This window comes from Ylistrum balloti, unplaced genomic scaffold (genome assembly GCF_031769215.1).
Source record: "Ylistrum balloti isolate Yb309-2 unplaced genomic scaffold, AGI_CSIRO_Ybal_v1 Utg370470, whole genome shotgun sequence".
NCBI lineage: Eukaryota > Metazoa > Mollusca > Bivalvia > Pectinida > Pectinidae > Ylistrum > Ylistrum balloti.
The window spans coordinates 266267-331832 of record NW_026782309.1 but is presented as its reverse complement, the minus strand read 5'-3'; the positions used below and the strand labels follow the sequence as shown (position 1 = coordinate 331832).

The 65566-nt window shown below is 34.9% G+C and overlaps 4 protein-coding genes across 4 annotated transcripts; 2 read left to right on the top strand and 2 right to left on the bottom strand.

The window, feature by feature from the left end:
- Positions 1–8647: 8647 nt before the first annotated feature.
- Positions 8648–25296, bottom strand: LOC132555313 (exportin-T-like). The gene is given in 26 exon segments (XM_060219670.1): positions 8648–8866; positions 9158–9211; positions 9981–10052; positions 10475–10522; positions 11089–11204; positions 11757–11805; positions 12462–12529; positions 12642–12831; positions 13507–13792; positions 14494–14636; positions 15425–15608; positions 16258–16355; positions 16971–17090; positions 17192–17260; positions 18329–18457; positions 19004–19075; positions 19189–19251; positions 19737–19932; positions 20419–20498; positions 20896–21165; positions 22626–22709; positions 23204–23422; positions 23591–23660; positions 23993–24049; positions 24414–24499; positions 25237–25296. Coding segments are annotated over 26 exon segments (2910 nt in total). The 3' UTR covers positions 8648–8839.
- Positions 25297–27161: 1865 nt separating this feature from the next.
- On the top strand, positions 27162–32686 carry LOC132555300 (large ribosomal subunit protein eL20-like). The gene is made up of 5 exons (XM_060219656.1): positions 27162–27201; positions 28217–28396; positions 28696–28825; positions 32085–32194; positions 32549–32686. Exons 1-5 carry the CDS (start codon positions 27184–27186, stop codon positions 32639–32641), a joined length of 531 nt encoding a protein of 176 aa, XP_060075639.1. The 5' UTR covers positions 27162–27183; the 3' UTR covers positions 32642–32686.
- A 2611-nt stretch (positions 32687–35297) lies between these two features.
- Positions 35298–48236, bottom strand: LOC132555302 (NEDD8-activating enzyme E1 catalytic subunit-like). The gene is made up of 16 exons (XM_060219658.1): positions 48165–48236; positions 47284–47390; positions 46086–46166; positions 45479–45561; positions 45154–45234; positions 44878–44921; positions 43888–43952; positions 43433–43588; positions 41984–42086; positions 41535–41648; positions 39229–39282; positions 38813–38849; positions 38076–38157; positions 37392–37492; positions 36908–37026; positions 35298–36050 (listed from the first exon to the last, which is right to left on the bottom strand). The coding sequence occupies exons 1-16, from the start codon at positions 48169–48171 to the stop codon at positions 35953–35955; spliced, it is 1332 nt and encodes a 443-aa protein (XP_060075641.1). The 5' UTR covers positions 48172–48236; the 3' UTR covers positions 35298–35952.
- A 262-nt stretch (positions 48237–48498) lies between these two features.
- Positions 48499–55727, top strand: LOC132555296 (PRA1 family protein 2-like). Its single transcript, XM_060219651.1, has 3 exons — positions 48499–48677; positions 50105–50322; positions 50815–55727. Exons 1-3 carry the CDS (start codon positions 48499–48501, stop codon positions 50952–50954), a joined length of 537 nt encoding a protein of 178 aa, XP_060075634.1. The 3' UTR covers positions 50955–55727.
- Positions 55728–65566: the final 9839 nt, after the last annotated feature.

The window sequence follows — 65566 nt, the reverse complement described above, 5'->3', positions numbered from 1 at the left end:
CCCTCTGTCAATGTCCTCCCTTCTCATCCCATCAGTACACCTGTCCTCGTTACAGGTAAAAACTTCTCACCCTCTATCAATGTCCTCCCTTCTCATCCCATCAGTATACCTGTCCTCGTTACAGGTAAAAACTTCTGACCCTCTGTCAATGTCCTCCCTTCTCATCCCATCAGTACACCTGTCCTCGTTACAGGTAAAAACTTCTCACCCTCTATCAATGTCCTCCCTTCTCATCCCATCAGTATACCTGTCCTCGTTACAGGTAAAAACTTCTGACCCTCTGTCAATGTCCTCCCTTCTCATCCCATCAGTACACCTGTCCTCGTTACAGGTAAAAACTTCTCACCCTCTATCAATGTCCTCCCTTCTCATCCCATCAGTACACCTGTCCTCGTTACAGGTAAAAACTTCTGACCCTCTGTCAATGTCCTCCCTTCTCATCCCATCAGTACACCTGTCCTCGTTACAGGTAAAAACTTCTGACCCTCTATCAATGTCCTCCCTTCTCATCCCATCAGTACACCTGTCCTCGTTACAGGTAAAAACTTCTGACCCTCTGTCAATGTCCTCCCTTCTCATCCCATCAATACACCTGTCCTCGTTACAGGTAAAAACTTCTCACCCTCTATCAATGTCCTCCCTTCTCATCCCATCAGTATACCTGTCCTCGTTACAGGTAAAAACTTCTGACCCTCTGTCAATGTCCTCCCTTCTCATCCCATCAGTACACCTGTCCTCGTTACAGGTAAAAACTTCTCACCCTCTATCAATGTCCTCCCTTCTCATCCCATCAGTACACCTGTCCTCGTTACAGGTAAAAACTTCTGACCCTCTGTCAATGTCCTCCCTTCTCATCCCATCAGTACACCTGTCCTTGTTACAGGTAAAAACTTCTCACCCTCTGTCAAGGTCCTCCCTTCTCATCCCATCAGTACACCTGTCCTCGTTACAGGTAAAAACTTCTCACCCTCTATCAATGTCCTACCTTCTCATCCCATCAGTCTGCCTGTTTATTGTCAAGGTAGAACGTCTAAACATATCTATAAGATGTCTCGTCCATATCTTCCTATATTAAACAAGACTGTTAAGTTCAGTTAAGTCAGAAATGAAAAAAAAATTGTGTAAATTTTTTCTGCACAATAACGAATCTACATCTCAAAAGAGAGTTCAACTGGTGGCAGGCCTTTGTAAAGTACTGTTATATGTTATTTTCCATATTAACTTGCTTGGATACATTATGTTTTAGTGATACTAAGACTGCAATGTAGCAGGTGCCAAATTTTATCATGGAATAATTTTAGACCATAAAGAAACTAACAATTTGAAGTCCCGTGTCTGCATGACTTGCTGTTCAGAAGTTACAATAAGACTTCATAGAAGGCAGTCATGTGTCAAACACAAACAGGAAACAACACAATCTCGGGATCATAGAATTGTTTTACTGCTATCAATTAAAGCATTACATGTGGTACCAATCCTTATTGGTTATGATTGTTTGGTGTTCTACCTCACAAATAATTGTAATATGTTACCTAACTCTAAATCATTTACCATCTTCCTAAACATAAAAAGGATAATTTTGAAGTTTTCAAGTTTTTTAAAAATATTATTTGTTATTGCAGTTATAAAACTATAACAAAATGCATCAGAGATTAACATCTCCATATTAAATTTTCAGTTAACTTTTTATCTTTACACTTAAATAAATATGAACAACAACATAAACAAATCTAACATTTGACCTATAAATATAGGTAAATAAATTGGTACCTATCATATTCATTGAAGACTTGGTGGGAAATTTACATAAAGCACCAACACTGCATATATACAATGTATATCGTTTTTTAAGTTTATGTTGCATATCATTCAAGTCTTGAATTCCATAAAATTTCATTTTTCTAATATTCATGACAAAACATTTCTCAATTCAGCATCATAATAATGAAAATAAAACCAGTTATAATTTGTTTAAAAAAGACATTGACAGCAACTGTTGCTCATTACATACCAGTTTAGACCAAACGAACTTGGCAAGAATTCCCAACCCAACTTCCATATAAGATTGATCACTATAATACATATGCATGGCCCGTGGATTGGAAATTTGTGCCAAACCCCTCTGGATAAAAAAATATAGAATGTTAATCAAAAAGTTTAAAATGGATGGTGTCATACTGAGGCTCCAGAATACAGGAGGTATCGAATATCTTTTAATCTGCAGTCTCTTTAATTCATTAAAAGTATACATGACCATCAATCCACTAATTACTTTGAATGGTCACACTGATGAATATTCTTGATATATGATTAACTTTGAATTCTGTTTTTTTTTCTTTCTTTTTTCTCTCACATCAATGAATACATCATTTTTTTTTTCAAATCAGCAGAAGCTAGGAAAAGTAATGTTGGGTACTTTGAGAAATAGCAAATCTAAACCACTCTTTTCTGCTGGGTTAAAGGTCAAATATTCGCCAATGGAACAACTTAAAGGTATCAATCTTATTGTTTACAAGTTTGTTTATGGCACTTCTTCATATTGACGATGGTCTATACACCATCAAAAAATTTACAACAAATTGGGACAAGCAGATTCACAAAGAATATATATAAAATGAGTAGTTGTGACTGATTATTTGTTGACAGTATGATATGTGACATTATCACATGTTTAGTAAGGGAAGTAACTCTACAAATTTGACAGATATCAACCATCAACAAAGTAAACTACAAGGAAGATTATACAGAATAATGTTGAAAATCTCTGGATATCAAAAAAACCTCAGTAAGTCTATAACCTGGTGTATAGGGAGAGTTTTACACATGAAAAATATCAACAAGCGACTCACCTGGGGTAATCAGGAGTTGTCTACCCCAACACAACCAAATAACAACTTTATCTTATATCTTATTCTAACAACTAACAAATTATCAACACATCACAACTTCCTTTATTTTATGCGTCTCTCTCAGCAAGTTCCTCATCAGTCAGACAATCAGTACTCCTCACTTCAATATATTATACAGTTATTTCATACAGACTTTTCATCTCATCCATTTTAATTCTGACATTAACCTCACACACTCATAAATTTTCATCTAGACTTTATCTAGTAAAAAACAACTTTGTTTTTTTTACAAAGAAATAAAAACTGTAAACTTTTACATAAACATTAATATTTATCAAAATTAATCTCATACTGGCCCAGATGGATCAGTCCAAAGAAAGAAACCAGGGTACTCAGAGAAAACGGTCAAGCAGGCAACTTTAATAACGTCAGCAACATAAGTCAAATAAGGAAGTGTTATTTCAAATAAGGAAGTGTTATTTTATCCACAGAATAACATTTTTACCTTGATCTAAACTTTATCTGTTTAAAAACAGTACTTACAGGGACCTTAATATACCTTGTTTTATATCTGTGTATAAACTCTACTTCTGAAAGTCAACAATATGAGTTCAACCTTAAAAGACATGTAAGTAATTCTATCATCCTACTCATCAAATAGTTCCTCTGTATATATACATTTAATGACTCTAGGAATGTACACCTCATTCACATACCTGTATAATTATATGTAGAAAAGTTTCCTTCAATAGCTTTTCTTACTTCTAAATTCTAGTGTCGAAAACTCTCACATATCTTAATACGTGATACGTAAAAACACGAACGCAGTGTAATCATTGATTGGACAATAGCCAATGAAAGCCCTCTGGTGAGCTATCTATAAGGGTGTTGCAATATCCTGCTGATTAGTAGAAGTTTTAATTTGTTTATTTTAGATATGAGAGCTGATCTTCAAATATTTAGAATCTTTACAAAAAACATTTGTGAAACTTTGAACTTGTGTATATAATTACAAAGAAAGCCGTGGAGCTCTTTACAACAACAAGAAAGATTGACAGTAGTTAAGTTATGATTTAGATAATAAATGTTTTACTCTTATGAATGATTATCAAAGTCATGTCAATAAACAAATATATTGGTATAGAAACTTGCAAATGAAAGATACTGAAATTCTCCATTTTATCATCACCAAAATTCTCCATTTTCTCATCACCGAAATCCTCCATTTTATCATCACCAAAATTCTCCGTTTTATCAACATCAAAATCCTCCATTTTATCAACACCAAAATTTTCCGTTTTATCAACATCAAAATCCTCCATTTTCTCATCACCAAAATTCTCCGTTTTATCAACATCAAAATCCTCCATTTTCTCATCACCAAAATTCTCCGTTTTATCAACATCAAAATCCTCCATTTTATCATCACCAAAATCCTCCATAATATCAACACCAAAATCCTGTTTTATCAACACCAAAATCCTGTTTTATCACATCTGACATAAAGCAGAACATGTTTATTGTTTAATATAACAGACAAGTAGTCACTCTTATTGTATTGCACAATAAAAAGAGTTTAGAAGAACTATTATTGCTGAAAACATGACTAGAATGTTAATGTTGCTCTTTAATCAACACCACACCAGTATCCATTTAGACAGAGTTTAACTACTGATAAGAGAACCATTACAACACGCTGTAGAAATATTTATACTGAATTACAATACATCAATGAACAGGCCACTTTGCTTTATGAAATTAATCTTTATTTTTTTCCCCTTCTCCCTAAATATAGATGTTATTCCTGTAGTCCTTGTTTTCACATATATAAGTCCTCACTGCTTTCTGATAGATAAATCTCTATATACTTCGGCAGTTCTATTTTTCCGTTTTGCTTCTTTATGTTATATGAAAATTTGTTAAAATTTTACCCCAATTAACAATACCTAGTAGTACAATCAGAAAGATCAGTCAGTCATTTCAGTGAAATGTGTACAATAATAGTACATATTAGTCTCGTGAAAAATGCCCATGTTGTAACTCCCTGAGGTAAACTGACACTTGCCTGTAATATTACACAACTATAGTATTATCAGGATTTGTTACTACAATTAAATGAATCGGTTTTAAAACTTTGGTTTTCATTGTGATTACATCAGCTTTATCATCCAACCATTCATGCATGCTTTTGTTTTGTTTCATTTGTATTTACATTTTATTGCAGGAGACAAGTGATCTAATGGAAATAGTATTTGTGATATATTTCAATAATCATGACCACCATGTAATTCTGAAACTGCCTGGATCCGGCTTCCTATGTAGTCTAAGACATGATTTACCACAAAGAAAAAAAGGGACCAGATATAAAAAGGACTTGTTTATCTGGTAAATCCCAAAATAAAGGTGCCCTGACACACAAGGTACAAGATGGTAAATGATTAGATAGGAAGCCTGATCCCAATAGTTCCTGAATCACATCATTTTCACTTTAGAAATGTTCAATCTTTAACAATATAAAGTAAAACTTAATTATCTGTATGCATCAACGGTAGTAATAGTTTACAAATGAGACATAAATGTTTTTACAGCTGTCTTTAATCAAAGCATGGACAATTTCCTTCATTTCCATCAAATTCAAATGAAAAAAAAAAAATGTTTTCCATTGGTACCTTAAACTAAAACTGAATCCATGCAAACCTGCTGGTTTATAAATAAAACAAAGAGAAATAAAAAACATTTACATACAGAAGAAATTATGTGCTGTCCTTCATCCCAGTTCTGGGTTGAGCATGGACAAACCAAAGTACATGACTTTCATATGAGGTAAGGTCAGTATAAAAAAACAGTTTGAACACTACAAAACATTTCATAAAACCAAAGAATTTTGGTGAGACCTATGTTGCAGCACATTAATGTATATGGAGTCAAAATCAAAGTTTAACTTAAACTTCATGACAGATTTTGGCACAAAAACAATTACTTTTGAAACATGAAAATTTGACAAAATTTTACCATTTTTCCCCAAGAATTTATTTCCAATGCCACTTTTACTGGCCAATAAAAACTTGATACATTTACAGAAAAATCCTCATCTTTACATCATTATATAAACAAAGCAACTGATCTAAACTGGAAGTTTTAACAAAGTATGGATATCGTCAGACATGTTGGCAAACAACACGCTACCAGCCATTTTATAGTAGGTTAAAAACATAAGGATTTTGTATCTAGTACAGAAAGAAATGCTCTTTGTATATAGTCAATGGAGTTCAAACAGGTAGACTTTTCATTTACAAAATAAAATATCATTAGAAATTGATTGTTTGATGATCATACTGTACATGTACCAGTATGGAAAAATTTCTAAACAATTTTCCTTGTTATACTGACCGATATTGTATCATTGCTATCTTACCATCAGAAAACATGCAGACATTCACTTTCGGGATATACTATAAAACATTTATACATCAACCAGACTCTCAGCAGTAACACCAACAATTAAATTTATAATAGACTAAGCACTTATTTATTACATAAAAGACTAGAGGCACTGGAAACATTGATAAATTCACACAAAAACAACATGAGCATTTGTAAGATCACACAACATCCCTTTCAATATATATAAACAATCCTGTTTCATATCATATCCCTCTCAATATACTAACAATTGCAATTCCGTCTACCTCCTTCTCAACATTTAAACAATCCTATTTCCCACAACATCTAATTCATTCTACAAACAATCCTGTTTTATACCACATCTCTCATTATATAAACAATCATACTTCACACTGTTTAATATGTAATGTACAAGCAATCCCAAAGGGATCTTGGCACTAACCATTGTTTGATTTTTATTTGTTCTTTAAAAGTAGGGGGGCCTTTTCCTGTCTTTTCTCTTCTTTCATCTTCTTTGCTCTTAATTATGTGAAATTTGAGAATTCTTCTTTAGAGTCAACAATAATAATCTTCAACTGTCCGTTGAAAGATAGCCACCGAGCAGCCATTTTGTTTTTCTGATCGAACTTAAAAATGAAAAGTGCACAGCTAGGGATGAAGAGGAACCTACAAACCAAAATTTAAGAAAGATTCAGCCAGTCCTTTTCAAGAAATAGCGATAACAAGAATTGTTGTAAATGGACACCAAACAATGGACCATGGACCACCGATATGTAGGGCGACTTGAACAGACCAATATCTGATAAAACATCCTTTATTACAACACATCCTTCTACACATATACTGTGGTAAACAATCTTGTATTTCACAAAACCAATATCAAAACCTGTATTTCTAATACATAATAAACTTTTTGAAATCCTAATTTTATACATAATGCCATAATCAAATCAAAATCTTTCTCCTTAATACCATCAGCTGATCATGATGGTCAGGTGGTGCTGCAGTAACGTCTTTCACCTTGCCGTCTACAGTTCCTGGAACGTACGTGAAAAAGGTATGGGGTCACCTGCCCGATCATGTGTGTTTTTCCCGGGCACTCTAGTTTCCTCCCACTGTAAGACCCCCGATGCTTCCATCCGTTCCAACAAGAGTGATTGATATAAGCTGATAGCTTGTTTCACAATTGTTGTTAAATAAAGATTATGTAAAAAATATGCATATCTCTTTATACCAGTGACTAAAGTTTTTTAATATGTTGAGTTTTGTGGTTCAAGTGCTTGTGACAATCTGATACAAACAGATATAATTCATAAAAACTACACTGTTATAGTTTGTTGTCATAGCTTGTCTGACATTTTCTAAAACAAATAACATATAAATACAAATTGTTCTAAAAAAGAGCCTGTGGTTTTGAAAGTATAATACTTTAAATTAGTACACTAATAAAATAGAGCTACCTGTGAAAAAAGCTTTTTGTAGCAGCTATGATAATGTTACATGACTTAAGGTCCAAACAGGACATGGCTTGATTTATAGTTGCAAAAGATTTTTCCAAAAAAAACTTAATCTAATTATCATGTGATAAGAATATTCACATGAAAGTAAAATTGACTTCATCAAGGACCATACAAAAATGTTGTGCAGTGCAGAACAATAAATTTGGTATCAAACATAGCCAAAAATTGCAGTAATGAATATATAAAAATTCATTTAAATAAAAATTCCTCAAAAGTCTTTTTTCAAGGTTAAGAAGGAGTAAAATAGATCTTCACAGCACCAACTGTAGCGCTGCTGAACACTTTTAGGAATGATAAGCTTTTTAGTATTATGCTGTAAATAAACCTAATTTAGCATAATCAAATTTTAGCAATTATCAGTTTTTGGCATTCCCAATAATTGCCACATAAACAACCTAGAGAGAAAATGGTTACTTTACTTTGTTATAGACTATAATTAACTATGTATGTTTCAGTAAAAAGATAATACTAACAAATCTCTTAATTTCCACACCTAGTTTGCTGTGTAAGTTCATAATAGGTCAGTTATTTTTAGACCAGTATCTTTTCAGATAATGTTTTAAAATTGTCAATACTTTTCCATCTGAAATAATCAAAAGTGTGTCAGAATTCCCCTTCAGTGATGTATATCAAATACATGAAATGATGCTTAAAAGATTAATATCAAGCTTATTTATGATCATGGTAATAGAAGTACAATAAGCATTTGTTGTACCCAACTACTGTTGAGACCTGGAATTCAAGCTTTTACCTGACCCAACCAATTAAAGCAGACAAGCAGTTAAATATATTTTAGCTTTCAGAAAGCATAGAACACATTTGGGAATATTGCAAGCTGTAAGACAATTATCAGACTATCAGTTTAATGGTCTCTCAGGTTGGTCAGCTCATTCCGTGTAAAAACATGTAAACTCAACTCTGTGGAGCGGACTGCTACTGGTAACGGACAAACATAACACATGTAATATCACAGTCTTGTTGCTAAGTAACCAGGATCACAGGGCTCCTGTGTCAGCCATCTTTGTCTGGCTCTCTATTTTAGATCACAATAGAGTTTAGTGTTGGTCATGACTTCGCTTTCAGGAAGAATGACTGCAAAGAGAAAAGATAATCCAATTACCATTCTAATGTAAAAAACATACTTTATCATTATGAACCAGGCTCAGGCATTTCTGGAGTTTAGTGAATTGCATTCATATACTACATTACAAAATCCTTCCTAAATTAGTCCTTGGCATTTCATAATGAGGCAAGGATAATTTGTAAAGTGATTAGATGGAAGTTTATAGATAATGTTTGATGGTGCATGTACAAAGTATTTCTAAAGAATTACCTTCCTATAAAATAATTCCCAATGAAGACTGCAAGACTATGGTTTCTTACCTTAAAAAATGCCCTAAATAATTTGCTTTCTGACTGTAATGCTTGACAAAACTCCTGTGAAAGAAAAAAATGACAATACATTAAAATGTGAAATTATTTTTAGTCTTAACAGCCTGTCACCACATAAAAGGTCATTAGGGCCATCAACCAGTATATGACACAGCGATCTAAAAGGAAATAAAACAAACTAAAAGGTACAAGACAAATGCTAAAAATCTCTTATAGTTACATGTTACAAAAGATCAAAATGGTTAATTATATCCAATAAGACAGACCAGTATCTTTCAGAAAACCTAGAATTTTATTAATCTTAAAAGTTTCAAACAGGGTCTTTAGATTTGAAACATTATGATAAAAATTTTCTTCGAGTGGACAGAAGGTCAATGCAGTCCAATAAAAAAGTTTAACTGTAAATGGCTCATCTTATGCTAAACGCTGAGGATGATCTTTGCCTTCCAGCAGATATGAATGTGTAAGGGATGTATTGCCCATCCGAAGACGGACAAGGACAACTCTGTCTCGGTAAAAAACACATTAAAAAGTGGTACGATAATGTGGGCCTGTATATTTATTGGACAAATCGTTATATCCCGATTACTAACATAAAATTTCACATAGATATATATCCAGACAAGCCGAATACTGCAGGCCGTAAGTGATGGATTAAATTTCTGTGGTTTTAAGCAAATAGTAAGTTTTTTCACCGAAATCCTAGAATGGACCACTATAAAAGTTGCTTGAAATTGAAAAATGAAGAATGTAACTATTTGGAAAGAGTGGACTGTCTTTTTTCAAAAAATCATTTGAAGAGCTGTTGTCATACCTGTGCCTGCTCTGGCGACATCTGAAACTTTGGTAAATACTCTCGTTGTAAATAAGTGATACATTCCTCTCCCTAAAAACACAAAAATATGCCATGAATGTTACAGATGTCCTAATTTTTCCTGTAACATAAGCACTGCAACATTACTTATCTACACCTTATTCATGATGAAAACTTTCAAAACCTGAGAATTTACTTTTGAAAAGGCTGGCCTTACTGGATATTATAGTTTACAGGTTGTGAAACTAAAGTGAAACACGTTCCAAGTATTGTTGTATATTAGTAGACTATGGAAACTGAATTGCTATTGTTTCTCCTCAATACATAAAAGGTTCAATATTATTCATATCGGTCAGTAGCTTTTCATATAAATTGGCACCATTTAAACAAATCTTATAAAGGATGAAAACCAGTATTTACACACAGTGGTTCCATAGACTATCTATACAGGATGTGACAATGTACAGTTTATCTTACTGTATTGCTATACATACCCTCTTTTCTAAAATGGATTTGAGACAAAGTGCACATTCACCAAGAGCCTGTAAAAGGAAAATCAGTCAATAAATATAAAATTTTCAGGTTTATACAATGTGTTTAATTTTCAACTGGACAGGCAGGAGTCTACACATAAATTTAACGTTGGTCTGCTGGGTTTATTGCCCTGCCAACAGTAAAAGTCATTTTGAGGTGGGGTCTCAAAGTATTGGTGGTTACCTCAATGAACAACATACAGGAGGCTTGTTACATACCACCAAAAGCAATCAAGGTCTTGCTAAAGGCCACAACTGTGTCAGTACAGACAAGTGTGTTTTTCAACTTCTTGATAAACACAAACTGACATAGATACGGAGTGTTGAACTGTGTCAGTACAGACAAGTTTGTTTCTCAACTTCCTGATAAACACAAACTGCCACAGATACGGAGTGCTGAACCATGTACCTCAGATCTTCACCTAGGGGTACTTTGGCCAACACTCTAACTTTCAAAGCTCCTTACATGTAACGTTGTACAATCCCTGCAGAGTGTTGTTGTATTAGAGCAAGAAAGTAAAATGTTAATTTTTTATGTCAAAATATCAATTACTTTTGCTTAATAAAGAACTTACCAGGGATGTCTGTCCATCATTGAGGTCAAAGGTCGGCTTGAGTGGTGCCATGAAACATGCGGGTACAATACTGTCATAGATAAACTCGAGGAATCCTGGGATATTGGACTCCTGGCCTCCTACAATAAACACAGTAGATAATAACACCTGTCAGAGTGTGATCACACTACAGAGGGAGGGAGGGGGTGTAGTGATGTGTGTGTTTGTTATTGAGGTTGTGATGTGGGGGTGGGGTTATGAATTGGGTACGGACTAATGAGGGGAGTATGAAAGGAGTATGTCGATTTATGGGTGTAACTAAGGGGGTATAATTTGGCTATGTAGGGGGTATAGGAAGGGGTACAGAAATGTGTGTTTATTATGGATGTTGTGAAGAGGGTTTATGAGTTTTAGAAGTGGCTTGAGGAGATGGTTATGAAGATTGGTACATACATAAAACAATGTGATGAAAGAAATACAAATTTATCTTTTTCAGGAGTCCAGAAAGTAAAAATTTAATTAATCTGGATGTATCATTTCATCATGTACCACATCTTATGAAAGTGTTCTATTTACATTCATTTTAAATTTTCTTTGTTAATTTCATCTGCACTGTGCAATTTGATGTAAACTACAAATACTGTTCTTAACTCTATAACATAATGAGTTATATATTTCAGAACACTTACCCCAGCATTCCACTAACTTCTTCAATATGGTGAAACACATTTTCTGACTCTGAAATTTGTACAGAAAATGTTAACATAGTGCTATGAACACAAATACATGGTATTTGTTATTACCATGTTGCTTTACGAAATAACTTTTCCTTTTCTATTCTTACTTCACAAAAGATAGCAAATATACCCAGACACTGTAATTTCAACTAAATACATACAAAAAATGCTGTAGATAGTGTTTGAGAACAAGCTGGTTGGTTACAGACAGTTTAGTTAAGTTCATTGTTGCTTTATGTTCTATTAACAGCCTGGGTCATTTAAGGTTGTGCCAAGTTCGGGTGAAGGAAAAAAGCCAGAGTTTTTGGAGAAAGACCATTGCCCTGCTGCCAGTATCTGGTGACTGCCCGAACCCCCTGACCTACAGGTGGAGGGCAATTGACAAAGATGTCAGACACCTTAACCACTTAGCCAATGTGGCCCCAATTATAGACAGAAATTCAAAATTTGTATTAAGACATGAAAGTAAGATTTTTTTTCTAATAAGTCTAAAGATATTTTCATGAATCATAACAATATAACCCTAAAAAGCATACATAATTCTCACAGTGTTTATTCTCAGTCGATGTTAGGATTGTGGAATTTTATTGTGATCCTCACACTTTAATTCCAACATTGAGTGTGGCATTCCAATTAAGAGAATATGATTTCACTAACCTGTGGGTCAGGCAGATCAACAGCTCCCTGTACAATCGTCACCAATACATCATGTAAATTCTGCATATCTGAAAACATTCAAAAAACTTTTTGAACAATCCAATTTTTTCAAGATCTCCCTCCCTGAATCAGTTTAGATCTAGTTTTATCCACATTTCCATTAAAACAAAAAATCCTCACCTTGATTTCCTAGCACATCAACACTATTGTTTGATATTAAGGTTGACAAAAACAGAAAATAACTGCGGCGTAACATCTTCCTCTCTTCAGCAGTTTCTTGATCGAGAGCATCTGCAGGTGTAGTAAGTGCATGGTAGATTGCCTGCACCAGAGGCATAAACACTTTCTGTAGGAATGGGCCAATGTCTCTCTGCAAAAGTCAGAGTAGTATCAAATGTCATTTGCAGTAACTTCAACACCTAATGATATAGTTATCATGCAGATCTGGATTTACAGCATGATAACTTTTAGTAACGAAGAAATGTGACTTAACATAATGTCCAACCAAGGTGTGGTATAGAGGGAAAAATGATGACTTTTAGTAACGAAGAAATGTGACCTAACATAATGTCCAACCAAGGTGTGGTATAAAGGGATAAATGATGACTTTTAGTAACGAAGAAATGTGACCTAACTTAATGTCCAACCAAGGTGTGGTATAGAGGGAAAAATGATGACTTTTAGTAACGAAGAAATGTGACCTAACATAATGTCCAACCAAGGTGTGGTATAAAGGGATAAATGATGACTTTTAGTAACAACTAATGTCCAACCAAGGTGTGGAGGATAAATGTAGAAAAGTACAAACCATCAATATTCTCTATCATTTTAGGCTGGAAAATATAAAAAGAGATGGCAGTATAGAGGCACAGCTGAACGGGAAAAACAAACAATTAATACTTTCTATACTTTTAGGCAGGGGCAAGATAAGCAGTCAGATCATAGACAGGTAGATGAACAAGTTAAATATTTTTTTTCTTTTTGGAAATTTTTTTCCACTTAAGAGATCTTTGTGTCAGTATAGCAATTTCGTAGTTATGCTTACCTTAAATTTCATGATCAGCTGGTTCATGAGGGGAATGAAATCATGCAATTCTTTAGCATCAGGTTTCTTCAGTAGGTTTTCCATGACAATAGGTACGAAAGGCAAAATTTCCTTCTCCATGCAGACAACCATACGATGGAGGTACTGGCGAACCCCGGTCTGAATCTGCTGGCGATGAGTGGGTGCGTTCAGGGCCTGCAGAAAGATGCGGAGCAAGTCGGTGAAAGTATCAACACATCCACACTGCTGCATTGTCTGAGAGTTGGAAAAGCCTTTGCTGACACGACTGAAATCAAAAGTATTGATAGTAGGGATAGATATATTGGTGATAACAGTATTTCATATGCATATACATCACAGAAATTTATCATCTGAATCTCAAATAAATCAGATATATATATTTTTTCTTTCTTTTGGATTGTGAGAAGCTTGATTTGAGAAATCTACAAAAACTGAAGGTCTGAGGAGTTACTAATAAGAAATTATAGCCTGTTTCATAATTGATGTAAATCAACTCCTCTGAATAAATCACTAAGCTTTCTCTGCCACTTCTATAGCCTGTTTCATAATTGATGTAAATCAGCTACTCTGAATAAATCACTTAGCTTGCTCTGCCACTTCTATAGCCTGTTTCATAACTGATGTAAATCAGCTACTCTGAATAAATCACTTAGCATGCTCTGCCACTTCTATAGCCTGTTTCATAACTGATGTAAATCAGCTACTCTGAATAAATCACTTAGCATGCTCTGCCACTTCTATAGCCTGTTTCATAACTGATGTAAATCAGCTACTCTGAATAAATCACTAAGCATGCTCTGCCACTTCTATAGCCTGTTTCATAACTGATGTAAATCAGCTACTCTGAATAAATCACTTAGCCTGCTCTGCCACTTCTATAGCCTGTTTCATAATTGGTGTAAATCAACTACTCTGAATAAATCACTTAGCATGCTCTGCCACTTCTATAGTCTTTTTGCCTCTTACCTAGCTAGAGCTGTTGACATATTGATGCTGTGAGCATATGCCACTTTTCTACGCTCATCTGTTTCCGCTGTAAATTTTGCCAGTAAACCTTCAAATTTGGTGGCAATTGGTGAGAGAAGTTGCTTCATAAGCACCTGCTTTTTCTGAAAATACATTTCAAGTAATCCTTACTGTATCAAACAAATCTGGCAAACATTGATTTACTGTAAGTATACTTAATTTATTACAATCAAATACTAGTACATTATAACACATTAGTTTGATGATGGATTACCATACCAGTAATAATGTTATTCATAAACAATAAACAGACATTTAGCGAATCACATTTCTCTTTTCTTATTTTTGTTTTTTCAAGTTTTTTAACATTTGTATAAAAAACACTACAAAAACCTTACATGGTACATTACACTGACATGTGAACAAGTTCAATATTCCCAGGTAATTATATAGCATGTATTTCAAAACTCCAACAGACACAAGGCGACACATATCCTTTCATCTTTCATCACACACCCTCCCTGTCAAATATACACACATACTCGGACTTCCATACATTATCATACAAATATCAATACTGGTTGCCCCCAGTACATATCAATTTAACACAATGAGAAAGGTACAAGGTAAAGAAACACCCAAGTAATACATGAATTCCTCTGCTGATATGAAATTATTAAAAGGACTGACTTTAGAGGATATTTAAGTGTGATTTTCACAGTGCAAAAGTGGTAACATGTTATTACAACTAAAATATATTAATGGTAGTTTATCAATTCATTTTGATTCCGCTTCTATTTTATTACATATATTTTTGAAAACATTGTTTCTTCTTTTCAAATCTGGAACATTACAATAATTAAACATGACAGTTGATTTGAAATAATTATTTCACAAAGACAAATGAAAGATGAACTTTCTGTGTACATACCTCTGGTGGTAGGGAGCTATTGACGATAAGACTTCCTGCAGTCTCATACAAAAACAGCTGGTCCTCCCCTGACATGAGCTGTTGGTAACCATTGTCAGGAGTGTTGATCACCAGTAGACCCTGAATACGCTTCAGGATGTCCTCCAGGAACGGCTGCATGTGTGACCTTTTAATTAGGAATTAGAATATAAAATAAATATTTGTTCATTTCATTATAATTGATCAAGGACAGTCAAGACCAAAACAAATATCAGCATTGCAAATCAAAACCAGTCTATTTCATTTTCTTTGAACAGAGACAGTTATGTCCATAAAAAGTAAACAAAAAGATGGATTTATTGTTCCGTATTTAATTAGCAATACGGTGGTTTATTACATACAGGACCTCCAGAGTAAACACATTATCATGGGTTTTTAACAGAACCCCAGATGGGGCAAGACATTATCTCTTACTCAAAATCAGAGGATAGGCTTATTACAACACATTACCTCTAGCTAAAGTCAAAGGATGGGCTTATTACAACACATTACCTCTGACTAAAGGTCAAAGGGTGGGCTTATTACAACACATTACCTCTGACTCAAAGTCAGAGGGTGGGCTTTTCAAAACACATTCTCTGACTCAAAGTCAGGGCTGGGATTATTACAAGACTTCAGGGGACAAAACATTATCTCTGACTCAAAGTCAATGGATATGCTTATTTCAATATACTTGGTGATTTGATTGATATGGATAAGAACAGGATTATTAAATGGCATGAGCTTATTGTCAGACTACAGTACAATGGTATTGATTTTTCAGAGTTTTCTTGTTTTGACAAGCCCTAAAATTTTACCTCAGAGATTTGACAAATCTGGAGAAGAGATATGACGTGCGACTCCTCACTTGTGAAGATGGGTGGCGAAATCCTCGCTCATCAGTAAAGGCCATCTAACAAAAACAAAAATAGACATGTGTAAGCAGATCAGGTAAGTAACATTACCCGGATAACAAGCCATATCTACAGCGTAAAATGTCCCAAGTTACATAGACACATGTGTTGTAACACCATTGTCTAAGACAAATGATTAATATTACCCTAACCATCAGTAGTGAGAACCATACAAATTGAGTTAAAATTTTGGTAGACTAGACACATGTGTTGTAACACCATTGTCTAAGACAAATGATTAATATTACCCTAACCATCAGTAGTGAGAACCATATGTGTTGTAACACCATTGTCTAAGACAAATGATTAATATTACCCTAACCATCAGTAGTGAGAACCATACAAATTGAGTTAAAATTTTGGGAGGCGATTTTAGAATTTTAGTCAAGACATTAAAGTTATTTCATCTTTGAGCAAATTCCATGTCAATAAAAGTTTGAAGAATTTCTATGTAATGTCATGATACAAATTAGCATGAAGACAGGATAAAACAAGTACAGACAAAATAACAAAAAAATAGATGCTTGCAGTAAAGTACAGAGTATAAAGAAGTTGTTTGACAGGTCAAAACTTTACACAGTAACATTTTCTATAGAAAATTCCTGTAGACTTACCACAATGTCTGGAATGTGCTGAGGTTCACTGTTAAAGAATTTGTCATAACGCACAACTGTCTCAAAAAACTGGAGAACAACAGCTGTGTGTCCCTGACAGCTAACTCGACTTGTAACCAACTGAAACAAACATAAAAGTAATGTTACAATTATACATGACATGAAGAACAGAATTCTTGTTTACAATGTACAGATGTCAAGGCCAAATGTGGTATACTTACCAGCCTCATCATCTCCTGTAGGGCTGTCACCTTGTTAGACTCTCCACTGAAATGTTGTCCTTGTGAAGCCTGTAATAAACAAGAGTTTCAGTGAAACTGATGAATGCTCCCTGAAAACAACTTTATAACACACAAAATTTAATCAAAGGGCAATAACTGTGTTTAAGGCCCTGAATTTGGTATACTGCACATTCTCTTATGACCTATGTATATGCCAAGTTCCAGTTATTCCTAAATTATACAAAAGAGAGTTATGGTTCTTATACAATGCACTTCTCATTATCGAGATCTATCTACTTATGAAGTTTCATGCTGATACCTCTCATAGTTATTGTGATATGTTCCAGATAAAATTATGATAAACGAACGGACAAAGCCATGACTATATGCTCCCGGGGAGCATAATTATCACACCACAACCACACTATGTGACAGAAAATGATGGTCAAGCATAAACTTTCTTGTATATAAATCCCTTTGTTAAGTTCTTTTCTTTCGTAACTATTCAATAAGTGATCAAGAAAATGACAGATACAAAGTTCATTCATTACACAAACTGACATGTTGTAATCAAAATCATGCACACAATATGGTATCTGTTAAATTTTCATGCAATTAATTTCTCTGTATTAGATATACAAGCTGATAGGGCCTATGTAGATATACCTCCAATCCTACCATCTGTAAATATGTATTTAATCAGAAAAGAGGATAAGTATCACTTTAGACCCAATGACCTTGACTGATGACCCCCAAACTTTCCCCACTACTGAAGATGCAAACATGAACTAAAGCTATTTGGGAGAGGGAGTATTTAAATGAGATTCTTAAACGTCAATTTTTATTTCAAAGTGGTCAAGAGCGACTCTTAAAACTTGACCCTGCCTTGGTGTAAAACTTTATACTTGATTACTTAGATGTAAATATAAACTAAATCCTGTGAAGGGTTTTGAAGCTTTAAATAAAAAATTTGCCAACATTTTTGCTACAAATGGATATATAGAAATGTCAATTATTCTTCTCCCTCTCCCACCACTATATAAAGTTGGGATATGATAAATTTGTTTTATTTCCAAAACAGATTTCACACATCACATCTAAAGCACACAAATCATTACTTACAGTTCCTATACTTACAGGCAGAGCCTCCCCCAGCATATACAGCAACAAAATGGCAATCTCAATATCACACACATCACGCTTCTCCCAGTGGAGTAGTGTCTGGGTCACACATGTGTGTACAGTCAGCAGAACCAAGTCACTGTCCTATAAATAAATGTTTATCTCAGAGGTAAAATCTCAGGACCAGATAAATATTCTGTTCATTTTTTATTAACACCAAATCAAGATATGTCTATCTCCCAAAAATATCGCAAACATATATATTGTTGCAGTAATCTTATGTTTTTCATGTTGTTTTTTTTATTCTGGTGATTTATCTTTGTCTGCCAAAAAGTGATAATGCACTAAAATTGATTGTGCTAAATTCACTTCACTAACAAAAACCTGGGAATTTCTACGACTCAACAATGAACACAAAAAGTCTTTGCGTAACTCCTTTTGAGGGATTTTTAAAACAATATTCCTGTATTGAGCAATGAGTGCAAGATAAATATATGTTGGATTATATACAGGTACTTCCAAAGCCTAGGAAATCCAGATCTTACAGAACGATACAGGTAAAAATATTGGGTATTTTGGGTCATTTACAGAAAAAATCACAGTGCCAAGTCAGCAAAGATGTATTTCATTCTAACTGTACTCAAACAAATTCCAAATTAATATATCCAATTTGGCATGATGTATACTTACCAATGCAGCTAGATTGGTGAAGGTTGTCTTAAGCTGTTTTCTGTATTCCTGGAACATGGCTTCTTCTTCTCCCTGTTCATGGAGACATAATCATGTATAAGTATCGATCCTTGTGACGCGGTGAGAATAAATCTGATAACTCTTTAAATGTCAAATTAACTACAATTCACATCAATTTAACTTACCTCGTGTTCAAAGTTGTAGGACTCGTCATATTTCATCTTCTTTATCACTGTGTACAACAGACCCTGGTAAGATATATATACATGATCAATCTATTTTGAAGAAGAGATGAATCTCTGTGGTGATAGTATCAAAGGCCTGATGGGTGATCCTATGTTTACAAATTCAGTTACCCACAAATTAAACTCTATTTGTCCTCATACCACCATAATCAATTTTATAATGTTCAAATGTTTTAAAGTTTGATACCTACACATACTCTAAGCTAAGTTTTCTGCTATTTCATCGATACAAATGAGAATTCAATTATCAAACTTGCATTTAAACCCAGAAAACTTATCCTACAGTCACTTGTGATAGACCAGAATGACATGTCACAATGAATCCTACCTTGAATCAATGATCAACTTTGAGTGCATAGAATAGAGAGTATGGAGGGGTAATCTGGTTGACTGCTATATGCTCCCAATATAAATATCAACATGCCTGTAATCAACAATAATGAAAGGTGAATGTGACCAGCAGTCAAACTAGAAATAAACTGCTATACCTCCATGTTCTGTCGCTGTTTTGGACTAATGGGTTTCATCTGTTTGAGAAGAGCTATGTAATCTTGTGAGAACTGTGTCACTCCACTAGAAACATCATCATCTTCATCACCAAGGAATCGAAACATAAGAGGAACTTTGTTCTCCAAGGCTTGCAGAGCCATTTCTGTAGCCTCAGTGTCTCCAGTTTTTGACAGTCTACAGAAAAAATGTAGACATTATGTCAATTAAACAATTATGATTTAAAATTTTATTGCTGGAAATTCATCTTTGTTAAGGATTTTTTCTAAATCAGTTATGACAATGTCAGTATCCGATTGTTGCAAAATATTTGATAAAGGTAGAGTTAAATAACTAAAACTGGGATATGTTTGTGTTGGTCAAGTTAGTCAATTTATAGAAGAAATAAAATTCTTTTTAATATAAAATGTTTAAAAAAAACCCAAAACTTTAAATACATTCAGTTATACAATCAAACACTTATCACTATCTGAAAATCATACCTATTGTTGGATACTGACAAGACATTATGCGATAGTCGCATATAATTGCTTTTATTGACAAAGTTAAAATTGAAGAAATATCATAGAAGACAAATAAGAAATATGTTATTAATCCAAAAATTCCATCCTATACCTTTTTTAATGTCTCTATTTATTGCTATAATAACCAATCTGAACCTACTTTTGCCAGCTGAGAATAAGGTTGACACCAATACCATTGATGAGTTTTGACAATTTGGCCATGAAGTCTCCTTCCTCATCCTGTAAACAAAAGCAGTTAACAGTTCATCTATTTGGTCCCAAGATCTGCTGGGGAATAGTTTTGACTGCTGACTGATATTAAAGGCATAAAACTTTGGGATTAGCAGAAGCAGCCATCCCTGCCCATACTGTCCATTTACAGTGAAAATCATGATCAATAAGACACTTTTATCATAATCAATTGAATGCTTGGATGTGTTTGAATGTTCTACACTAGTTTTTTTTTTACAATTTTCTAGAAATTTTCCCACGAAACAGTCAAAGATGCTTAATTTACATGTACATGGAGAGTAACATTTCAAGATATATCATAAAATAGACCGATAAAATCAGCTGATAATTGAGCAACTAGTGTTGAACAAATGTGTTCCATCCAAACATGTCTGTAAATACTTACCTCTGGTGGAGAGAGAATTCCTTGACTCTCCAAAACACTGGTAAACGACTCCACTAGTTTGGTTTTTGCAACAGAGTCCATGCCCTTGTTGATGATGTCCAGGATACAGTCGCACGCACTCTCTCGAAGCAGAGGTTGGGACATAAAGCGGAGCAGGGCAGCCACAACTTTATCATTGGCGATAAGGTTGATATCTATCCACGAGACATACTTTCCTACCACCTCCAAACACATGCAGCACACCTCTGGGTTGGTACTCTGGTATGTTATCTGTAGAGAGCATGTCAATGTTAAAAAATACACAAATCTTAAACAAAGGTGAGCAATAATGTTATCATATTTACCATGACTGACCATCAAGTATCAGCAATGACGTTACATACCATCACAAGCCTGTCCACTCCTCGACTAAAGTATATAATTAGTTCTATACCTACTAAACAATTATCATTAACCAAGTACCAAGTTAGCACTAACCATTTTCTATGTACCAAGTTAGCACTAACCAGAGACTCTACGTACCAAGTTATCACTAACCAGAGACTCTATGTACCAAGTAACCACTAACCAGAGACTCTACGTACCAAGTAATCACTAACCAGAGACTCTCCGTACCAAGTTATCACTAACCAGAGACTCTACGTACCAAGTAATCACTAACCAGAGACTCTACGTACCAAGTTATCACTAACCAGAGACTCTACGTACCAAGTTATCACTAACCAGAGACTCTCCGTACCAAGTTATCACTAACCAGAGACTCTCCGTACCAAGTTATCACTAACCAGAGACTCTACGTACCAAGTAATCACTAACCAGAGACTCTACGTACCAAGTAAACACTAACCAGAGACTCTCCGTACCAAGTTATCACTAACCAGAGACTCTACGTACCAAGTTATCACTAACCAGAGTTTTTACGTACCAAGTAACCACTAACCAGAGACTCTACGTACCAAGTTATCACTAACCAGAGACTCTACGTACCAAGTAATCACTAACCAGAGACTCTACGTACCAAGTAATCACTAACCAGAGACTCTACGTACCAAGTAATCACTAACCAGAGACTCTACGTACCAAGTTATCACTAACCAGAGACTCTACGTACCAAGTAATCACTAACCAGAGACTCTACGTACCAAGTTAGCACTAACCAGATTTTCTACGTACCAAGTAATCACTAACCAGAGACTCTATGTACCAAGTAACCACTAACCAGAGACTCTACGTACCAAGTTAGCACTAACCAGAGACTCTACGTACCAAGTTATCACTAACCAGAGTTTTTATGTACCAAGTAATCACTAACCAGAGACTCTACGTACCAAGTAATCACTAACCAGAGACTCTACGTACCAAGTAATCACTAACCAGAGACTCTACGTACCAAGTTATCACTAACCAGAGTTTTTATGTACCAAGTAATCACTAACCAGAGACTCTACGTACCAAGTAATCACTAACCAGAGACTCTACGTACCAAGTAATCACTAACCAGAGACTCTACGTACCAAGTAATCACTAACCAGAGACTCTACGTACCAAGTAATCACTAACCAGAGACTCTACGTACCAAGTAATCACTAACCAGAGACTCTATGTACCAAGTAACCACTAACCAGAGTTTCTACAAGTTCCCTGTTAACAAACTGGATTATGGTTAAGACTATATCTAGTATCAAGTGTTCACTAATTGAGGTATACACTGGTGACTAAGTGATACCTACCATGATCTGATACCAAGTGTCCACTAACTGAGGTATACACTGGTCCCTCATTGTGTCTTTGATCAGAGTGTTTCTCTGGATTTCCTGAAAAAAATTGTTTGAACATTATAGTTTTAATCAGTTCTTAACCAAATAAAAAACAAAAATACACTGCATGTTTATTAATACTATGACATACAGCGAGATACAACAGGATAATTCCTTTCTCGTTTTCTGCACTGGTCTTTGTTAACAATATACTTAATAAATGACTACGTAAAACCCTTGAAATTTGAATCATCCTATTTCATAATGTATGACATTCATATCCTTTTATTACATTTCATTTGCTTTCAATACACAATTCACAGAAATTTGAGGATGAAGATTTCAAACGTTTTATACTAAATATCAATAAGTATGTATATGAGTAACTGCCTTGTGCAACATCAGAGTAACTATAGCATTACGTAAACCTGTAATACACTTCAGTTTAAGTCTTAATTTCTCTGAAAGTATATCTTTTTATAATTGAATCCAGATTTTTTATACAAGTAAATCATATAGATTTAACTTTTAAATTGATATTTTTGACTCACCTGGTTGGTGTGGATGATGTCACGATCTACTACCTCACTATCTATAGCAAGAAAGATTCGCAGATAAATGTCTACCAACTGTGGGCTTGGGGTGAGAGCCTGAGACAGGTCAGAGAAAAAACTGGGCCAGCGATGAGGGTAGTCCACGATAAATGCCAGTGATATCACCTGTGCCATCTTATTCCTGATGAAACTCCTGTCACCACTAGTTGATGAACCCTTCAAACAGTACATGTTGAATTAACTCAAATGAATCAAAAACACTTAATATAGGGTCAAACATCTCAACATCAAATTGTATAATTTCATGAATCCTTACAATGATATTTGTCAGAATTATATTTGAAGGATATTAATAGATATAAATAAATTTATTGTTTTAAATACCTGCACTTGTAGATATTGACCAATCATGTTACGGATCATCTGTTGGTCTTCCAGGCTGACATTTGCATATCTTTAACACACAAGAAAATGCTTCAGTTTTCATCATGTATTCACAGATGTGACTGTTTTTTTTTAAATCTTCAACTATTAAAATCATTACTAATGTTACTCTATTCCAAAATATATTACAAAAACAATTTGAAAATACAAGTATTCTGACGACACCTTAGCATTCTATACTTATAATCAAGAACTTATATACTTAAGCAAGATTAATTATTCAGGTATTGCTATTTGTTAACATATCAATGAATTTACGATCCAATAAAATCTATAAGAATTAGACTTAAATGCTTCAAAGACATTATACAAGTTGGGTTTATTCCAGATCAACATACACACCTTTCCTTCAGGAAGTGTTCAACAACTTGTAAGCAGAAGAAGCGTACATGGTCATTACTGAAAAAAGAACAAATAACATGTTCGCTAACAATGAAATCCTTTCATGTAATTAAATACAAGGCACAAAATTTTACCCCTGAAAATTCCACTTGTTAAGATATTCACCAAAATGTACTTTATCGGATCTTTTGTAAACTAAAAATCATCTTCTAATCTTCAATTTATTACAATGAATTAACAAAATGATATTTATTTTCTTCTATTTTTAAGTATTAAATCATAATTACATCTTTTCCATTTCTTTATCAAAGAAACTATGTACTTATTGCAAGTATATCTATAGTTGTATTTTCAAAAGAAGTGATGGTTACAAGTACAAATCAACTGTGATAATATTTCTAATCCATCTTCAGGAACTGACCTACTGTAGTGTGGATTCATAAAAGATTCAGCACAAAGTTTCCAACCATCACCAACAGACTTTAATTGCTCAAAATATTGCAATGCCTGCAAGAAGAAAGAAAGATTATTCAACACAAGACTGGAAATATAAGTATGCTAGTCAGGGTTTTCCATAAGAGCTGGCTGCCGGCCAATTTGACCAGCTACTTTGATCATTTGGCCGCCTACACCAATCCAGTTCCGTAATAATTTTCCGTACTCGACTACACGTACATGGCAGGCCAGCCTCCTACTTTCACTACACAGCCTACTACTGACAAAATTATGGAAAACACTGGCTAGTATCTGAACACAATTCTATCTATATACATGTACAAGACTTCAATTAATTTAAAGTAAAATTTTATAAACTATCTCAAATGATTGAATAGACATAGATCTAGATACCCTGAGTCCATGTAATAACTTTATGAGTTCATGTTTTGTGACAGTCTCCCACTGATTTTCAATGCCAATTTGCTATTTCTTAAACCTTACATTCAAAGTGAATTAAGCACATATCTGCATGGAACTGTTTATAAAAATAAATAGTATTGCACTACATGCAATATCTATCATACTTTGTATATAGATTTTGATGAGAGTACTGATTTTTGTTGAACCCTTTCTTACAATACTTAAAGTTGGCTACTATCTATGAAGGAATCACTTTTTAGTTACATGCAATTATACTATGATTTATCGTCTGCTGACAGAGTGACCCATGCTTTCATTAAGACTTGCATAATCCAAGACACAAACATATTTAAACAAACAGTATTGTCTTGTGTTAAAATTCTTACCCTGGCTTGTGTTTGTGGATCTGCAGCAGGACTCAGGCCCCTAAGGGCTTCCTCATCCATGCTGAAAATGTACTGACACGCCCACTGCCTGTTATTCTCGATGGACCTGACTGTGTAGGTCTGTGAATTATCATACGATTCCCAAGCTGTACATGCTACAAAATTGCAGAAAAAATACAATCAAGAACAGCTTTATATATATACATAACATGGCAACTGAATCAATCTATTAGTTGAGTGCTTTTCTTATTAAATGAAAATGCAGTAAATTTTTACATAAATTTATGACAGACAATATATTCCCAGCTACTACTAATTATATTAAAGCTGTAAACCATTTTGTATGATTTTTTTTTAGATAAGATTGGTTAATGTTTCTTTTTTCCCCTCAAAAGATGACCATTGGGAATGTTAATAATTGGCCAATGACATGACTAGCATTAACATTTATGAATCACCAATGCTGTAGGAAAGTTTTTCTGAAATTGCTTATTATCACTAAAAATTATCGAAATTAAGTATTTTCTTCCATGAAATGTCTGTGTGCAAAAGTGCCACAATATACCAGTGAAACATGTGCATTGGTGAGAATATATCCGCAACCAGTCCATGTATCTACCAAGTATTTTTTGGCTGTGTCAGGATCGATAGTCAGAATTCCTCCTCATATATACAAGCATTCAGCTAATGTTTAGCAAAAATCATGACAGTATGATAACAAAAAATTATGCACAAACCTATGTTTAAGTGTCAATAAATACAGCTAACTGCATACAATATGATTCTCCAAATTTTTCTACCAACAAAACATGTCCTGCTATGTTCAATAAATGATAGCATTTTCACTTCCTTTCCAGTGTGTCTACTTCAGACTTTAAAAGAGATTAGGGTCCACCAGTAACTTCCTTTTAAGTGTGTCTACTTCAGACTTTAAAAGAGATTAGGGTCCACCAGTAACTTCAAATTAGTAAAATGATGTCTAGAGGTTGAAAAAACATGTTTCAATATGACACAAACAATACGTTTTTATTTGTTACCTTTGTGTTGAAATTGTTGTTTACTATTTACTGTTTGCAAAGAATTATAAAAATAAAGATATTGTATGCCAATGAATGTTCAGAAGGTATTACAGGTTGGAGCCAATACTATTTTATAAGGTTACCTTTCCAATCGAAAATATTTATGTTATAGATTTTTTTCAGCTTTGATTGACTATGACCGACTAACTTCAATACTTCTGACGATTTGTTTGCCTCTTTAAGGATAATTATAACTATTTGTATGATGTCCGTAATTTCAGCCAAAAGAGCAAATCCTCTCACCCTAGCTACTATACATTGAAATAATAAACAAGAAATAAAATTCTTTTTATATACATATCATATTTAAATGACTTCAAAGCATCTGTACCCTGTATAAAAGGCTGTATGTATTCCATAAAGAAATGAAGTTCCTTCATAAATATGCTTCATTTTAAACTTGAACAGGACGAATTAGAAAATATAAACAAATGTGCTTCAATCAAAACAAATCGAATTTAACTGCAGAAAATCATGTACACAAACCATTGTAGCTGTATGTCACGGCCATTTTCGGTTTCTCGTGTTGATTCCGTTTATGAATTGTGCCATGGTCTATTGAAAAGTACGTTATGATGAAACTCACCTCAATACCAGTCTATTTAAATCACCAGTCTATTTCAATTTGGCCGGCCACGTTTCGTCATCAGGCAATCGCCATCTTGAATTATGTAGATCTCGTTAACACGATATCTTAATTTTGATTTATTTATTAATTACTAATTTAAATATATCTGGATGGCATTTATTCATTCTTATATTAAAATATTTAGCTAGCATTTCCTACTTCGAGAAACAAAATGTGATTTGAAGAATTTGAAATAGGACGAGATTTCAACGAGATCTTCCTTTTTCCTCGTGTTCCACCATGAAGGCCCGTGGTGATGTACGTAGTCTCCGAATAAAATCGTATTTTATTTTACTTTACATAGATCTCCTTTGGCAATCCAGGCCGTAGCGATCTCAGTTAACTATTCCTCGAAGCTGTGTTCATTAACTCTTTATAATGCTTATCATATCTATGTAAAATTCAGAGCGTTTCTACCCGAAAAGCATGGACATATAAAAAAAATCTTGGAAGAGTTTTTGTGCAATCATACCGGCATGATTTGCTACCTAATTGCACTGAGCAGACGAACACGTTGAAGTTCTTAATAGTCTATAGGACACCTGCTCTCCGTAATTATTATTTTTTATCATGAATCGCGAGTAAATCCGAACCCTAAATCAAATTATTTGAGTAGAGGACCGTGAGACTGGTGTTAAACTTTCTCAAAACCCTACCATCATATTGCTGATGGACATTATGTGTAAAAAGAAAGTAAAAAAAGACCACATTCTGTTCGATGTTAGATTTCTGACATGGTTTTGATGCTTTTAAAATAAATGACTATCAATTACCTTATTTTGGTTGGACCATATTGTAAATCATTTCGGTGTTGTTCATGCTTTTCACCCATAAAATTTCAATATCATTAAACTTGCAAGTTTGAATATAAGCCATAGTCTGCAAGTATTATTTCACAGTCATTTCTCTGCTGTGGTTTCCGTTTCTTTAGTGGTTTTATTAACTAATTTGAAATATTGATGTTCTTCCAATAAGCTATTTGATTTGAAGATATTGAAACAAGCAAAAAAGTCCTTTTTATACTTCTGATTTCTAATTAGAAATTGACATTGCTATAAATCTATGTCTTAATTTAATTAATACAAAAAATAAATTATACAAGGTTATTAACTAAAACTGAGCTTTTTATTGCTAATATTCCAGGTATGCCATTGACAACTCTATGTGAAAACCCAAATGTAAGATATGTTTGGAGCATCACACAAAGTTTAGAATGTAATATATAATGATTACATGACTCCATTTAAATTTCACACTGCTTTCTTTTTTTCAGTTGACCGAATATAAAGTCATTGGGCGTATGTTGCCCACTGATAAGAACAGGACCCCTGCTCTTTACCAGATGAGAATCTTTGCCCCAGACAAATGCACTGCCAAGTCTAGGTTCTGGTACTTTGTCACCCAGCTTAGGAAAATGAAAAGAACTCAGGGAGAAATTCTTTGTTGTCAGAAGGTATGCAATCGAACAAAAATAAAGTAATAATGTGCATTTTATGATATCAGAAAAAGTCTAAAGCAGGAACAGCTCATAAGTTTATGTCTTTGATATGGAATAAGTTGCCCTATTTGGGTTTCTGAGGTCACATTGCCCACAAATATCTCCTAAATTTGTTTTGTTTCTTCCAAAAACCAAAGAGTTTAACAATAAAGACTCTTTGCAAGTCAAGGGTTATAATTTAGTCCTGAAGGTAACCAGGCTGGCCACAATAATTTCCATTGTATAGTGTTAATGGTACACCTTTCTTTTACCAGATCTATGAGAAGAAGCCAGAGAAGATCAAGAACATTGGTATTTGGCTGCGTTATGTGTCTCGTAGTGGCAACCACAACATGTACAGGGAATACAGGGACCTGACAGCTGCAGGAGCCGTCACTCAGTGTTGTAAGTCATTTCTGAAAAGTGCTTGGACACTTTGCCTTGGTGGCCTGTAAAATTGGAAGAAATGTCTGGTGGGGTATTGAAATTTGAGAAACTGTAGAATTCATTATATTCCAATCGAAAGGTGATTTCCTTTGCTGATACTGCAGTGATGAAGACTTAGGACACCTATGATTTCACATGATTTCAATCCTAAGCGTTACCTTGACTGAGCAGTTTGTCAAGCATTGTAGAAATGTTAATCAAAATCTTGAGAACCAGTTGAAATGTTGAATCAAATGGCAGTGATGATATATCGCCATTGAAAAAGATTTGAAATGAATAAAACTGATTTAGATTTAGGAGTTAGAATGTAAGAAATACTCGTTCTGTTAATATAAGCCTTATTGTTCAAGAGTCATTATAAAAACCCCTTGACAATTTTTGATTCCAGAATCGGGTCTTGTTGTTTTTACCCCAATCATGTATTCGTTACTGGATATGTGTGATTGAAAATGTGTTAATGTGGCTTGAATCAGGCCTGTTTAGTGATCTCTTGAGGTTATGAAACTGGTTATTTTGTGGCAATACGAAGAAGCTGTGGTTTTGGGCTGGTAATTTTGTGGCAATACCAAGAAGGTGTTTAATTGGTATGAGGATTAATATGGTTTGAAAACCTAGCAATATGATTGAATTTCTTATATGTACTAAGCAATAAGCACATCCTTTTCCAGGTTAGAACCAATTTCTATCGTTGGCAGATAATGTGCAAAATCAATATCAACCTGTCGCCTTTCTTGTCCATTCATGACAAAGGAAGTGAATCATGGATGTAACAGTCACATTTCATATTTCTGAGTTTAGTTATCACTTTTTCTTTAACCTTAACTTTTACATTAAGAATGTGATTAATATTATACCCTTATCTGGTTTTTATATATATAAATAAAAAAGTTTTTGTTACCCATGCATCTGTCATTTTCATGAAATTGATACACTTTCATAAAATTGAAAATGTTTTTATAGTTATGTTGCAACAACTTGTTCCCAATGGATGTAACTGAAAATGATCAGTTATTACATATAAAAGGTCTATCTATACATGTTAATATCTGGGTTTTAAGGTTGATATTAATTACTAGTTGGAGTCATATGGATTGGAATCGGTCAGTCTTTGTAACATGTTGAGCCGGAGTGGTAAAGTGTATAGAATCGGTCAATCTTTGTAATGTGTGAATGCACACAATGCAACTGCACATCCTTTTCCAGGCTAGAACAAGTTTCTAGCTTTGGTAGATACTGTGCGATATTAATATCAACCTGTCGCCTTTCTTGTCTTTTTATGACAAAGGAAGTGAATCATGGATGAAACAAGTTTTAGGACTTAAAAAAAAAAACATGCTTTTGCAACCTGATATTTTTATCTTGGTAACCAGGGCCTCTATACAAATCATTCAAATAACAAAATAACACAAATGGCAGTTAGAAGATGTCAGTAGTCTGTAAGCCTGTTTCTTTATCAGTGACTTTCTTGTTTTAATTGTTTGGTCTAAGCCTTTCTCAAGTCATCAACTCTGACTGTTATTGTCTTGTTTGGTTTCACTATGACAGGTACTGGTAGGTTACTTATCTCTATTTGCCTCAGGAAGAGGTGAAACTTACATGTAACAGGTTAAAACAGGCAACCTCGAGCAATACTTAGTGGGTGATGGGTGTCGTAAGGAAGTGCCCAGGTGTTAATTACAGACATGTGCCTTAGGTTATAGATTTATAAAATCAATTCTGAGCAGAAAGAAATATAACTAATATTTCATGGTGGACTGTTATGAAAAACATTTCTTCTCCTTTAGTCGTATAGAGAAAAACTTGGTACATGTTTGAAAAAAAAACTAAAAAAAAAAACAAGTGGGATATCAAATATTCCATCCTGTCTGATTCAGGTACATGTAGACCTGTCGTTTTACAGAAATGCACATCCTTTTCCAGCACAGAACTATTTCTATTGTTGGCAGAAAATGTGCAATATTAATATCAACCTGTCGCCTTTCTTGTCCATTCATGACAATGGAAGTGAATCATGGATGTAACATCCCCTTTCTCCAACAAAATGTTCATGTGTTGATCATTGTAGTACAGTGATATCACAATAAGTCTACAGAAGTGGTTACCTTATATAGTGAAAGTAATAATACATCTTCTTGTATATTTGGGCCAAAGAAATTTTTGCAAGACTTTTTCAGTCTAGTCCAAAACGCCGATTCCAAAATTTTTAACTTTTCTAACTGAATTGTTTTACATGTCAGTATTAAATACAAATATATGCTATATTGTAATTATTTACAGTTGAATACTCTCTCATGCTAGGACCATTATTTCAAGTATTGTTTAGGTGTACCACACATAGAATTCAATCGGTAATTTGTTAAAAGATAGGCTGGAAAACAAACCATGTAAAGAAGTGATTTATTTATTTTATTTTGGGAGTTCTGGGATCAAGCCCCGAGAATAATTTCCCAAAGCATTTTATCTATGGTTTGGAATAGGGTTTTTTTGTCATGTTTTGAGAAAAGATTGGTGAATTAGAAAAGGGGCTCATTATCAGTTTTAAAAAACCTTAAGGGCAGACAAGAATGCACATCCTTTTCCAGGTTAGAATGAATTTCTAGTCTTGGCAGATAATGTGCAAAATTGATATCAACCTGTCGCCTTTCTTGTCTCTTAATGACAAAGGAAGTGAATCATGGATGAAACAACTTCAATATGCAACGAGAAGTTATTTTAGTGTATGTTGGAGAATGATAATCTCATAGTATTCCCTAACTGGTATATGTTGTGCACTCTGTTGTCAGGGTTTTGTATGAACGTTCTTGTGATGGTGAAGTGTGTGTCACATTAGAGTTATAAGGCTCTATTCAAGTTACATCACTTTTTGGTACATGTGTTAGCAACATTACTTTCAATTAAATATATGATGCTGGATGTTGATATTTAAATTCTTGACCACCCAATACAATTGTATATTTCGGGATGAAGTAGGAATGAATGCAAAGAATAAATGACAGATAGATGTAAGTTTGAATTTTATAAATTTTCCCAGTTGTTTATGTTGCCTCCTCAATAATGAATCGAGGAAACCAATATTATTTCGGAAGTGTTGTTACATTTTTGCAACATTTTAAAATCCCATGATTATTGACATATATTCCTCAGGTGACGTTAAGGCCCCTTGGGCCTCTTGTTGTCATTTTCCTCCACTTTTGACTGAATTTTCCTAATTTTGCAGACAGAGACATGGGAGCCAGGCACAGGGCACGGTCTTCTACCATCCAAATCATCAAAGTACAGGAAGTGGAAGCCAGCAAGACACGTAGGGCCAATGTCAAACAGTTCCACGTAAGTTTATCAATAGTAATACATAAGACTAACCAAAACTAATAAATGACCATTAGAAATGAGTGTTCCAGATCCCAACATATATGTATCAGTGTTTGATAAATTTCAATGAGTAGTAAAAATGACATTGACCTTGGGACCTTGAATAGTAAATCATTTAGGTATAATTACTATTGTCATATTTGAACTTGTCATACAATTTGTGAGGAAATTAAGGCATAAGGAGCGATGACATCAATGCAGAACAAGACGTAAACTGGTAGCACTAAGCTTATTATCACGTGCACAAGTCAGATTAACCAGATGTTTTTTATTTGGTAAAAATTAATTTATATAAAAATGTTTATTTTTCAGAACTCAAATATTCGCTTCCCACTGACACACAGGATCCAAAAGAAGCTTCACGAGCCCAGATTCACAACAGCAAGGCCTCACACTACATTTTAGATGAAGTTCTTTATCCTGTCAATAAATACAAGTCTGGGAAAGTAACTTTGTGTAGTGTTGTATATGTCATTGTAAAGATTTAAAATGGACAAATTAATTGTACCCTGTATTCTTAACAAGAGGCCCAGAGGGCCTGTATCACTCACCTGGATCTTTATGACCAACATTACTATATCTGTGCATATGTTCAACATTTAACACTTTTGACCCCTGTGACCTTGACTATGGGTTAAGGTCATTTCTTTTACTTTCTTGGACTTCATGAAAGGAACATACTGGCCAAATATAATGATTCTAGGCTTTTCGATAATTCAGAAGAAATTGTTTAAACGTTTTAACACATTCGACTACTGTGACCTTGAAGATTGGTCAAGGTCATTTCTTTTAGCAAACTTTGTAGGACACCATAAGAGGAACATAGTAGCCTGATATAATGATTCTAGGCCTGCCAGTATTTTGGAAGAAGTTGTTGAACTGTTTTAACACATTTGACCTCAATGACCTTGAATATGGGTCAAAGTCATTTATTTTTGCAAACTTTGTTGGACTTCATCAAAGGAACCAAATATAATGATTCTATGCCTTTGGGTATTTTGGAAGAAGTCGTTTAAAAGCTTTAACACATTTGACCTTGAATACGGGTCAAGGTCATTTTTCATTTTTGCAAACTTTGTTGGGCTTCATCAAAGGAACCTTCCAGCCAAATATGATAACTCTACACCTTTCGGTATTTCAGTTGTTGTTTAAATGAAAAGTTGACAGACGACAGACGGACACTATGCTATGGCATTAGCTCACTTGGCCCTTTGGGCCAGGTGAGCTTATAGACGTACTGATATTTAAGCCAAATCTTCAAATTGCTCATATAGCCTGTGAGACAAACCCTCTCCCAAGTCCCTTCAAAAATTGGTATTGGTCTTTTTCATTTTTTGAAGCACAGTTTTCTCTCTGGACATTTTACTCATCAATTACCATTTCCATTTTTGTATTCTTTATGATACAATAAATCTTGAAAATTTTTTTTTGGCAATGGACATGCCATGCGGTACTCTGAAGTTTTTGAAATTGATTGAAATCCTGTAGGGAATGAAGGCGCTAGAGTGTCGATAACGGTTTTCTAAAAATCGTGTTAGTGACCAGGGTTCATATGCATGAAAATTCTTAAGTTAAGAATATGCTTAAGTTGAAAAACTGCTTAGCAGATTGGATTTTGTGATTAGCATCTTGCTTATCTTTGTAAGTGGGTTGCATAAAATTTCTTATCTCTTAAGAATATTCTTAACTTTAAACAACCTCTGAGCCAGTCTTAAATTTCTAAGCAAGTTACTGAACACCAACAAAATGGCCGCCGCTAATGGACAGCATAGTGCACCTCAACAGTTTGCAAGGGCGTTGAGACGAGAAAGACATTTTAGAGACAGGTTTGACCCACTTCAAAACTTCGATGCATTTGAACTTTATCAGAGATTTAGATATGATAGGGAGGGAATTCTTTTTATTACTGATATTGTTAAAGACAATATCGTGCCTGCGATGGGAAGAAAACACAGCTTACCTCCACATTTGCAGGTTATGATTGCATTAAGATATCATGCTACTGGGCAAATGCAACTTTGTAGCAGTGATAATTTTAACATTTATATTTTCACATGTTATGTCAAAGTGTATTTGGTACATTTGCGCAAAGCCCACTAACAACTAAGTGCTAGCTTAAATGTCGTCTGCAGAACGAATGGATTTTCGGGACTTATCGGAATTCAACCATCATGTATACACGTAACCTGCCTGTCATCATTGTCTGCCTCTTGTGATCGGACAGTCCCATTTTCCTTTCATATGGAGATTTTGGCATTTTTTTTTTACTTCCTCAGTCAATTGACATACAGTGGAAGACGGACTGATAGCATTAGCTATCTTTTTCCAAGTCTCTCGTTTCCTCTGGGTTGTTATCCCACAAAATTAGATGATCTCAGCACAGCTTTGTTTTCCTCCACAAGTTTTGAGAGATGGAGAGATTCATCGCTAGTCCAGTTTGGTTTTTGTTTCATACAGGGCGTCTCTTCCATTTCTTAGGCCATTTTGACTGCATACAATTCCAAAGCGATTGAAGAAAGCAGACAACTGGGCACGCGTTTTTATTCATGTGCCTTTGTTTGTAAACAGAAAGTACGGGAATCTGTATGTCGCTTCATTAGCAACTAGTATTTTAAGAAGGTTGCAATCTGCTTTACTAAAAACATCTAAGCATGATGCTTAGAATTTTTATGCAACAGAAAATAAGCAACTTGCTTAGTAAAGTAGGTTGAAAGTGTATTTAAGTAAACATTTAAGAAAAATAGAATTTTTATGCATACGAACCCAGAATTTTAAACTTGTCCATGATATGGTCGTTCAGAATTGTAGTTTGATCAAAATATGAAAAGGAATAAAGCTGCTGGTGCCCTGACAGAGATTTTCTAAAAATGGTAACAGTGACCTTGATCAAACAACTCTGTAACTACAACTGAATGGGAGTTGATGGCATAATTGATACAACAGTCTGAATGTTCAACGGAGTCGCCTAAATCTTGGTAAGCATGTACAGTGAAACTAATATCAGTAGATATAGATAGGTTGTTTGACTTGTAAATCAGATGACAAAAAGTACAGAAGAAAGTTTACAGTTAAGTTTTTATTTATAAATTATCCACAAGTGTCTCGTTTTACTGCATTCAGGGAATAAATGGTCTAGTACATCTTTGTGATCAGATTATTAAAGACATGACCACAATAATGGTAGTCTCAGCATATATTACAGGTAGATTGTTGTGAAACTTTAATGTCTCAACCATCCATCATGACACAAATGATTTATCCAATTCAGAACACATACAATTCCATGTCCTTTTATTACTTAATACTGATTTTCTGATGACACGACTGACTTCTGATAACACTGCTGACTTGATTCTCTGATGACACGGCTGACTTGATTCTCTGATGACACGGCTGACTTGATTCTCTGATGACACGGCTGACTTGATTCTCTGATGACACGGCTGACTTGATTCTGTTTGACATCAGGATTCCTCATGACATTGGTTACCTTGTTCACAAGATGGAATTCAACACCACTAACAGAGTACATAACAAGACTAAATATCGCTCACCATGCAAAGTTACAAACTGATGATTATCCTAAATGTTTTATCACATGTCATTGATAGTATATAAGTATTTTGAAAATAAATAGAGATAGGAGTGATGTTGTAGCCAACAACAGCCATTAATTGTCATTTGGAACCTTGATAAACAGTCTATGTTGGTGTTGGTCATTCCATGTTTGAGCCAAGTTGTAGTTTAAAAGTGACAGTCATGGGTGTGGTAGGATCTGCTACATAAAGCTCCTGACCATCCACCAGTCCTAGCTCTACAACAACAAACCACAAAGTATTAGAAACATACGAGTAAGGATCCATGATAACTTCAATAAATACATTCTTATTCAACGTTACTTAATATCATGCTATTCATGGTGAACCTTTTCTTACGTGAATCTTCTTAGAACAGATTATCTTCTTGTCAAAGAATCTGCGTTACAATCTGGTATGATACCTGAATGCCTAAAACTATCATTAAAGACATCAATACCTTTATCTTGAATTGACCGTTCCTTAACTGATGATGGCCATGTTAGCAAATTACACTGCTCCAAGAGTTGGGGTGATAACAACTTAGATTCTTCAAACTGGAGTTTATTTCACAAGTATTATTAAAGCAAGGCATTGATGAACTTTCAGTTTTCAATTAGACACAGAAATTGATAAAATAAATGTCCAAACGGTACATAGATGACCCTTTCAGAAACTGCACACTGTTCAATTAACTTTATCTAAGGAGTATTAAACAACCATGTGGTTCCTAACATTTAACCCAAAGTCCTCTATCAGTTAATATTATATATAATGAATTGTACCAGCTTCATCGCACTGAACATTATACAGCTTTACAAAATTCACCTTTAGCTCATTCTAAATAAAGATTCATAGCTGTGTCACTGTAGGCATTAAAAGTTATTTGCCTGTTAATGTGAACAACCCAATTATCAGCACTTTAAGATTTCAGGCAATAATCAGAACAGATTTGCAAATAGTCAGGGTTTGCAAATTCAGGTCAGCAGGTCTTATTTTACATACAAATAACCCTGATCCAACTGGTAAAACAGATAGACAAAAAGTCCTTTCAGTGTTAGCTGTGGATATAAAGCTTTGTGTTACGTATACATACCTTTGAGAGTAAGTTTGAGATTTGCTTTTGTTCGTTCCTCTATCGATTTCACAGTCTGTATATACAAGGTTTTAGTGGCTCCATTTAGTGATGTTGTCATTCCTGGAGATTTCATTTGACTGAAAAAGAAAGAAAAATTAGAAAAAATATTACGTAGAAGTAAATACTGATAGGACAAACAAATACTTCCTGCATTTACATATACCTGCTGCACAGTATTTTCAAGAACACATTGTATATAGTAAATAAAAAATGTAGTAATACATCTACCTGGTAATCCAAAGAATATATTATGTTCACATGGAATTTCATTGTTAAATTGTTTTATTTCCTGCAATGTAAACAGAGTTTTCAGTTTTTACATACCCATGTATATTTCTGCAAATAAATAACAAGATTCTTTTTAAACCCTCCATACCAATGATTACTCAAAAACGTTATGTTACTACTTTGAATAAATCTAACATATAAAACATCCACTTACTATTCCTGACTTTCCATTAGGTATGTAAGTACATCTTGTAATTTGTCAGTCTCTGAGAAATTCAGAGTCTGTGGTATCTTACTACAGACCATACAATCCTCCTGGAATAAATATGCAAGTTATTTTCAATTTGAAAAAATTTGAGCAAACAAACCTTAACACACATTGCTACAGGAAACAAACTAAATTCTGCAAAATTATTCCATTCTTAAATGTAGTTTGGCATTCAAAACCTTATTTCAACAACCTTTTAAAAATCAAATGCTCCTGCAAAATCTGTCTGCATTTGGTGTCTAGTTCAGTATTATCATTGGAAGATTTACACTCGTTTCACAAATATGACCTTAGAAGTAGGTCAAAGTCATGCATTACGACAAAATCAAATGTTAATTCCAGCATGTTAGACTGAAGGCTAAATATCACCAGTCAGGACCTTTTTGTTATTCAGAAGTATTTTTAAGATTTAAAAAAATTCAGTCATGAGACACCATTTTGATGGCTTTTCATTCCTCTTGCTAAATATGTCAAGGTCTCGTGATTATAAAGTCATTTAAAGGAGCAAGTTATGTTGACTGGACAAATAGACAAATGCTGCCTGAGAGCATAGACTCACCTGTCCTGTGGAGAGATCAATGAAAAACAGTAGCAAGAAAATTGATGAAACTGTACATAAGAAATACCAACCTTACGCATTGCTTCAAATGTGTAGGTATATATTCCATCTGTATCGCTGAAGTTCATATAGTTACTTAGGGGTAAACAACAACTGAAACACAGAACCATACATGTATATCTAGGGATAAACAACAACTGTTTTAGATTTAATACAATACTTTTCAGGTAAACGACAACTGTATTATATATATTAAAAACAACACTTATCTGGTGAACAACAACAATTTAATGACAACTGAAACAAACACAGAACTATAATGTATATCTAGGGATAAATGACAACTGTTACGAATTAAAAACAACATTTATCTGATAAACAACAGTAATGAATTAAATACAACACTTGCAGGGAAAACAACATCAGTTATAGATTAACTTCAACACTTAATTGATGAAAAAAGACAAATTAAATACAACAAAATAGGGTAAACGACAACTGCTATATACATGTGTTATGAATATAACACTTATAAAAAATTGAAAGGAATCCATATCAATAATGTCTACAGTGTTAACACACATGATTTGTCTGTCTGCTGGAATCTGGTGATGTTTTTTTACATTTATTTGGATCTATTATAACAAAATACATTACTGACAAAAACATGTTGTTGCACAGAATGTTTTATGTTCGATTCCAAACATAGACTGAGAGTACTGATATCACACCACCAGAAGGACACTTTGATTAAAGTCAAATCCTATTGTGATGAAGTTTTGTGATTCAAATTAATATGTAAACTTACCTTGTTGCTATCTTAAAAACTTCTGTTGCACAGGCAGCTAATGAAAAGAAGGAAAAACTTTAAATGTTGAATTTAGAAATAAATGTTTTATATATGCACTTTTTAAAACAAAAAAGCAAACTTACGATGAAAATGTTGTTTTTTGTGCAATCAATGAAGCAGAAAATGCTTACTCTTTTGCAACACCAGGTTTTATTCTCCTTGTACTTTTTCAGGAGTCTACATATAAATCTTTCTTTTGTTCATATTCTGCCTTAGTTTGAGACTGGATTATTATTGTGTTGACATGTTGGTATTTTCTTGTTTTTGCATAGAGTTGACAAATATGCAATTTTTTTTCCTGAGAAAAATGCTGCCATTTGAGACTCTATATAATTTGTTGGTATTATAGGCGTTTCTGTAAAACTAATTCTTACCTGAAATAAGTGCATTAGTTGATGCTACAGCTGGAATAATTCTTTTCACAACACCTGAAATGAAGTAATAATATCAGGAACTATATATGTGGAAAGATGTCTAGATAATCTATCTTGTAATTTTTTTTTTTTCATTTATATGTATGGTCAGGTATAACAACTCTCCTACCCAGGTATATCCAGCGTTCACTGGTGTGAGATTTCTTTGTTATATGCTAGAGTAAGATGAAGGAATTCTCCTTTCAGGACATTAGTAAGAGAAAAATACTCATTCATCCACTTGTGTATAACACAGGGTGATCTGTTTATTAAGTAAGAAATCACTCAGCAAGTCTGAAGTTTGGCAACTGAAGAATCTTTCCTTACCGCATGAGATAACACCTTCAATCACTTTTATAATATCAACAATAATTTAGTGCTGAAGAATTAGTTGTTTGTTATACAGGTAAATTATAATGAATTACAAGAAATTTGTTTCTGATTCAGCTACAAAGGTGAACAATCACTTTGAATGGTTACAGTAAAAACTGAAGATAACCAACAAAAAACATATCTACAAAAAGAACCCTTCCAAAATACATTCATCAATTCAACATATATCTCCAAATATTTTCTTCAGCAGACTACCATTTCAGGAAAATAAATAAACAGTTGAGTGTGATGTACTGACCTTTTGTAATCTGTAGGTTAATCCTGTGATGTACTGACCTTGTGTAAGTCTGTAGGTTATTCCTGTGATGTACTGATCTTGTGTAATCTGTTGGTTATTCCTGTGATGTACTGACCTTGTGTAAGTGTGTAGGTTATTCCTGTGATGTACTTACCTTGTGTAAGTGTGTAGGTTATTCCTGTGATGTACTGACCTTGTGTAAGTGTGTAGGTTATTCCTGTGATGTACTGACCTTGTGTAATCTGTTGGTTATTCCTGTGATGTACTGACCTTGTGTAAGTGTGTAGGTTATTCCTGTGATGTACTGACCTTGTGTAAGTCTGTAGGTTATTCCTGTGATGTACTGACCTTGTGTAATCTGTTGGTTATTCCTGTGATGTACTGACCTTGTGTAAGTCTGTAGGTTATTCCTGTGATGTACTGACCTTGTGTAAGTGTGTAGGTTATTCCTGTGATGTACTGACCTTGTGTAAGTGTGTAGGTTATTCCTGTGATGTACTGACCTTGTGTAAGTGTGTAGGTTATTCCTGTGATGTACTGACCTTGTGTAAGTGTGTAGGTTATTCCTGTGATGTACTGACCTTGTGTAAGTGTGTAGGTTATTCCTGTGATGTACTGACCTTGTGTAATCTGTAGGTTATTCCTGTGATGTACGATGTACTGACCTTGTGTAAGTGTGTAGGTTATTCCTGTGATGTACTGACCTTGTGTGAGTCTGTAGGTTATTCCTGTGATGTACTGACCTTGTCTAAGTCTGTAGGTTATCCCTGTGATGTACTGACCTTGTGTAAGTGTGTAGGTTATTCCTGTGATGTACTGACCTTGTGGAAGTCTGTAGGTTATTCCTGTGATGTACTAACCTTGTGTAATCTGTAGGTTATTCCTGTGATGTACTGACCTTGTGTAAGTGTGTGGGTTATTCCTGTGATGTACTGACCTTGTGTAAGTCTGTAGGTTATTCCTGTGATGTACTGACCTTGTGTTAGTCTGTTGGTTATTCCTGTGACGTACTGACCTTGTGTAAGTCTGTAGGTTATTCCTGTGATGTACTGACCTTGTGTAAGTGTGAAAATTATTCCTGTGATGTACTGACCTTGTGTAAGTCTGTAGGTTATTCCTGTGATGTACTGACCTTGTGTAAGTCTGTTGGTTATACCTGTGATGTACTGACCTTGTTGGTCTGTAGGTTATTCCTGTGATGTACTGACCTTGTGTAAGTCTGTAGGTTATTCCTGTGATGTACTGACCTTGTGTGAGTCTGTAGGTTATTCCTGTGATGTACTGACCTTGTGTAAGTGTGTAGGTTATTCCTGTGATGTACTGACCTTGTGTAAGTCTGTAGGTTATTCCTGTGATGTACTGACCTTGTCTAAGTCTGTAGGTTATTCCTGTGATGTACTGACCTTGTGTGAGTCTGTAGGTTATTCCTGTGATGTACTGACCTTGTGTAAGTGTGTAGGTTATTCCTGTGATGTACTGACCTTGTGTAAGTGTGTAGGTTATTCCTGTGATGTACTGACCTTGTCTAAGTCTGTAGGTTATTCCTGTGATGTACTGACCTTGTGTAAGTCTGTTGGTTATTCCTGTGATGTACTGACCTTGTGTAATCTGTAGGTTATTCCTGTGATGTACTGACCTTGTGTAAGTCTGTAGGTTATCCCTGTGATGTTAAATTCATCTGCACGTTCTATACTTTTCTGCAATATCCATTTGATGTGTGTTGGATCATCACCATCAATTTTCACCCCAGCTGTAATACAAAAACAAACCACACATTATTATTATATATACATCTGTAATAGTATGGTAGTATGGTTAAATATTTAACTAGAACAGCAAACATTTGTACTACTGAATGGAAATATTTAAAAAATAGTAACTTTTTCTGACAGATGAATAATATTTAATGCCAATATAAGGAAATAATTAATACAATGCATAAAAACACATGAACTAAACAAAATAAGTCACGATAAAACAACAGAAGAGTTCTGTTATAATATAAATGTATGAGATAACTTAAAATGTATTAAAAGATAACAGTTCATCAATATCATATTCAAACTATATAAACAATACATATACCTCCAAATGGTTCCTCTTTTGGCCAAAGCAGAATCCTTACATATTCTATACAGTGTTCAGGCAATCTTGGTGTATGTGCAATGGTACAGAGGGGGAAATTCACCTAAAATACAAAGAATGATCAAACATCATATAGCTAGTCATCAAGACCAACTTATTAATGAGGAGGGCAGATTTTAGAACAACATCATAAGACCTACTTATTGATTCATAGAATCCCATAATATGTAGTCTGACCTAAATCCCTACTGACAGTTGACTGGCAAGACCTAAAGTACACTCTGCCACAAAAGTCAAGAAATGCGAAAAAAACAAAGCAATACATTCAACAAGCTGATTTTTTAATTTATAATAATAGTGACCTTGACCTTAGAACTTGTGATATAAAAAGCAATATTTCAAGCGAGCGCTTTAGGTAAGGAAGCATCGCATTAAGTTGGATTTAGATTGGGCACAGCAAACTCGATTATTTCTGTGTCTGAAAAGTAATCCCTCGCAAGTACTTTCAGTAAGAAAGCATTGTATGAAGTTATAGTTTATTTGGCCCAATGGAACTCAAGTTATATCATGGAAACCAATTTCCTACTTAGAGTAACAGTAATCTGGACCATTGACCCTGGGACCTGAAAAGCAATCCAAAGCAAGTAATTTCTGTAAGGAAGCATTGTATGAGGTTTGAGTTTGATTGGCCAAAGCAAACTTGAGTTATCGCAGGGAAACTGTTTTTTCTGTTTATAGTAACAGTGACTAAAAACTGTACAGCAATCCCAATCAAAGACTTTCAGTGAGGAAGTACTGTGAGAAGTTTGGGTTAGATTGACCAAAGCAAACTCTAGTTTTCACACGGAAACTGATTTTCTATTTATAGTTACAGTGACATTGACCTTTGGAGATGAGAAACGATCCCATGCAAGCACCTTCAATAAGGACTGTATGAAGTTTGAGTTTGATTATCCCATGGAAACTCAAGTTATCACACGGAAACAGAAGTGCTGACAGACAGACGGACATGGACACCGTGATTACTACAAGGCACCTGCACTATCTTGGGGGTTCCTATTGACCTCTACATAAGAACATGATTTCATAAATACTGCTGATTGCTGAGGAAATCTTTGTGAATCAGTTTTACACCATGGCTTTGTGTATTTAGATACATTTCTGCTCACCACAGTGGAAAAACATTTCAAAAAGATTTCCATTTTTTGCACCTCCAGGTAATTCATATTTGCAGGAGTGTTGTGCTTAGTGTTTTGATAAAAATGTCTTACGTCTTCACACAAAAAAAAATAGAAATATTTGTATAAACAAAGGGAACAGGCTTATCCTTCATCAGTCTTCCCCTTTGATCTGGTATCAGTTAATTCTAACATAATTTAATAGTGATCTATTGTGTTTTGTGTTAGAACTAAATAGATAATAAGTTAAAGACATAATGTCATAACATACTTGAGGAGGGTAGAGGTCAAGAGTACAATCCACACAAGCTGTTAAGCCTGGGAATATGACCCTTGCATTGCCCCTGAATCCTTCCGTTCCCCCGTCAATCATTGGTATCACAGTACTCTGGTCTAGTTCTCCATCTTCATAATTCAACATACTAACCTTTAACAACATCAGAAAACATTTTAAGATGCAAATCAACTATTCAAAAAAAATTGTTTAATTGAAAGAGTTATAATATCATACATATATTTATACCTAATTATTTATGATTTAATCAAAAGATCTAGACAATATTTACACGTTATATACTTAAGTAACCAAGACTGTTTTATACTCATATCTGGCATTGTTTTAAAGCTATCTCCTGATACAAATAACTTCTCTGTCATGAGTAAAGATCATTTTAAGTGTCATTTTTTCAATAAAAATAATTTTATGATTATCACAAGAAACAGTACCAGCATTCCATTCATCCATCTCCTTGCCACAATGGAATCTAGACCACACACAACGATATGGAATTCTGGAAAATAATAGAAAAAAAGGGTATCAATATACATGTACAAATACATCTGAAGGAGGAATGACTAACATGTTCTCTCCCTGCTGAGGCCTTGCACTAGCAACATCTCGCTAGACTAGTCAGACATTCTCCTGCTTTACTAAAGGGAAAATCCCACTTGTCAAGACTTGCAAGGAGACCTGTGTCCTTAACTTCAACACTACTCCTTCCTTCAGAAGTCTTCCATCCCAAAGATGACTACAATCAAGGTTTGATATCTCCAATAAGCAATCTTATACTCCTATAGCTTCTAATTTTAGAATGGACAACGACACTAAATATATAATAGCAAGGTGTAATGAAAATCATGCTCTGCCCCTGCTGAGGTTTGAACTAGTGTTCCTATACACTATACAAACTGACAAGGAGGAATGTCTCACTAGTCCAGGCTAGTAGTAAGGTGACTTGTTCTCTCATCTTCAACATGCATACCAAATTTTGGACTGAATCAAACAAAACATCCTCCAAATTTCTTAATAAAAAATAACAGAGACAGAAGGCCTCTTAAGTATACCAATGAGTTACTGTGAAATTGTATATGTATTTTATGTAAATTTTTACTCAATTTGCGTTGATTTAGACAAATCACTATTTCATGGACATCTGATTTCATGGATATATACAGCTCCATAAATGTGCTTTAAATAATAATTTTAACAGTTCGTAAGCATATGGATTTGTAGATTAAGAGTGACCATTAAAATCAGTTAAGATAAATCCCCCCATGAAAATTAATAATTTTACAATACCTTAAATACATGATAGCTGTGAACACATAAAATACTTATTCATGAACAATTAAAAGAAATTAAAACAAAAATTTGCATAAATCAAGGTGACATATCTATGAGGATTTGCTGAAAAGATTAAGGATAAATTTACTTACCTCTATAAAATGTTTCATCAAAATCCTGTATTTTGCAGTTTTGACTGGATGAAGCTAAGGATTTTTAACTATCAAATAGATGTAAAACAGTTCGCTGGAACATCATATATATACAAATGATCTTGTTAAGTTTCCTTTTGTCAAAATTGGATGTACCACATAATGCAGTTAAATGTCACCATGTTCTTCATGGGTAAAACTGACCATGCTAGCAGGACTATGATATAGCATTATAATATAAACATATCTTGTGTATCTATCTGTGCTTAAGGATACGGCACCACTTTGCATCCTGGGACTCGGTTGTTGATAAACTCTGCAGCTACCTCTGCTTTTGATCGTCCGACATCTTTTTTCCTGAAACAATCACACTTAAGATATCAAAAGCATTCGATAGTTGATGCTTCCTGCAGTCTTCAAGACATAAGTATTAATTCACTCTGTGTTGGTACATATGTATCACACGGATATGGAAACCACCCTGGTATATTGAGATAATAATTTCAATGGAAAGCATCAGTGTCCGACACAACAGATCTAGATCTAAAATAAATGTGTTACAAGTTCTGTTATAACATCTTTATGTTGGTAGTCTTTATACCTGAACAAAAACTGTCTGTTGAGATTTGAGATGTCTATGGTGTCCATGTCTATCACAGTAATATTCTGAAATCCCATCAAAGCCTGCAAATCACAATAACATTATTATCAATAGACTTAACAAATGTAAACAAACTAGACAGCTGAAATCCCATCAAAGCCTGCAAATCACAATAACAATATTATCAATAGACTTAACAAATGTAAACAAACTAGACAGCTGTAAATAATGGATGTATCTTATGAATCCAGTTTTCTATAGTTGAGTAACTATGAAGTCTCTCATTACCAAGATTTTGCCTTGGTCAAACTTGGATACAAGTAAACTTTTCAGTTTTTTCAAGTACCAAATTTCTACTATCTGTAGAAAAAGTCACAGACAGAAACTCTTGTTTTGTGAATCATTTTTGTGTATGATCCTTTAGTGTTGATTCTGTGTTATATGTTAAAAGTGGTTTTCAAATGTGACTCTTAAAACAATTCTACTCTTGTTAAGTATTACTGAAGTGTAATGATCAATTTAAGAAACAACAGCCAACTGCTTTAAAAGATCCCAGTACAGTCATATCCCTCACTATCACATTACTGTCAGAGACGTGACAACTTACCAAGTCCTTCAGGAGTTCACATCCTAGGCCTCCTGCTCCTATAACCAGGATTTTACATACTTCCTGTAGGAATGATAGGGTCTGGGAAAGAAACAAATACGTGTCCAAAATGTAAAGATGTATTCACACAAACACATCAATAATGTTAATTTTCATTATCTAAAATAAAATATTCAAGATTTTAAAATTTTTGTTTTTAAATGTGGTGATAAGAAAAAGATATTTTGCATCACTTTGTGAACAATGGCAAAATGCTAACCAGTGTATACAAAACACAAGAAAAAATATTGAAAGACCTTCAAGTATTACAAGAGAATCTGTCACATTGACAGTACCATATTTATCTGGCGCTAAGTCTGCATCTGATAAGAAACCCATCCATGTCATCTGCATTTCAGCAAAACTTCTAACAAACACAAACAGATTTATTCATTTTCTGGCAACAAGGTTAAGTTCATCCCTACCTACTATGAGTCAAAGTGTTTATGTTGGTTACCTAAAAACAGCTAGTATTCTTAATTCTTCATTATTGTATTTGAATGCTTGATAATAAAGCAAGAGGCCTTACTAATCATCTGACTAGTTTTTTCTACTTTTAAATGAAATCTTACTAAGAAGCTGCTTTCCATGATGCAGATGCTAGTTTTGGTGAGGAGTTGGTAACTGTAACAAGTGTTACCTATTTTTTGACAGTAAAGTTGGAGCTCAATCCCACTGGTGAAACATGAGAAGAAGTTTGAAATAGGTGTTGCACAGGAAAACCATGATTGCACAATCATGTTACAAAATGACCTCCCAAGCTGCAGTGTAGAAGGTCTGAAGAGGTAAAAAATAACAACATTTTGTTGGCTACCTTTCTTTAACATTCCCACCAGTTTTTAGCTCAATGGAACCATTGGAAATGGACAAGAAGTTTTAAAATATGTTTTTCAAGATGGCAGTCATGGCTGCCATCTTGGATCTCAGACCGACCTGAAAAATAACAACACTTGGTCAAGACCATCTCAGGATCATTTCATGCAAGCTTATGCCCAATCTCACTGGTGTAACTTTATAATAAGTTTCAAATGTCAAAAGTTTACACACAGTGGGCGGCACATGGCAGACAACGATGGATGAAGCACAATGGCAAAAGGTCATCATGACCCTTTAGGTTAGATGACCTAAAAATTAATGACCCTTCTTTTGGTTGCTATACCTCAGAACTTGGTTCAAAATCTGGATGAGCAAAGGGTCCACCTCTCTCCAAAAACTTCTGCACATGATTCCAGCGACCAGTTAAATCTGCTTCCATTATGAAGTAATCTGTACAAAATACAAACTACATGTAAGTATACAGCATAAGCATTCTTTATTCACATTACCACATAAATCACAATAATGACAGTATGTGGTCACATACAAGTTCTTTCTACGTCAGCAAATCATTAAGAAAGCCTCTAAAGGGAAATACTACACTGGGATGCATTTACAATTTACTACAACCAATTAATAAATCAAATTCTACTGTTGATGGAAGTGCATAGAATATCTGTTCAAATGATTTTTTTCTATAATAAGGACGGTATAAATGAACTGAGATAAGATTTTATCAATAATTTGGTTTATTACAAAGTTGATAAGATTGGATTGCACCATTTCTATTTTGCTAGTATATCTACTAACGTTGTTATACGGGGCATAAACCCCAGAATGTAAAGGCAAAACTGTAGTTTATAACAGTGGAGAAAACATTCAAATTATACCTCAGAACAAAGTACATTTTGTAAGTTATTTTTACAACAGTTATGGGTACTTTTTATATTTTCATTAAACAAAATACCCATGTAGTATGAAACCTTTTTTTCTTTTGTTAATACACTGAAATGTCAAACATTATTGTTTGTTTATTTATAATATTAATTTATTGTTGACTTTACTTTACACAGCTAAAGGTGCGGCGGTCAACGTTTTGGAAGCGTATTCGTGAAAATAGGCCTCTTTAATTTTTTTGCATATTTCAGAAAGCGTACAAACCACGAAGCAATGGTCCAATTTGTCCGACATCGGATTATAATGAGGGTAAATGTTGTGACTTACCATTCATAAAAACAAATCAAGACAGACTTGAGTAGATTTTCAAAACGAAACTACATTTCATAAACATGCTTTACCGTCGTCATTTAAAAAGCCCTTTATACAAACGTTTACACAACGCAGAGTAATATTTTTCTGGATATCGCTTAGGCTATCAAAAAATAAACACGACCTAAAACACTTTTCTTCGTTTTTTATTGTTCAACATATTCTAATATCTATTTCATGGAACTATTTTTAGTTTTTACTACATATTGGTTAGTATATTTCTGCCTTACTTTGTATTCTATTTTTTTATTTTGCATTATTCTTTATAGTATAAGCGGCGTTTGACAGCATGGCTGACGTACAATTAGCACCGCTCCGAACTTTAAATGACTTTATGATGGAGTCGGCTCGATTCCAGACTCCGAATATTAAAGACCCAGAAAAATGGGCAAACAGGGTATTGAATAATTTGCTTTACTACCAGACAAATTATTTCTTGACAGCGATGATTGTCTTTTTATTGATCGGGTAAGTGGTAATGTTGACATTTCCTGCGTGACGTGTTGTAAGTAATTATACGATAAATCCTATTCTGACTCATGCTTTTGTTATATCGAAATATTGTAGGACACGACACATAAAAAATACGCATGAAATATATAACACATTGGACCTTTATGCCAGGCCAGAGCCTGTTTTGAGGAATGCAAGTGTCTATGTAGTTCTGTCACAATGGCCTCGTCACTCTTTGGTATACGGTACCTTTGGTATACATTTGTACACAGGGGCTTACTAGTCATGTGTTTACGGCTATTGTTTACCATGGTTACATACCCTCCCTTAAAGTGTTACAAAATGCTTATTAGGCGTGTATTATATATTCCATTTCCTACATGGATACCAATACACATATATGTAACAAAGGTCATTACATTTAATTATTTCAATACCTCTGCTTTGATATGAACTTGGAACCTCAAGCTTGCTTGTTCTATGCTCCATCAGTCAAGCTGAAGAGAAGATCTCTTTAGCCAAACTATATTGTAGGAAGTATTACCAGAGTTGCATTAACACTTTTCTGTCCAACCTCTTTCTGACTTCCTCATGCTAGTTATTAAATAAGTAGGTCACTAAAAATAAAATGCTTAAACTTGTCAATTACATGTGTAAAAATACAACATGAAACAAGTTCAGGTGAAAAGGTAAAAAGGAATGTGCCTTCTGCATTAGTTTATCAAAGTAAACTACATGTGTACCAGGTGGTGAGTGTATGCCCGTTTAAAAGCTTTCAACACATAAATCAGATGCTTTGTTCATTTTTTTACTTGTATGTACATCTTCAGCACTGTATAATTTATATGTCCATACAAAATCTGGACACATTTCCAGCATTTATTTGCAGAGCCTACCAGTGTAAAATTGGATAATGTTTTGATTCAAATCAAGTACATAACAAAATGTGTTTTGTTTCTCAATTTAAAATCAGTGTAATTATGATAAAATGTTTACTAGCTGCTTCTAACCACTTTACTAGGGTAATTTAGAGTTTAATCCTCAATATAGGCATTAAAACTAGTATTATAAACATATCTAATGTCTATATATGTTTATCTGGACCTGGAAATATTGTCAATATTGCTGTTACCTAGAAAATAAAAGGATATGTGTATTTGATTTTTAACCTGGTAAAAATCACTTTCAGTTCTTAACAGCTGCTAGGCGAAGTCTACTTACATTGTAAACTGTTAGTCTACTTAACCAGGGGTCCCAGATTTGATTTCTATCTTAGAGACATCAAAAATATAATTACCCTTGTTTCGATATATCTGATGTAAATTTTACCTTACTTCTAAAGTCTTATTTTGCCAGTCACTTTACTGTCCATTTTTGCAAGCTCTTAAGAGTTTTCAGGAAATATCAGTTACTCATATTCTGTACTGTTCTGTTCTATTTAGGATCATTCACCCAGTGAAAATGGCCTGTGGATTTGTTGCGATAGCCGTTGCTTTTGGAGCATTTGTTTACTGTACCAATAGCCAGTTCACAGCCCGCCGTTTTAAGCGGGATCACCCACTCATCAGCATCCTCATTGTCCTGGCGACAGGATATGTACTTGTGTACTTGATTGGAGCTGTCATTGTATTCATGTTCGGCATAGCATTCCCTTTGCTTTGTAAGTATTGTTATTCCAGAATGTTATTAGCTTCTACATGAGCTACTAAAAAAATGTCAGAAACGATGTCAGAATCTATATTTGAAAGAAAAAAACTTTTATTGAAAATCCTCTTACAAATTCAGTTTATATAAATCATAATATGTTTATGCATTATTGTAATAATGATAATGATAATCTGAGTTTCTTAGAATCTGCTTTATCACAGCAACGGCTGCCTTGAAGCACGTACCAAATCTTTATCTGTGGTTATCTAACCTTTTGCTACTAACCATGCTCTTTCTCAACTCCCTGAGGAGCATACAACTGGAGCTGCCATTCAGCTCAAACCGCTTACAGACAACTTTCTTTGCACTGTTTGACCATTTACAGCTGAGTTAACAGTAAAGTAATTTGCTTAAGTATACAACAAATGAACGGTGGCCATTAAATCTTTCTGTTCTTTAAAATTCTACCTTTTATAATGTGATCATGTATAATGTCTTGTTGTAGTAATTCTGCTACATGCATCGCTACGTATGAGGAATGTCAAGAACAAGATAACAAATAAAATGGAGTACATAGGCCTAAAAAGGACACCAATGGGGATCATTTTGGAAGGATTAGGACAGGAACAGGAGGCAGGGTCCTAAACAGGAAGAAGTGTCCAGTAAGGAAGCAAGGTCCTCCCAAGGAATTAGGTCCTTGACAGAACACCAACTGCTATATAGGAAGCTGAGTCCTTAAAAGGAAACTAGGTCCTACACAAGAAGTTATGACCATTCAATATGGCCACTTAATATTTTTCCTCGAAGTTTATTTAACATGTAAACTGTTTTGATTAACAAAGTAATATTTGTATGTATAGATAGATACCCTGCCATTCAAGGACATGTTGTTTTATCACTTCATGTAAAGTAGCTATAAATTAGTATTACATTTACATTTTACTGTTACTCTTCCTCTGAATTGTTGAATTATTTTTTATCTTTGTTGGTGAGGTGGTCAGGTTTAAGACAGAAATAATCATAGGGTACCAGTTTGGAATTTTTTGCACCAAAAAGTGAATTGGTTTATGCCTTCTTTCAGTTCCTTATGTTCTCCATGGCCTTATATGGTAAGCATTCATATTGTTATTTTTCATTGTGTTTTTTGACGTGTTGGAAGGATAATATTCTGTATTCAAAAAGTTGGAAGTTAAGAAGTGAATTTGTTTATTACTATGTAATGTCTGATCCTGATTGGTGTGAGAGATATTGTCTTTCTTTCCATTGGTAGACAATTTAGATAAATCAATTCAAATTTACTGAAGAACAACAGTCCAGAGAAATTTTTATGTAAATTGTTTTTTTCTCTTAGCTTGTGTAAACTTCTGCAATTTATGTCCCACAAGAAACATAAATATATTTTTTCTAGTAGTATGGAGAGATTCTTTAATATGTGGCTCTGTATTTCCCTGTATTAAGTGTTGTAACCCAAACCACTCCCACATTGATATGATTTTACAAGGTGATAGAAGGTGGAAGGTGATTTTGTAGACATTTTAACATTAGTTGAAATAAAGATATTATTGCTTAGTATACAAACTCACAATTTTTCATACACATTGCTATGTTTGCTTTGAGCATTGGTATTAAGGTTCTAGTTTGGCAGGTTAAGCAGTAACTAGATTCTTGTGACTTTGAGCATATGATGCTATTTAATACATTTAATTTATTTGTGAGGAAAAATACTATTATATTACATGAACATGCTTTGCAAATTTTGTTCACAATGCATCGAAGGAGTGACTTATTTGTATAATCAAACAAATTACTTAATTTGCATGATTTATCATGAAAGTTATGACTTAATTTGCATAATTTGATTATAAATGGAGGGTATACTATTGAATTATACCTATTTTTAGTATAAACTGTGACAGTTGTAACATAAAATAGATGTGTCAGAGTTGTCAAGAGTATGAAAGTTAAAAATGTCATTTCTGAAGGAAGATTTCTGGCTTATAACAAAGTGAAGGTTTTCAGTGCTAGCAAAGTGATGATCAGGTTTTCATAATGATAATTTTAGCTAGAATATTGGTATTCTCTTAGGATATGTATTTATGGAAAGATTATTATAAAGGTTTGGAGTTTGGTGACTGTTATCGTATTTAAACTTTTGCTGGGGATCAAACTTAAAGTCTCCATCTTACTAGACTAACCTTTTGCCTATTAATCTAAAGAGAAATTCTCAGAAGTAGGTAAATGCCAGTAGATGGAAGGATTACAGTATCAACAATTCATGATTGTTAATGAATAATAAAGTACATTTTTACATTTCTTCTGTATGGACAATGATTTTAGGTCTGTATCCATCCAGGTTTCATTCTGCTAGTATTTTAGATAAGAATAAAGTTTAGCGTTATCTTGGCTATACGCTGATTGCCATATGGCCAGCAACTGATAAAAGTTGTCTTAACCAAATGAATTTTCATTAAAATTTCAAAGTATGATTTTTTCAAAAGTACACCAGACTGTCTTGATTGAATTTCATAGGAGTTACATACTATTGTGTGATTAATTTTTATAAATGTATAAAACCTATCCAGAGTTTAAATATGTTCTTCTTTGGATCAGTATTGGAATGTTGGTAGAGAACAATTTTGTTTTATATCTGTATATGGCAGTTTTGTCTGGTGATTTCCTATATGTTATCATAATAAGATGCAGATGTTTTATTGTCTAGTCAGCATATCAACATGTCTTTTGTGGTAATTATTATCGAGATGGTCAATATAATGAAATGTACTTACATTTGAATAATAGATATTCAATTGAAATTTAATTGTCATTTTGACACTGTTTCTTGAAAATGAAATATTCAAATTTTTTTCAAATTTTAGGCTAAAGTTGCAATGCACTCTTTCTCTTCACATTATCTGTTTTTTTCCTTACTAGTCTTTCCTCCACCCATGCAAAATGTTTTATGATTTCAAAACAATGTCTCTTTTTTGCTCTGGAATGATAATTTTAGGAAAAAAGATATCAAACAAAGCAATAAGAGGTGATTGTGTACTGAAAATTAACATTTTGAATCAACATTAGATAAATGTTTTAGAAACATTGTATTTATAGTGGTATTGTATTCGCTTAGTTCTGCAATAGAAACATATGGTGCTGGAAGATACTCCTTACATTTTGATAGTTTTAGTTTATCATCATATACATGTGTACTATTACTTACAAATGTATATTAAAACCTTAGTGATGTTTTCTTTACAAAACAAGTTATTTTCTTATGTTGTGCAATATTCACAAATTAGGCCGTTATGTGTTATGTTATATAGGTTACTTGAAGAATGACATTTTGGTTATTAATCCTGCTGGACTTTTACTTACAGACATGGTTATGGAAACTCGTCAAAAAGTGACACTTACTTACATACATAGTTATCGAAACTTGTCAGAAAGCAAAATGAGATCAGGAAGTGCGGCCTTTTTTCATAAGTGATTGATACTGTTTTTTACTCCTTACACAAAAAGCAGTGAATATATGTCTCCTGGTAATAAGGAGAAGCTCAGGCCCTGTAATGGTGTCACAGTTTTCGTTTTGTATATTATACATGGTTTTGTATAAAATGTTTGTGAGACAGGAAGTGTCAAGAGATCAGGAATATAGAAATGATTGGTGATATTGATCAATGAAGTTGGGGATTGTTTAATGTTTGCTTGTTTTGGCTTCAGCTTTGATGATGTCTGCCAGTTGTTTTCAATATTATCATTTGATTTTCATACACTGGACTTATCACAGTTGAACATGTGCTTTTGTGTATGATATAAATCATTGTAGTTTTTTGGTTCGAAAATTTGTGTTGTGATATACAATGTATGTATTACAAGCTGATGTTTGTTGAAATTGCAGTGAATCTCAGTTAATATGTCATTCAATGGCTTTATTTAACATACTATACGTAGGGAGATTTTCAAGCTCCTTACCATTACAAAATTAAAAAAGCAACAACAAAGTTTGAGACAAGTTTCATAAAATTTCATATCAAATGGAAAGCAATTGAAAATGCTTTTTATCAGATACTTCAGAAAATCACAGGAATTTGGTTTTAAAGGAAAAGTGAGGACATAAAATAGAGGCAACCATTTTGTTGCAACATTTGTCAATTCATGATGCAATGTCATCTTTCCATATTATGACATTACAATTGATTTCAAACTGTTGCAGCCAATGAAAATTGTTTAGGTGAAATAATTTGATAACAGGGAGATAATTTGATAAAAAAAAATGTACAGATTTTTAAGTAAATAAAGAGCAATGCAGTCTGTCAATATACTTCAGTAACTGTTTTTTAAAATTTTACGTACAAATTTCCAGCACCAGAGACAAAATTTCACCTGATAAATCCCATTCATTATAAGGACAATTCCAGTAAAATATCTATTTTACCTCAGGACTCCAAAATTTATACTTCTCTCTGTGGTCCAGTTTTCAGTCTATTACTTTGAAGCAAATTCTATGGGTGTTACTCATAAACAAACTCTGGACTCCTGAGGTAGGATAGATAGAATAGCCCATGATGTTTTCCAGGGGTGCAGAGAGCAAAAAGTGATCACAATCCCTGGAGTATTGAAGATGGCCTTTGGCACTCACTGTCCATTTTGGGTCTACATCTCCCATCCCCTATAAGGACATGCTATCCTTTTTGTAATAAAGATTACTAAGTAAATCTAGCCGTGCAGGGATTTTGAATGAGGTTTGGTTTTATAATCTACGCAGTATTTGTGTCTGTATTGTTATTTACATTAAGAAATCCTTAGTTCGCATGTGTATTTTTTTTTTCATTTAATGAATTATTGTTTTGACTTATTTGCTATGGGACCCAGTATTGTTGTAATTCATTACATCCTTTGTGAAGGGAGGTAACCAAATGCCCTTCTTTGGATATTTGCAACTTGCAACTAATGATTGAGATCTGACCAGTGTTGTAGTGATGTTGAGCTGTGAACAATTAGAGGTGATGGGATTTAAATGTATCATATTTAAGTATATACCAGGTACATTGGTTCTCTTCTGAACCCATTTTTCTTGCCAAAGATGTAATTTGTCTGGTTGATGTTTCATTTTTGATCGATCTTGTTAAATGTCCCTCAGAGTATCTTGTGATACCGTTCCATTAAACCATATTAGTTGTGAAGCTGCTCATTAGAGTTCATACTCATTAAAAGTTCCCAAACTGAAACTCCAGTCTCCTGTGTAAATACAGCCTAAAAAGTTTTTTAATTGTCCTAAAGTTTAGCAAAACTTAAAAAGCCAGTTTTCAAAGGTCTTATGACACATTGTACTCATCGTCTAACAAAACTTGACATGAATGTGTCATATGTGGATGAATAATGTAAAAAGTATGTAATCGCTAATAAATTATACAATACCAGCATTTAGTTTTCTTTATTTTTTACTTCCAGTCCAAGATTGTAATGCCATCATTCCATCCATCTGAATCAACGGACAATAAGTTCCCTAAGATCATTCAAACTCAAACTGCTTTTGTTATTGATCGTACATGCTGGGGACAAAATCTCAAACATCAAGGTCACTGTTACTGGGAAATGAAAATTGGTAGGAATCTCCATTCCAGCACAATAACGCAAGTTCAAGTTGACCAATTACATTCAAACTTCATGAATAGTAAATTCCCTTGGAGTGCTCAAAATTCATACACCACTTTCTCAAACCAAGTACTTGTTAGCCCTTCGTTAGGAATCGAGAGGGACTGAAGTTTTGCATTATGTCTGTATGTCCATCCTCACATATGTCCTTTTGCTGTCTTGTACACCAGTAACCACTTGTAACTTGTACTTTGTGTATGCATTAACCTTGATTGCGTAGGATATCAAAAGTAGGCCACTCTGACCTACATTTTAATCTTTCATCTACATCAAAGAAAAAGCTTGTTTTGCATATAATTTTACATTCAGTAAGGGGACATATTTTGCCAAATTGTCATGTTATTTTTGGATTGCTTTTCATGTTCAGTGCTCATGACGGTCAAGGTCACTGCTACCATAAACAGAACTTTTATTTTGACACAATAAATTGAGCTCCCCTGTACTTGTCCATCTCAAAGTATATATATAGTCATCCATCATTCCAGTGACTTAATTTCACAAAGTATTTATGTAATGTCGCACTACAATGATTCCTCTTTTAAGGTTTCCTGTCTCAGAGTTCCAATGTCAAGTCACTCTCACTATTAACAGAAATTAGTCAAACATTAATATTAGTATGCATGGGAGGGAGCAGAGGTATTCATTTTCCATTTACATATCTAAGGATTTTGGTGGCTGTAAACAACCATTTTTCTCCGTAAATCTTTGTAGAGTGTAAATCACCTATTCAGCTTTTCCACTAGTACATTTGTATTGTCTAAATGTGTCACAAAGAAAACTGCATTGTCTTGTCTTGCAATGCATTAACATGCTATAAACATTGATCCCTGTATGTTAAGTCAATCTTATCCATTTTACCCCTATTTTAGACTACAGCGGCTAGTTGGCAAGTAGTCTTCCCCTTTACACCTATTCCCAATGCAAGGAGCAAGCTGAGTATTGCTTGGGAGTTATTCCCTTTATCACGATTGTGCTTGTTATCTTAAGCATTTGTATTTACAAGGTCTTTAACCTTCTAACCCCAGGAAATTAAGTTAAATCCTGCATTTACTACATATTCAACATTCAATCACTTTGGCTCCTTACTAACATTATTTTATACAGTAGAATTTACATCCTTTCCCTGATTGGGTCCTTTTACCAAACAGAGCAAATCTTACATTTCTGCTAAATTGTATTTTCTAGGTGAAGTGATTCCTAACATCAAATTCAGTTCATTCAAAAGAAGTACCACCCCCTACTCTTTACTCAATTTCATGCACAGGCCCCCTGGGCTTATTGGCGGAGAAATACGGTAGGCTTGCATGTGTCTGGGCAGAGTCATCACTTCCCATACAGTTTGAGAACTGATCTCGAACCAGTTTACCTGGGTATATATCTTGAAATGAAATATTAAGTACATGGGGTTTGTTTAGAAGCTTGGTAAATTTTGTGCTTGAATTTGAAATTCATCAAAAATTTTATAAAAAGTAAAAACCGTAACACAATTTCAATTACAGGTGTATTACTGTGCACATTTTTTAGTGAACAGAGAATATGCACGAATCAGATTGGGAGATCAAAGTTTGAGTTGTTTTTGGTCTGTAAAATGCCCACTCTGTTGTATTACATTGCTGCAAATGTTCCTTTTTTGGCACTATCAAGTTTTAGCACATAATAATTTTTTTTTGCAAATTTGTTCAAATGATAAATTTGGGCATCAAGAATGATTACTAAATAAGCAACATATAGAGACTGCAAATGGCATAATCATATGCTTGAAGTGCGAAAATAACACTCACTAAAACATGTACATTTAGAGTAACCTCCATGATTGAATTTAGAAAGGGTTGGGATTGTAGTTGAACAGGAAATTTACATTTTTCAAACAGAAAGAATTTCACAACAAAAAAAAGTTCTAGTACAACATTTATTCAATAACAGTTTCAGCAGAGAATTGATTCCGTAACGATCACTTATATTTTTCCCCTGTAACAATTCCAGTACAACATAGTACAACATTCTAAAACAACACTAGTACGATAGTGACAGATACTTTATATTTTCAATAACATTTTAAAAGACGAAATGCAATTTTACTTTCATTTATGGTCACAGGTTTGAAAGCCAACATTTTGTTGAAGAATTGTTAATTAAGAATTTTGAATTATCCGTTTAAGTTTGTGTGTTTATGTATGTATTGCAAAATACATTAAATATTCCCGCGTTTCGGTAGTATAGCGGGAATAGTTCGTCTTCTCAGGCACGTAGAGCACGTGCGTATGCCCAGGTAAGGGTGGGTGCGCGGGTGAATAGTCATTCTCTAGCTCTCCGTCTAGCAGTGCAGTCCAGTTAATGTCTCTATCATATATATAGTATCATAGTTTCTACCATGCAGAACGATTCATTATGCACACTGTCGGACCAGATACAGGCTGCGGTTGGAAAGTCACAAAACGAAATACTCGGGCATTTGGATACATTAATTTCACAAAAGTTGAGCTCGTTTGAGAGAAAAATGTGTGAAAATTCTGAGGCATCTTTAAACAAGATACAAGAAACAATTCAGTGTACGGATACCTACAAATTCAAAAAGAGAAGTTGCGAGGAACAGTACAAGTTCAATACCAAAGTGCGCGGGAAATTATTGGACGCCGCGCAGGCCGTCAGTACGGACATGGACACCGCCAGGCTTAAGATACAGGAGGGTATGTCGCTTATAGACTATCGCAACAAGCTAATTAAGTTGGCGGACAGTTCTGAAGCAGGCTGGAAAACCGTCGATGAGTATGTAGCAAATCCTATAGCGTCGGACTCCGACGATGAAAGGAAAATCGACAGGGCCAGCTCCAAGGCAGTTAAAAAGGCAAAGGCGGAAAAGTTAAAGTCCAGCAGGGGAAGACAGCGTTTCAACCCTTATCAAAGAGAGACTTTTGTGTCCAGGAGCCAGACAAACGCCGCTACTACGACCGACAGAACAGGTCCTTTCCCACGGGGCGGGACCAAGCCCGGTACATGCTTTGGGTGTGGAAAGGCCGGACATTGGCGACAAGAGTGTCCGGAAATCAAAGGAGTCGCCTCGGCTGTATCCGGATATAAGATAAGTGGTTCTTTATTTGATATGCATGAAAAAGTATCGGCGAAGCAGGACGCAGGTAAGGTAGGGGCGACACAGGACGCTCCACGTGTCACATGTGATACTTCGCCAGTGGGGCGCTTGAAGGGTAAGAGCCAGTATTGGGCAGACCAAGGTACCATTGAAGTAGTACAATCTATCATCGAGAGAGGTTATAAAATTCCTTTTCACGAAATTCCACCAAGGGTGTCTTTGTCAAATAACAAAACCGCAAAAGATAACCCCGATTTTGTCGTGGGGGAGATAACTAAGCTTTTACGGTTAGGTTGTGTGTCGGAAGTTTCGTCAGAGCCCGCGGTCATAAATCCGCTCACTGTAGCTTTCAATCAATCAGGTAAGCCCCGCCTAGTTTTGGATTGCAGGCACATAAACCCTTTTTTGCATAAATTCAAGTTTAAATACGACGATGCAAGGGTAGCACGGGATGTTTTCCAGCCAGGAGATTTTTTGTTCACTTTTGATTTGAAGTCTGCTTACCACCATATCGAAATTTTTGAAGAGCACAGGCAATTTCTCGGTTTTGAGTTTGAAGTGGAAGGCAAAACACGCCAGTTTGTTTTCAATGTGTTACCGTTTGGTATCTCTACTGCTGGTTACGTGTTTACCAAGGTTCTAAGGGAGGTGGTCAAATCTATCCGTTTATTAGGTCACAAATTGGTCATGTATTTGGACGACGGTATTGGAGGTCACGAGACAGAGGGCGGGGCTAACGAGTCCAGTAGGTATGTCAGACAGGCATTGATCGATTACGGTTTTCTCATAGCCGAGGAGAAGTCCAATTGGGTAGCTTCCCAGCATGTCACGTGGTTAGGTTACACGTGGTCGATGGGAGAAGGCGTGGTCAGGGTCACGTCGGGTCGTGTCGAGCGGCTTTTGTATTGGCTGACCAATACGATGACACATGTCAAACAGAAAGACCTGCCTTTGCTCTCGGCCAGGTACATAGCGGGCATAGTAGGTCAGGTCATATCAATGCAAGGTGTTGTCGGTCACGTGGCTAGACTACGTACACGGGAGTTGTACAGGTGTGTATTGGCTAGAGCCAGTTGGAATGCGCGTGTTTTGCTCACGTCGGGAGCTCTAGACGAGATCCAATTTTGGTTGTCTAACGTAAAGGCACTGAACGATAAGGGTTCACAGTTAAAGCAACACCTAGTCTGTGACGCCATACTTTGTACTGATGCATCCGGTGAGGGATACGGGGGTTATGTTCAATATGTGGACACATCAGGCAGGTGTGAGCATGTTGGAGTGACGCAAGGTGTCAACGGGTGCACATACATACACGATACAAACAGTATCGAGACAGGTGCAAGCAAATGTTACCAAGGTGTAATCCCCCAGGGGGACCTTGTAACGGTACATGGTACAGATGTTTTTCAACACCCCCAGGGGGCTTGTGAGGTCCGACCCCGGATATATTTAGGCCATGATCATGATGGAACAAAATGGGGTCAAACGTTCGAGTTTCTTGGTCAATGCAACAGCACCCAGGGTGTTAGGGGGTCTCCGAGACCCGGGTTTTGCTACGGTAGCAGTATTAGTCCCACGGGAGGACTAGTAGGTGGCCCAGTGAGTGACGTGATTGGTCTGCAGGGCAGCGAGGTAAGCGTTTTGGATCGCTCTCTTCCTACAGTAAGGGATCTTTACCACATGGATAAACATGTCGCGTTGGGAACATGGGATGAACGGGAGAAAAGGTATAGCTCAACTTGGAGAGAGTTAGAAGCAGTCAAAAGGGTGTTGTTGGCTAAGGTCGATATGGTCAAAGGTAAGCAGGTAAAACTGTTAACAGATAACAGAAACGTTTGTTCCATAGTGAAAACTGGTAGCAGGAAGCCAGACCTACAGAGGGTCGCACGTGAGATTAACGAGGTGTTGGATTATAATAACACGGGCGTTAGTACACAGTGGCTACCAAGGATTAGTAACAGTACCGCCGATTACTTGAGTAGATGTAAAGACTGTGACGATTGGTCGGTGCAGTCATGGGTTTTTGAGGAGTGTCAGTTATTATGGGGTCCACATCAAATCGACCGGTTCGCGACAGATTATAACAGCAAATGTGTGCGTTTTAATTCCAAGTGGTGGTGCCCGGGTACAGAGGCAGTCGATGCTTTCACGGTAAGATGGCAGGGAGTCAACAACTGGTTAGTACCTCCCCCTAGACTCGTTTGCGGTGTGGTTAGCAAAATGAGGGACGAAGGAGCTTATGGGACCATAATTGTCCCCCATTGGAGGGGCGCGGCATACTGGCACTTATTGTGTCCTAAGGATGGGGCTTTCGATTCTTTCATAGTAGATTATCGTATACTGCCCAGTAGAAAAGTCACACTGAGGGGGAGGGGGAACAATGGATGTTTCGGAGCCAGTATTTTGGGTTTCGACATGTTGGCCCTCCGGTTAGACTTTAGACATTGAAAACTTACACATGTTCATACCATACTGAGCATTGTTTTACTGTGTTTATTGTTACAGGCATAGGACTGAGGAAGTCGATCAGCGATGCCGTCAAAGCTTCTGGGGTAACGGAGGGTTCCGATCTGCACGCTCTGACCGAGGGTATGGCTGGCAGACTTTTACTAAGCAGGAGTGTCAACACAGGCACCAAGTACTATGGAGCTTTCGCGAAATGGGAACATTTCATTTCCGGACATGGTTTTTCGTCTATCCCGGCAAATCCCATACACGTGGCATTATATTTAAATTCTTTATTGGAAAAGGGAGGGACTTACGCAGTGGTGTCGTCTGCAGTATATGCTATCAAATGGGTGCACAATCTTAACGGACACATCGACCCTACAACAAACTCATTCGTACAGAACTTAATTGAATTTTCCAAACGAGAGGCTAAAAATCCTGTTTGCAAAAAGGAACCGGTCACGACTGACATTTTGATCAATTTGTGTGGAATGTTTTTGAATGAGAATGACTTGTTGGTAGTGAGAGATCTTGCCATGATTTTGTTAGGGTTTTCCGGTTTTTTTTACGTTTTAACGAGCTCAGTAGTTTGCGTTGCTCTGATGTTCAGTTTTTCGAGGGGCATTTAACGCTCAATATCAGGAAAAGTAAAACAGACAAATATCGCTTTGGTAGTCAAGTGGTCATCAGTAAAGGTTCGACTGTAGCTTGTCCGTACACCATGTTATCAAGGTATGTTGAGTTATCAAAAATTGACTTAAGTTCGGATCATTTTTTGTTTAAGCAAGTTTATCGTTCCGGTCAGGGTTGTAAGCTTATTAACAAAAATAAGCCACTTAGTTACACAGGGGCTAGGCAAGCTGTCATGAAAAGGTTGAAACTAGTTTCCAATGATACAAATTTTGGTTTACACTCGCTCAGAGCAGGGGGCGCCACAGTGGCCGCCAACAACGGAGTGAACGATCGATGTTTCAGGAGGCATGGCCGCTGGAAAGGCGAATCTAGCAAGGATGGTTATGTCGCTGACTCTTTGGAGTCTCGTTTACTGGTAACACAGAAGTTAGGTTTGTAATTAATATGGTTATTTGATCAATTATTCAAAGGCGGTTAGGTATTCCCCAACCACAACCCCCTTGCCCTTTCTTTGTTAATTCTCTAATTCGTGACGGGCTAGTACGGCAAATGAGTATTTGCGGGTTTGAGTTTTCTTTTCGGGCACGAAGTGGAGAGAAGACTTAAATATTCCCGCGTTTCGGTAGTATAGCGGGAATAGTTCGTCTTCTCAGGCACGTAGAGCACGTGCGTATGCCCAGGTAAGGGTGGGTGCGCGGGTGAATAGTCATTCTCTAGCTCTCCGTCTAGCAGTGCAGTCCAGTTAATTTAGTTAGTTAGTGTGCCTATCAGTATTATTATATGTAGTTGGTTTGCTCCGTTTTCTAGTCTTGCTATTTTATGCTTGCATTCCTGGCGAGGAAATCTGGAAGTCTGGGTATGCTTAGTGGGAGTGTGATTGGCTGATATTGTGTTAGCGGCGCTCCGGTAGAACGATTGTTTTTATTATTTTTTTTTTTTTTTTTCGACACCGGTCCTTGTGTCGGCCCGGAGAACGTATTGCAATTGGAGGTAATCGATTCCAGCCCCGTTGGACACAGGTTTCCGGGGATTATCTCCGGTTTTTCCTGGGCGCGCGATACATTCTGTGATGGGAGGTGAGTATGGAGTGTCTAGGACGCTCTCGTGGGTGAGGAGTGTGTGCGTTAGGGACGTTTGCGTCACGTCTGTCGGAGTGAGATTCGTACGTACAATGTATTTTCTACACCATGTATTATTAAACGCCTACTGCACTAATTCGTGACGGGCTAGTACGGCAAATGAGTATTTGCGGGTTTGAGTTTTCTTTTCGGGCACGAAGTGGAGAGAAGACTGTATGTTATAAATGTATCATGTAAGCAACATTTCCTACTCTTAAAAAATCCTACCATACATATAATTAATTTCAACAAATATTACTGACAAATATATCAAAGGGATACATGACTAGTAACATTTTATAAATATGCGATAAAAGAGCTGTGTTCTAAACTTTAAGGAAAAGGTCCATGTATAATTTGCTACGGAGGCTGCAGTGGCTGTGTAGTTAAGACGTCAAGACACCTTCATCACTTGCCCTATACCTCAAGGTCACAGCCTACATCAGGCAATTGTCAGGTACTGGCCGCAGGTCGGTGGGTTTTGCTTCTGGAACTTCAGCTTTCCTCCACCGCCCAAACCTGCCACATCCTTCAGTGACTGTTAATAGGACTTAAAGCAAATAAGCAAAACAAAATTGTCTCTAATGTTAAAATTAGGATACTAGAGGTAATATATCTTATTTACTAAACTTCCGAGCTCAGTAAACACTTGTTAGAGGTAGAAATACTCTGTTCCCATTATTTACATCATCAGATATTATAGTTACTATGACATTTGTTGATAGGTGGCAGTTCTTTCATTTGAAAATTTGTGAACACATATATTTTTAGTGTATGAATGAAAAATTAATAAAAAAATGTTAAGTTTTATGATTCATGTTTCTATTAACCTGATCAGTAGGTAAACTGTAATGTAAAATGATTGAACGAATTAATATCATATTAGTCTTGCTGAAAGACTGGGACATATTTATGAGGAGATCTTATTTATCAAGTTTGATTATATAACATTGACTCTGATGTATGATCTTCTACTTCCATTGTTATTTAAGCAAAAATGAAATACTAAAATAAAAAACAATTCCTTTTGTCATAGGAAAATTCAGAGAAATATACTTACTTCACCAAAGCGTTTATCAGAATGTTAAAACATTGAATAAAAAAAAATCCTTTTCTCACCACAAAATAATAAATCAGAAAAATTTTGAGAGACAAATCAATGAAACTAGTTCATTATCTTGAAAATTTCTAAATAAAAAAAAATCCTTTTCTCACCACAAAATAATAAATCAGAAAAATTTTGAGAGACAAATCAATGAAACTAGTTCATTATCTTGAAAATTTCTAAGTGTTGTAGCTCCCAAGTTCAACTTATGACTGTAACCGAGATACTTGTACAACCTAATTAGTTTACAACGAAAATAAAACAAAACTAAAGAGTGAAGTTCTATAAATAATAAATAAATAAAAAAGTATAAAAAATTTGTTCTGTGATTCTGGATCAAAGTCGGGGCTTCAGAGCTCGATACCAGATTCTTTTAAATAGCAACAGTTGGTTGGGCTTATTATCAATCAACCAGGCATTTTTTAAATTAGTTGATGAGGTAGAATTCTAAAAGGACTGACTCAGCAAGCAGATAACCCTCAAAAGAGGGAACAAACCCCAGCTTTGTACAATTTATGTATCTATATCATACATGATGTACCTGTATATATATAAAGTACATGTGATAGCAGAAGATGGTTGTAGGTACTTGTAATCTGTATTTTGATATCATCATAAAGTGAATCAGTATCACAAAATCTATGTAAACAGCCTTTACAATAAAATATGAATACATATAACAGTACAGCTGTACATATATAACATAATACCAATAAATATATCATTTCTCACAAATAGAGAGAAAAAAAATTCTTCTGGTTATCATTTGTGAAAAAAATAATTAATATTAAAACATACATACTACCTTTGTAAAGTTTCTCTTAGTTTCATATCAATAGCCTTAGTAGGCCTACTTAAACAAAAAAAAAAAAAAAAAACATACATTCAGACAAGCTTATTACTTTCATGTATATGTAACATTATGTGGCAAGTATTCGGAAAATATCGAATATTTCTGGCAAGTATATGGTAAATATTGAATATTTCTGCCAAGTATTCAGAAAAAATTGAATATTTCTGCCAAATATTTACTAAATATTGAATATTTCTGCATGTTTGTAGAGTCTTGGACTACACAATATTGATGGCATTAAGAAAGCTCAGCTAACAACAATTATAATGAATTAATAATATTAATTACAGCCATTTTATTGCATTAAAAAACCCACAAATCAATACCAGTATTCTGGATAAGGAAATTACTTCACAGAAA

Coding starts and splice junctions, on each gene's coding strand:
- LOC132555300 (XM_060219656.1), top strand. Junction 28,397..28,695: donor AAATTCTTTGTTGTCAGAAG/GTATGCAATCGA, acceptor TTCTTTTACCAG/ATCTATGAGAAGAAGCCAGA. Junction 28,826..32,084: donor AGGAGCCGTCACTCAGTGTT/GTAAGTCATTTC, acceptor CTAATTTTGCAG/ACAGAGACATGGGAGCCAGG.
- LOC132555302 (XM_060219658.1), bottom strand. Junction 44,922..45,153: donor CCAGGATGCAAAGTGGTGCC/GTATCCTTAAGC, acceptor AGCTTCATCCAG/TCAAAACTGCAAAATACAGG. Junction 37,493..38,075: donor CATTTGAAGCAATGCGTAAG/GTTGGTATTTCT, acceptor TATTTATTCCAG/GAGGATTGTATGGTCTGTAG.
- LOC132555296 (XM_060219651.1), top strand. CDS start 48,499: ATGGCTGACGTACAATTAGCACCGCTCCGAACTTTAAATGACTTTATG. Junction 48,678..50,104: donor ATTGTCTTTTTATTGATCGG/GTAAGTGGTAAT, acceptor TGTTCTATTTAG/GATCATTCACCCAGTGAAAA. Junction 50,323..50,814: donor CATAGCATTCCCTTTGCTTT/GTAAGTATTGTT, acceptor GTCTTGTTGTAG/TAATTCTGCTACATGCATCG.